This window comes from Lemur catta, chromosome 7 (genome assembly GCF_020740605.2).
Source record: "Lemur catta isolate mLemCat1 chromosome 7, mLemCat1.pri, whole genome shotgun sequence".
Taxonomy (NCBI): Eukaryota; Metazoa; Chordata; class Mammalia; order Primates; family Lemuridae; genus Lemur; species Lemur catta.
Window position 1 is genome coordinate 98,344,301 of NC_059134.1, and position 72,089 is coordinate 98,416,389.

The following is a 72,089-nucleotide window of genomic DNA, read 5'->3' on the forward strand; positions in this document are numbered from 1 at the left end:
CCTGGTTATTCCGGCTCCAACTGTGTATGCAAACAACCCCTTGCCACCAGAGTCTTCCTCCGCTCCTCCCGGATACAATGGCTACCCAGCTTATGTCCCTAGGTATTAAAAGAAAAAGGGGCACTCATGGGTAAAACCACTCTGCAGAAACTTAAGAAGATGGTTTTTGTTGTCCTTGATGAGATCCATTCTTAGGTTGGTCCCTAATGATAACTCTGTCTCCCTGTCACTGTGTCTCCCTACATACCACTACTACACACTGGCAAAAGTGAAGGATCAGAGGACTGAAAAAATGACTTTACGACTCCCTTAAAGTTAGAAATTTACCTGTTCAAATTACCTTTTCCTCAATAAAATGTCATTAGGAACATAAGTTGTTTCTAGTATTTTTTTTTAATTCATTTTGGTTTCATTTTGATTGTAGGGCAAAACTTTGTAGATATTCAAGAGACAAGATGTTTGATGACATTAAGGTACAGAGTATTTCCATATACATTAAACTCATTTGCAATGGTACAATAGCAGGACAAGGATAGTGCCTTGAGGGGTTTGATTTGAGTTTTGGCCTTTTATTTTTGAAATACCTACATGTTTAAAAGGCAATGAGAACAACCCAAGTAAGAGAGGAGGGATGAACAACAGTATAATTTGCAAGAGATCAAAAGTACAGATGGAAGACATGGCCTAAGTCATGAAGAAGGCCACTTTCTCTACATGACAGAAAGAAAGTAAGAGTAATTGTTGCAGATACCCATGGGTTTGCAATAATGGAAGTGAGTTCTTACAAAGGGTCCAATATGATAGCTCCTGTGATCCTGCCAAAGCAGCAGTGAGGTCATGCCCACGATGGGGGGAATGGGTAGAGCTGGACTATTGAACAGAATGGGAAATGTGGGAAAAGTCATGGAAAGGAAGAATAAACTTATCAGAGAAACAGAGAAAGACTGTCAGGCTGCACTGAGGGCACTTTGAGGGGGCGATAACAAATTTATAGTATGAACAGATTGTTCCAGCAGGAGTTGGCCGCTCACATATGGATCCAGAGAAAGTATCTATTAATATCTAATAGGTATCTAATTTGATTACATCCAGGGTTAGGGGTGTGGTGCCTTTAACCCTACGTTGTTCAAGGGTCAACTGGCTACTTTCAATTTTGCTTCCTGAAAGTTACTGTTACCTTTTAATCCCACCTAGGAGCCCCTAACTATCTAGAGTATCAATTACTTCCCACCCTAACTTCTCTTTCTACTGGATAGTCAAATGATGCTAAGAGAGTTGGGTTACAACCATCTAAAATTTTTATTTGAGGCTCTTTAGAGTATGAAAAATATTTTAGCCATTTAAACAATACTGCAAGCATAAAATTCTTACATAATGGATTCATTTGGACCAATGCAATCATGTTTTTATTCAACTAGGAATGCTATTCATTCATGCATTCAACAAATATTTATTGAGTGCCTGCTCTGCACAGGACAGTGTTATGTGTGCTTGAGAAAAACAGTCAAAAATTCTGTTCCTTGGAAGCTTATATGATCTCAGTGTTAGACTTCCTGTGAAAAATAAAATCAAATAAGTTTGATTTTAAAGTTTAAGTTTTCTCATTCTATAAAAAAGACATCTGCACTTGAATGTTTACAGCAACACAATTCACAATTGCAAAGATGTGGAAACAACCCAAGTGCCCATCAATACATGAGTGGATTAATAAAATGTGGTATATATGTATACCATGGAGTACTATTCAGCTATAAGAAACAATGGTGATATAGCACCTCTTGTATTTTCCTGGATAGAGCTGGAACCCATTTTACTAAGTGAAGTATCCCAAGAATGGAAAAATAAGCATCACATGTACTCACTATCCAATTGGTTTCACTGATCAACACATAAGTGCACATATAGGAATAACATTTATCGGGCATCGGGCAGATGGGAGGGGGGAGGAGGGGATGAGTATATACATATATAATGAATGTGATGCGCACCGTCTAGGGGATGGACACGCCTGAAGCTCTGACGGGGGGAGGGCGGGCGGCCAAGGGCAATATACGTAACCTAAACATTTGTACCCCCATAATAAGCTGAAATAAAAAAAAAGTTTAAGTCTTCTAAGCTTTCTAAAAATATACCTGTATTCTGAGACATAAAAAGGTGACTGGAGTAGAAATATTATATTCTAGCTTACGGGTCAAATGGCTACTACTAATGTGTTACTGTTTAAAGTCCTTATGGTATTTTCATTCTGTAAATCTAAAAAAGTGCTCATTTACTTATTTGCTTAAAAGAAAAGTATTACACTACTACTTTGTGGCCAAACACCATGCTAAGCTATTGCATAAAATTTTTCATTTGGGATAATATAAAACGGAATGGAGTGGGAATTATCTAAATACCAATGCACATATGTTTTCACGCACAAGTAATTAATGATGGATTTGAGTACAAAGACTTTGCCTAAGAAATATTGACTTAAGCTACACACACTCGCGCTTGTGCACACACACACACACACACACACACACAAAACCCAAGTGCATTCTATACTTAGTCTCTTCCCTCCTCAGAAGAACACAGGTGAGTATTAGATCTCTAGGATTCTACAGTGTCTCCTAATTCTAAATTCTAAGGCTTTAGAGGTGGTCAATAATTCACCATGGAATGTATGGGTTCAAGAGTTAGTTATCTCTCCAGGATCCATCAGTGTATCTTAGGTATGTACATATCATTGATTCATTCCTGGCCAACACAACATTTCTGAAAGCTCTCTTTCCCAGAGCAAGTTTGCAGTTGTCATACCCCTTTAATAATCAATCAATCAATCACAATTGTCCCATGGAATAGGTGCTGGCCAACTGATTCTGCATGACCAGGAATACGGTGCAGAGGGTCCCTAAGCATCTATTTACAGAAGTGATCACAGAAAAGATCCTGTGGAAATTTTGAGTTCAGGTATCTGAAGTTGAAGCTAACAGACCAGGAAATGGAGTCCAGTTGCCTGACTAGTCTCAGTGACCAAGCCTGATGCCTCTGGAGAGAGGGGTGTGCTCCTCATTTGTGCATTTGTGCTCCATAAGAAAGACTGAAGCAAGTGCAAGTGTTTGAATACCTTCAGAGCTCTGGAGCTTGGGAGTCCCTGGGAGAAGCACCTGGGGCAAGGCAGCCTTGTTCTGGAGAAACTGCAGCACAGTCTGAGAAGACTATGAAACAGATACAAAGTATCTGCCCCACTGACAGCAAAAGCTCAGCAGAGGCCTGCTGCGGAACACAAGAAAATTCTGGGGAACTCTCAGAAATGCTTGGTTTTGCGGGGATGGTTGCAGAGAACTCAGGTCATTCTTTAGCAAATATGAATGCAAACCAGGCAAATCTAGCCATACAGCCAATGTGTCCTCTAATTCCCACAGGTTGGAGAGGACTTGTATATATATGTATCAGTGTTTTTTGAAAACTGGCTGATTTTTGCCCTTCTGCCTTCATTTTGCATTTAAAACAAAGTCACCCTCTCTCCAGGCTATTCTCTCTAACGCAGTTTATAACGTTTAACTGTTTGCTCTTCTTTCCTAACTTCCCTCATCTCCACACCTCAGTTACCTGGCTTCACTCTTAAAACCAATAGCTGTTTACTCAATTCTACCAGCTCAGCAGTGCTTAAGGGGCATCATTCAATCTCTTTCTCCACACATGATCCGAGGGGGTCTCTACCCAGTTTAAGCCTTATTCACAATTTGACTTTATGTTTCACAACTCTTCCTACTCTCCCAAGCATTTAGTAACACTTGTGAATATAGTATGGACTTGTAGACCAATGTCACTTCAAACAATGCTACAATGTCTAGCTAAAGTCTCTAATTTTACAGATGAGAAATGAAGTCAAAGAGTAGTACGGTGGAGTACACACAGCCAGAACTGGAGCTGAGAACCATCCCTAGACCTTGGGATTTCTTTAACAGTATTTTTTATGCAATTCCAGGACAGTCACAAAGCAGAGCCCTTCCTGAAGGAGGCTTAGAGGAAAAAAAATGGGGGGACAGGGTACAGATTCTGGAACTACATTTACATTACTGGAGTTAGAATCTCAACTCTAACATTCATAAGCTATGTGACCATGAACAAGACCCTTAATTTCCTTAAGCCTCCGAATTCTCATCTGCTAAAATGAAAATAACAATCATAGCAGTGTTGTGAGGTTTAAATAAAATAAGCAATGTAAGACACTGAACATACCACCTTGGTAGAGTAAATGCAAAAAAAAAAGAAAGAATTTTAAATTATTAATTAGCATTTTATTAAAGGATAGTATTTAAGGGATATGGTAACTATGTGAGAACTGAAATCCACTGCATATGTATATATGCATACCTCTATGTGTATACATATATACATATAGATTATACTTTATATATATACATATATATATATTGCATTTCTACAATGAACTCCATTGCTTAGTTTCCACAGTCCACACAGATTTATTTCCATTTTTCTTGTTAGAACATCCTGGTGTTTACACAGAGGAAACAATTTTCTTCTCCTGTGTAAAAGCAAATTCCTTATAGCAATTTGGACAAGTTATTTTATCAGAGCTTACAGTCAACAAGGTCCTCTTAATGACGCCACCAATGGTTTTAACAATATTATATGAAGCACAGTGGTTCCAGCACATTTTCTCTTAACATCTTTTGTATTCTGGGAACCAATTCAAGGGAAATTAAGAACATGGAGAAATATTTAAGATGACAAAGATTAAAAAGTAAGTCATATTGGATGTCAAACCATGATTGGTTGCCTTTTCTTTGTTGGAAGCTACAGAATTTTTAACAACCAAAGAAAAAAAATGAAAATCAAGTGAATTCTGAATTTCCAAATCCAGGTTGTAGGCATTAGAGAAAAATTAACATTGGTTTACTGATCTGTGATATTATCAGAGTAATGAAGAAGTGCCAAGGATCTGTGACTGTCTCATAGTTTGGCTAACACTTCTATTCTTGCCTATGTTCATACCGTATACTGAATCTGGTTCCTGTTCAAGAAAATGTCAAATCCAAGATAATCTCCAGAGACTGTTAACTATATCTTAAATGAAAAGATACATCACTTCTTTCACAATCAACCAGTCTTGGCAGCAAGTTACAATAAGGGTCCATCTCATCACAACTGGCTCTTTCTACTATTCTTCTCCTAAATCTATAAACTTGAGGTTGAAAACACACTCAGTGAGTTCCTCTTTCTATAGCACACAGAATGCTTAATACTGTCAGAGCCCTCTCTGCTAGCAAGTAAATCAAAAAGAAGACTAATGTTAGAAACTGAAGTGCTGTATTACTTACGAATAAAACTAATACCCTTAATGATATACTGACCAATACAAAACGTAAAGACTTTAAAAGAGCCTGGGCATTTGTTTTCTTTTATTTGAAGGGACTTTGGTGTCCCAAAATAAGGAAGCTAGCTGTGAGGCTAAAAATAAAGTTGCTCAGTTTATAGTTGATTTTTCAGGCTCTAAAAAAATTATAAAAACTCTTGGTGGCTTTAAGACACACTCATAATTTAGCTTTTGCAAATAAAGGTGATGGATGCACTATAACATTTCCTTATTTTTTAAAGGAAAATCACTTTTGTTTTCTCGATGTTTTACTCACTAGCAATCATTCACTAAGTATTTACAGAATTTTAACCTTTCCACAATGGCAATTTAAATTTTACAGGAATAAATGAGTATTCATGACATTCATGATATTCATGACATATCTGCTCTCCAGATACTTTAACACTTCAGTGTGAACTAAAATAAAATTTTAAGGCTCACCCCCACACCGGCTGACTGAATGGACCCCCTTGTGGCCAAAGGAATATCCTAAAACTAAATTGCCTGCCAGGAGGAGGGAGGTCAGACATGCCTCATCATGCCCCCCTCCCTTCTTGGAGTCATCCTTTGTAACCCATTAACAAGCCTAAGGGTATGCAAGACAAACCTACAGGCCCTCAATTTACACAACAAATCTATGTCTGTGGCTTATCTCTGATAAACAGCAACTATGTTAAAACATTCCAAACCTTTAGACAAAGCTTCACGTCTTTAACCAATTACAAGCCAAAGAATTTCCTTCTTTTGTTACTTACGTTTAAAGGGGGAAAAAAGTGAGCCATTGACTCAGCTATCCGCCCTTTTCAAATATTCAGACCATCTAAAGTGCACGTGTGGCCCAAATTTTTCTTTGTGGTCAGAAAAGGTGAAATACTGACTTTTCATCAGTGATGCTAGTCACTCTGCACACTCTGGGCGCGTGTATAAGAAACGCACCTATAAGGGCACTCTCAGAGACTAGGTTTAGAAAAGCCGTTTCTAGAGACACCCAAAAGCAGTCCGACCAGGTGGCTGGCGGAGCCCTATTGAGTCTGCGCGTACGCTCTCCCGCAGCCCCGCCCTGAGCGGGCGCGCAGGCGCACCAGGAGGGCGCCGCTGCCGTTGGAGAGCGTCCCCGCCCCCAGAGCCTGAGGCCCGGCTGGGCGCTGGGGTCCGGGCTTCGTCTGTGATGGTCGCTCTGCAGGGTCGAGAGATCTGGCGTGAAGATCTAGGCTGGGTGCTTGTCCCCGTGGCAGGGTGACTTGCCCACGCGGGGGACCCCCTTAGCCTAGGCCTGGACCTGAAAGGGCAGAACTCGATCCTTGGGACCTTGAGCAAGTAAAATGCAGGGTAATGATGTCGCTTTACTTAAGTGATTTCTTCAAAAGTCATACAGGGGCGTGGAGACCGAATATGGGGCCCCGTCCCCCGCCCGCCCTGTTCTTTCACTCGTCCCTCCCGTGGCAGGGTCCGGGTCGCACCCGCCGGAACCCATCTTCCCATCCTTGATTTCATCAAATGCCGAGTCTGTACGCCCCAGCCCAGGATTGGCCCTGGACGTACGGAAATGAATTCCTTGACTTCTGGTAACTAACATTGGCTTGAGAGCCAGTCCTGAAAATCAAAAGTTAGAATACATTGTGATAGGAATTATGCGCAAGATGTTAGGGGAACAAGGAGTGGGGTATCCGCCAGTCTGATGAGTCACGGCAGGCGTCCCCAAACCGAAGAGTGTCCAGGATGAAGTTGAGAACGAGCGCAGCGAGCAGTTCAGAAAGGGCCTTAAATGCCCTACTAAAGAATTTGGACTGTACTCTGAAGACAGGGAGGGGGTTGCATCCCTGCTGAAGACGCTAAAGATAGAAAAGTGGTTTCTAGACACGAGTTTTCTGTGACAGAGAATTTCTGTGTAAAGTTTAGGGAATAACTGGGCTTGGGAATAAGGTCTAGGGGACTCGTCCTGCAGCTGCTTTTGGATTAGTGATGGGATCACCTCAGAAAATAAAAACAAACCAAAAAAAAAGGAAAGAAAAACAAATAAATGATTACTTCTATTTATTGATTGATTTTTACAAAAAGCAGGATGCTTAACTGGATATAAAGTAGCCAAATGTAGGATATTTTTAAAAAAGAATTCCAACCATCAGTTATTCCAGGAATATGTTGAAGTATTTCTTCGTTTCTTCCATCAATTAAGCTGAGGATTTTAAACACACCCTCCCTTTCTCTTTCTGATTAGCATTTTTTATGAATACTTCACCTGGGGTGGTTTTGGTGAGCCTGATAGAAATAATAGTTATGCTAAATATTCTACTTCCCAAGTCACTTCATGATAGCTACAAATGTGAAAAGAACTTTTCTACACAGTTGTCCCTTCATATCTGCTGGGGATTGGTTCCAGAACCCCATGGATACCAAGATCCAAGGATACTTAAGTCCCTGATATAAAATGGCATAAGATTTGCATGTAACCTACACACATCTTCCCATATACTCTAAATCATCTCTAGATTACTTATAATACCTAACACAATGTACATGCTATGTAAATAGTTGTTTTATTGTTTATTTTATTAGTATAATTTTTGCCATATTGTGTGTGTGTTTTCAGTCTGCAATTGGTTGAATTCCTGGAAACAGAGAGCAGACAGTATCCACAAAAGGGCTTATTTTCCTGTTTTATGAAAGGTGACAAATAATAGCAATCTATGTATGGCTTTTCCTCATTACTCTATATGAATTTTATAATTGTATGGCTTTTTATTTAATCATAACAGAGTGATTGATCTTGGTTGTCTATAGTTCTAAATGCCTCCTCTGTTATTTCTCAAAGATGATGTTAGAATTGGTAAAGCTTACTTCAGTTACTAACGTTGTTTTCTCTCTTTTGCTATCACTAACTCTTGTGTTGTTTTCTAGCTTTTTATGTCCCTATGCTTTATGGAATTAAGAGACATTGATAAAACAAATTTTAGAAACCAAAGACTCATTCAAATAATCAAATCATGAGATTTCAAGGGTGCAGGGAATGAGAGGTCATTTAGTCAAACTTCCTCCTTTCGGAAAAGATCAAGCCTCAGATTTTAAGATCATCAGTCAGGTGTCCTGACTCATGTTATTGACATAACTAGCAAATGTAGAATTTCAGGTCTACAAAGAGATACAATCCACAAGGGGATATAATTATTAGCCAAGTTTTTATCTTAAAATAAATATGAAGGTGATCTAAACACCAGGGAGAAATGCAGATAGTTTGGATCTGGAGAGGAGTAGATTTGGTTAAATCAAAAGGGTAAAAAAAAAAAAAAAAACAAGAGGTGCCCTTAGGATTTCACAAGAAACTTTGATAAGTTGTCTAAGAAAAGTGTTTTTTCATATAGAAAGAAGAAGTAGATAGCAGGTGTGTGTCAGAAAAAAAAACTCACAAACCCACATTTTTGGTGAATTTAAGTACAGGAAGTTGGTTTTGAAAATGGAAATATGGCATTATGAATTCCATTGAATTGATTATGAATTGCAAATAAATTGTTGAAAGCTTCACCGAAAATTCTCTAATACTATTCCCCAGGTGTTCTGTTTACTACTGTTTACTACTCAGAGATGGTATCTGTAACATACCAATTATTTTTTAGTCATAGAGAGAGGCTTTTCAAGTTAGGCTGTTATTCACAACAGGTGAATGTAAACTGATGCCTCTAAGAATTAAGGCATAGAAAGAAGAAAGCTATTGCTTCTGAAGGTGGGAAAGTGGTTGCCAAACATTACGGAAAGAATCAAATTTATGTATTTTCTTCTGAGAAAAATCATGTATATGTGTTTTATATTGTTTTGTAGAAGTTTGCTAATTAAGATAACACCAAAGGTTAAAGACAAAATCATCTAGAGGAAATGTCGGTAGCATGGCATGTGGGAATTCAAGAATCTCTACAGCAGATACTCTTGTTATAGGGGTAAGTAAGATTTCACTTTGACTGACTAAATTCAGTATCATGAACTATTCCAGTTTTAACAAGGGCATTTTGGATTTGCAGAGGGACAGAGTTAGTTAAATCAAAAGGGTAAAAGTTTATTTGTTTTTAATATTGTTGGCATCTACAAATTTTGACTGATCACATGTTCCATCGTAAACAAATATGTGCTTAGACATAAGTGTACTGACTAAACCAAAATACACAGGGTACTAGAGAAACCCAAATAAGGAATAAGGAAAAAAAGAGTGTGTGCGCGTGTGTGTGTGTGTGTGTGTGTGTGTGTGTGTGTGTGTGTGTGTGTTTTAACTTTGAGAGAGAGCTATTGCTGATTTAATTACTACACTGATGTCTGTGCAGTGGGATGATTATAAATTTGTGTCTTCCTATAAACATGTAAGGTTATAGACAGTTTATCTAGCTCTCTAAATAAATACCAATATGAGGACCATGCTTTTTCATGTCTAAAGAGGAGAAAACTTTTCCACTGATGTGAACTTTTCCTCTGAGTTTGGATGCTGTGTGGATCAAATGTTTAAGTCTCCTACCTGACTATTCAGCAGAGGTTCTTTTTTTTTTTTTTTTTTGAGATACAGTCTCACTTTGTTGCCCGGGCTAGAGTGAGTGCCATGGCGTCAGCCTAGCTCACAGCAACCTCAAACTCCTGGGCTTAAGTGATCCTACTGCCTCAACCTCCCGAATAGCTGGGACTACAGGCATTCACCACCATGCCCAGCTAATTTTTTTTCTACATATATTTTTAGTTGTCCAGATAATTTTCATCTCTATTCTTAGTAGAGATGGGGTCTAGCTCAGGCTGGTCTCGAGCTCCTGACCTCGAGCAATCCACCCGCCTCGGCCTCCCAGAGTGCTAGGATTACAGGCGTGAGCCACTGCGCCCGGCCTCAGCAGAGGTTCTTAAACCCTTTCAGGTCACAGACCACTTTGGCACAGAATGAAGACCCTGAATCTCCTCCCCAGAATTATGTATATTCAGAATCCTTTACACTCCATTTTCTAGCAGAGAGGAGGAGCCTGATTTCCTGGAACCCATTCGTTGGCTCTAGATTAGGAACAATTTTTAAATAAGAAACTCCATCTTGTCCTTCTCCATACACTGACAGTTCTTTACAAGTTTTGGCTACTTGAATATTTCATAGTTTTATATAGAACAATAGCCAGTGACATAAAAGGAGACACTATTTTTCAAGCCCATTCACTCCTTTTAACAATTTGGATAGTCATGTGGAATTACTATTCTTGATACCAATATGCTTATATAGGAATTATTTACTAGGTGCCTGCTCTGTGCTAAGCACCATATTAGAGGCTGATGATACAACAGTAAGATAACCAAAGTCTAGGCCCTTCAGGATTTTGCAGTCGAATGGGGATATTTCTCCCAATCAAATTCAAACAACCTCTGGAAATAATAACCACTCCTGCAAATTTGATGCAGGGAAAACCTCAAATTCTAAATCTATAAAAATGCATAAAATTATTACCTAAAAAGGGGTCTTTCTTAAAAATATTCTCTAAGATGTATTTTTAAAATTAGCCAATTGCATTTATATGTTTCATAGACCGCTTGCTTTACAAAAAGCTGAAACTCTTAAGGCATTAAATAGCTTCCTATTAAAGTTTATATGAAAATAAAAATAATGTATCCTCTGTCATTTTTAAAGTAACTAAAAATGTGATTCAATATAAGAAATATCAATTCACATATAAATTCAGAAATAAATTTACTGGGGCATATTTACTGGGATTATCTTCTTACAAATTAAGGTTGAGCAATAATTCCCCCCATTCTAACTAATCCCTTATCCAGTGAGAAGACCTAGTGCAGATAAGTCTACCTTGGATATCTTTTATTTTACTGTGTTAGATTATACCTCACACCAGATTACTTGTGAAAAAATCCATACCAGGTAGTCCTTGAAGGAAAAGATAAACCCATATAAGATTTAAAAAGTGATTCATCCTTAATAAATTACTAATGTACAAGAAAATGTTAGATATATGGTTTTCTGCATCCAAGTAGATTAGTAACTACATTTTTTTCTCTCAAGTACCCTCAGTATTCTCCTCTCATGCCATTACTTGATATATGGAGAGGATAGCCAGTGGTAGAATCAGACTGTGAACTAACTTTCTCCACAATTCTTTGTGGGAGCATTGGCCAGAGCTACTATTATTGAAAAATCTGTTGCTCCAAGTATGAGTGGTTCCCGTTTGGTAAACCTCAGTCTTTCCTGGTTTGGGCATTCTTTCTGGACTAACCAATTCAGGAAATACTTTATTAAATACATTGTTATTTTTCTTTCATCTTTTGTAAAGGTTTTAAATGTTTCTTAAAGTTAACACTTACTGGAATTGTGTTTCAAATTACATGATTTCAGTACTAATAGCATTCTTTTCTCACAGACTATCCAGATTATGATTGGCATCTTTGAAATTTTCATGTGGTATCTCCTACTGGTTTTGTATATGGGACAAATTAAAGGAGTCTTTGGAACATACGAACCTATAACTTACAAAACAGGATGTACTTTATGGGGAATTTTTGTGAGTAAAATACATATTGATTTAATAAGTAATATTCATATCAATAGTGGAAGGTAGGGAACAGTTTATAAACAAGGTTTTCAGAAGAATTATGTAACTAAATCCTATGTTGGTAATTTATGCAAAGTCAAATTCTTTTTTCCAACAAATAAGTATTACATACCTTTAATTTACAAGTGCTATTCCAAGATGTAATGGATACAGGAATAAGTACACAATGACATCCATAGGGTAGACTGTCCCTAGGTATGTGAAAGACAAAGAATCTTAACTATAATATCCCTTAGCATGATTAACTTTCATATTTATAGTCTTCACTTTAGCCTCCTTGCACAATGAGTCAATCCTTATTTTCTAAATTTATCATTACTGGGACTCTTCTGTGGTTTCTAGACAGCCATTAAATAGGCAGAAAACCTGGGGAGTGTGGCACCTTAGAAGCGAAGCGAAGAAATTGTTTTAAAAGATGGGGAAAGATCGACGGTATTATAGTTTGTTGTTTTGTCAAATAAGAGGAGGGCTAAGAATTGACCATTGGACTTAGCAGTATCAAGGCCAATAGTAAACTTAAGTATCTTCAGTGGAATGGTGAGGCAAAAGCCTGACTGGAGTTGGTTTAAGAAATACTAGGAAGAGAGGAGTTAGAGACAGCAAATACAGACATCTCCTTTAAGCACTTTGCTATAATGTGGTATAGAGAAATGAGGTGATAGCCAGGGAAGTTTGGGACAGAAGAGAGTTGGTTTGTTTGTTTCTGTGAGTTAGAATGAATAATATCATATCTTTGTTGAAAGGACTGAATCAGAAGAAAGAAAATTGATGATATGATATAAATGGGGGGAGGATATTGGAACCAAGTATTTGAGTAGGCAAGAAATGATGAATTTTAGTACACAAATAGCTAGGAAAATGGACAGGTCATCTCTGTCTGTGGTTCTCAACTAAAGGTGATTTTGCCCCTCAAAGGACATTTCATAATGTCTGGAGATGTTCTGGGATTTCACATCTGATTATATGTGTCTAATGGGCAGAGGCTAAGGATGCTGCTAAATAGCCTAAAATGCACAGGACAGCCTCTCACGAGAAAAGATTATCCAGCCTGATTATAAATTGTGTTAAGGTAGGGTACCAGGAGAGAAATGCAGAGTAAGAGAGAGAAAAGGCAGGTTTTGAAATGATGGGAGATTGTGGAAATTTTATTCCAATGGCTTCAAATATCTCAGTTAATTGGCCAGATCATAAGCTGAAAGTGAGGATGGGCAAGTAGATTGGTTGGTTGAGGAGAGAGGGGAGGATATGAAATAGTCATCTAGGAAAAGTGTGAAAGTGCATGGATTATGGAAAAGTAGTTTGATTTTTCATACAGCATTTAAAGACTCACTTGAGGTTTAGGAACATGATTGTATTAATATAATGAAAGGGGCTGTGTTTCTTTCTCAGACCATGTTCAGCTGCATGGGTGCAGGCATGCAGTAGGAAGAAAATGACATCTAGTCAGGATTTTGGTTTAACCATGTAACTGTAGTAAAATAAGAAAGGTGCAAAGGAGTTGAGAAGTAGATATAAGGGAGTATTCATAATGGTTAACCATGGAATTTAAGTTGATACCAGAGAGAAGAATTAACAGGGAGGTCAGGGTGTCAGATTATAGATCTAGGTTGGCTCAAAAGATTGTTAGAGTTTTAATACTCAAGGGCATGAGCTAGAAAGATAGCAGGTAATGGTCAGGGTGGGATACTTGAAATTGAAATTTAAAATGCATAACAAGGACAAGAGAATGAATATGGGAGTGAGTAACTAAGATAGGTCAAGCCCAGAGTATTAGAAGGATCATACATATATGTATATATTGAAATCACCAAGTATTAAGTGGTGTTGGAGAGGGAGTCAAAGAGATAAGAATTAAAATCATCCGGAAAGAAGAATGACCAGGGGGTCAATAGATGACTTCATATATGAAGGATAGTGGGTGATCGAACCTGATGGCATTTGATCCAAGGCTAGAGGAGAAAGAATAGTTGGAAGTAGCAATGAGGAGCAAGGAAACCACTTAACCCATGCTTAGAACACATGGAATGAGGGCTGTAGTAGACAAGATGGCTGCCACTTGAGGGGGGCAAGTGATCAGAAGAGGAAATAGTGATCTCTAGGCAATCAAATCCCCTGACTTTATACATACGCTGGCTCATAAGTGTCAAAGGATTGCCTTGGGAAAAAATAGGGGAAAAAAAGCAAATTTTCATATAAAATCCAAATAAATGGTGCATGGTTCATAAATGATGCATAGCTCATAAGTGATGCACCAGCCAGCTCATAAGTGATAAATGATAAATGATGCACTGGCTCATAAATGTCAAAGCATTGCCTTGGAAAATTAAGGGAAAGATAGTGAATTTTCAGATAAAATCCAGATAAATGATGCATGTCTATTTTAGTGTTTAACAACTCATGTTATAAAAATAGCACATTTAACTCTTAGTATAAATTATCTAAAATTTCAGTTAAATGTAATCCAATGCAAAACTTCTCATTTAGGCATAAACCTTGGAAGCCATTTTATGAAGCACATGGTAATCTAGTTAGAAATAATCTAGTTGAAGAGTACTCTAGTTCAAAATTCACAAGATATTTTCACTTTATTTATATTCTGAAATAGTTGGGTTTTTTTAGAAACAGGGTCTTACTCTGTCACCCAGGCTGGAGTGCAGTGGCCCAATCATAGTTCACTGCAACCTTGAACTCCTGGGCTCAGGCCATCCTCCTGCTTCAGCCTCCCAAGTAGCTGGGACTACAGGCCCACACCACCATACCTGTCAAATTTTTTTGTGTTTTGTAGAGATGGGGTCTCGCTATGTTACTCAGGCTCGTCTAGAACTCCTGGCCTCAAGTGATCCTCCTGCCTCGGCCTCCCAAAGTGCTGGGATTAGAGGCATGAGCCACTGCAACCCGGCCTGTATGCTGAGATAGTTCTTACGTTCACTGCCCAACTCCTTAGAAATCTAAGTTTTTGTTATGGAATGAAGTGTTAAATGTGTAAATTTAAAATTATCCCTGAGGAGTTTGTAGCTTCAGGTTTGGCCTTCCTACATATGGTATGTAGCATGAATGCTGTTTTTCTAAAAATTAGTATTTGACTTGGCTCTTTGCCAAAACCACTAAAACAGATAAAACAAGGAATATTTCAAGAGAATTGTGCAGCCCACCTTCAGATAATATGGATAAAGCTTTATACTTCTTAGAAATAAAGTTCCTTGGCCGGGCACGGTGGCTCACGCCTGTAATCCTAACACTCTGGGAGGCCAAGGCGGGAGGATCGTTCGAGGTCAGGAGTTCGAGACCAGCCTGAGCAAGAGCAAGACTCCATCTCTACTAAAAATAGAAAGAAATTATCTGGCCAACTAAAAATATGTATAGAAAAAATTAGCTGGACATGGTGGTGCATGCCTGTAGTCCCAGCTGTTTGGGAGGCTGAAGCAGTAGGATTGCTAAGCCCAGGAGTTTGAGGTTGCTGTGAGCTAGGCTGATGCCACGGCACTCTAGCCTGGGCAGAGCAAGACTCTGTCTCAAAAAAAAAAAAACAGAAAGTTCCTTGACATGAAATAATGGAACCTCTTTTTTAAAAAACAAAGGCAAAGGCATGAATAGCAACCATTACCTTAATAATGACTATAATATCAGCTAAGAGACTGTATATTTTGTATGATCTCAATGTAGAATAGACTCGGGACCACTTTTTCCACATCCAGATATGTACACAGTAATTATAATCAATAGCATCATTTCATTAGGAAGGCTAGCATAAGAATTAATAATTGAATGAGTTATATATGAAGTAGCTCACATACATATAAGCAAACTTGGTTTCTGGTTCAGGACCGCTAAGGCTATCTTTGGCATATACCACAACCTGAATTCTGCCCACTATATCCCCTATGTGTTTCTGTCACAGGCGACCTTAATGTTACCTTTCAATTGATTACTGCATGACAGAAACTTGTCCTGACCACTTCTACTTATATTTTTTTCCTTATATTTTGTTACTTTTAGTATTCTAAAAATAATTGACTTAGGATTGTTAAAAATGCATTTTAAGTTGGCAAGCATTATCAATGAGTATTTATAAATATATGTTTTTATATCCAGCCTATCTTTTCAGGAGCCTTGACATTAAAAGCAGCAAAGCATCCAACTCGATCCATGGTAAGTTTAAATGTTTGGGGCATCTCTATAAAGCACTAGTCACAAAATTAAACATTAGGTTGTAATGAAAAGATAGTGATTATCTAAACAATGAAGGAAGCTACCTACCTGTAAAATACATGAAAGAATTAAGTGAAAATCAGGCCGGGCGCGGTGGCTCACGCCTGTAATCCTAGCACTCTGGGAGGCCGAGGCGGGTGGATCGCTCGAGGTCAGGAGTTCGAGACCAGCCTGAGCAAGAGCAAGACCTTGTCTCTACTAAAAATAGAAAGAAATTATATGGCCAACTAAAAATATATAGAGAAAAAATTAGCCGGGCATGGTGGCGCATGCCTGTAGTCCCAGCTACTCGGGAGGCTGAGGCAGTAGGATCGCTTGAGTCCAGGAGTTTGAGGTTGCTGTGAGCTAGGCTGATGCCACGGCACTCACTCTAGCCAGGCAACAGAGTGAGACTCAAAAAAAAAAAAAAAAAATTAAGTGAAAATCTAAGAACACATAATTTGATGTAGAAAAATATGCTATATTAGTTAAAATCATGTAAAGGTTTCCTAGTTTAAATACAGTTTTTGTTTTGTTTGGTGTTCTACTTTTTAACATTGTATAACCTGTATGATTAGAAAAATTTTAATAGGACTTAATGCCTTTATATATAGACATTATATTGCTGTAAATCTTCATTCCCTGATCTATCCAGTTTGGGAACAGAATTGTACCTTTTAACAAAGTAGGGGATTTGTCTAGAATAAAGATACATCTATGGTATAGGTGGAAAGATATTGGGAATAAAAACCCTTTAGAATCTTAGAGCTAAAATATATTATAAATTAAATTGTCTGATCTCATAATTTTATACATGATAAAACTTATGTCCAAAGATTCTGAGACATTTCCTTAGATAAAGAAAACCCAGAATTAAACTTTATAAACTCCTATTTGGTTATATTTCTACAAGCAGTCATTTTCCTTCTTCTTTCCTTTTTTGTTTCCTTTTATTCAAATCATATCTTATAGGTTTTCTTATTTTTTTCCTGGCAGTGCAATACCTTTTGTTCAAATCATATCTTAGAGGTTTACTTCCAGCTGGCTCGTAAAATGGTAAAATATAATATTTTTGAGCCCAAGTGGAAGATTGATGCTTATTGCTGATGATTTTAATGTTTCTTCCAGATTAACTGGGCTTCATGTAAACCAAAATAATATTTTACATTAATGACAAGCACACAAACACTTCTAAAGCTTAAGAAACTAGATTAAAGTTTTCACTATATGACTTTTTTCAGCAATACAAACTATTTAACCAAAGTGTTTATTCTAAATATAATAAATTTACCCTATGTCTCCTTTTCAGATGATAAGTGCTTTGATCCTAAACATCTTCTGTATTATTATCACAATTATTTCAATAATTCTAACAATAATTGAGTTGTCTTCTTTTCCAACTGTGTCATATAGAAATTATGGACAAGCGGTAAGTGGCCAATTCTATAGAAACATTTTAATTTCAAAATTATTGTTTTCAATGGTTTTGAAGCCTAAGGAGGTAAGATGAGGCTTTTATTGGTCCTTGCAAAATTCTTTTACTAATGAGCTCTGAGTGATTGAAAGTTTTAATTCATAAATAATTCTAAGATGTGATTTTTTTAGTAAATATTAATAGAATGTTTGAATTCTTGACTTGCTAAATTAAATAAAGCAAGTGAAAAACTTGAAGCCTTCAGTGGTAAGTGTCAATGCATTAGGCACAAGGTCACTAATGATTCTTTTAATGCAAGAAAAGTATAATCCTGGACCTCAACAACCATTCTCAAAATCAATAAAAGAATTCTGCTATTGACACATCACACAGTTCAAATTCTAGACACCTAATAATTTCTATTTTAACATAGAGCTTTTCATACACAGCCTATCTTTGCATCTTATGTGAATTTGGATTTAAATCTGCAAATGCTAAATATATATAAACCTGTCTTACTTCCATTTAACTTAATATCCAATCACATTCTTAGTAACATAGAAATAATGATATTTCTTCCTAAGACAGTAACATTCTCCAGTAAATGTGAATATCTTTACTGATAACACAGTAGATTTATTTTAATTGTGTTGGCTTTAAATGCAGAATCACAGAATATTAGTGCTGCAAAAGACTTTAGCAAGGCTTGTAAAAATCTCACATTTAAAATAAGGACAGATTGGAGCTCCTCCTTGTTTGACCAACAGAAAACAAATAATAATTACAATATTGAATGGAAGAGTAGTTGTAGGTGAGGTACAAACTCCCTGGTCCTTCCCTGATCACTTCCTCTCCATACATACATCAGTAGAAAGAATCCAAGCATGGAGAACAAAAGCCTGGAGGACAGTGAGACAATGATAGAAAGTGCCGTATGGCAGGTCTACTTGTTATCTGTTTAAGGTATCTCCATATTGCTTTCCACAGAGGTTGTACTAGTTTGCAGTCCCACCAGCAGTGTATGAGTGTTCCTATCTCTCCGCATCCACGCCAACATTTATTGTTTAGGGACTTTTTGATAAAGGCCATTCTCACTGGAGATAAGTGATATCTCATTGTGGTTTTGATTTGCATTTCCCTGATGATTAGAGATGTTGAGCATTTTTTCATATGTTTGTTGGCCATTCTTCTGTCTTTTGAAAAGTTTTTGTTCATGCCCTTTGCCCACTTTTTGATAGGGTTGTTTGATTTTTTTCTTGCTGATTTTCCTGAGTTCTAAATAGATTCTAGTTATCAGCCCTTTATCAGATGTGTAGCATGTGAAATTTTTTTCCCATTCTGTAGGTTGTCTGTTTGCTCTCATGACAGTTTCTTTGGCTGTGCAGAAGCTTTTTAATTTGATCAGGTCCCATTTATTTAGTTTTGTTGTTGCTGTGATTGCCGTTGGGGTCTATGGAGATACCTTAAAGAGATACAAGTAGACCTGCCATTTGATCCAACAATCCTATTATTGGGCATCTACCCAAAAGAACAAAAGACATTCTATAAAAAAGACATCTGGACTGGAAAGTTTGTAGCAGCACAATTCACAATTGCAAAGACGTGGAAACAAGCCAAGTGCCCATCAATACAGGAGTGGATTAATAAAATGTGGTATATGTATACCATGGAGTACTACTCAGCTATAAGAAACAATGGTGATATAGCACCTCTTGTATTTTCCTGGGTGGAGCTGGAGCCCATTCTACTAAGTGAAGCATCCCAAGAATGCAAAAACAAGCACCACATGTACTCACCATCAAATTGGTTTCACCGATCATCACCTAGGAGCACATTTAGGAATGACATAAATTGGGTGTCGGGCAGATGTGGGGGGGAGGGGATGGGTGTATACATACATGATGAGTGCGGTGCGCACCATCTGGGGGATGGACACGCTTGAAGCTCTAACAGGGGGTGGGAGGGGGACAAGGGCAATATATGTAATCTAAACTTTTGTACCCCCATAATATGCTGAAATAAAAAAAAAGAAAGTGCCATAATACCTCAAAATAGATCATGTGTAACGAATGATAATTTAAATAAACATGGACCAGTTTTTCCCTATAAATTTTAAGAAAATTCTCCAGTTACCTTGGAGATTCAATCTAGAAATCTTCAATTATAATTCTAGGGGCAGAAAATAGGGATGGAGGACTTAAGTTATTAAGTACATAATTGTTTCAGGTTATTTGTCACCATTCTTATTCATAAGGTTTTAATCATCAGTTTTAGATAATATGACATAATTGCCTTTTTTTCAGTCGATACTACAAACCACTTGGACTGTATTTATCTGATCTGAACTTAGTATTAATGATCAGTTCTATAATCTCCCAAAATCACAAATTTCATCTTTATTTTCTGTAATTAGTTAAACAAAATGAACTTGTTTATTAGACCTACATCTCTAACCGACCGTATTTTCCTAGTGGCATTAAAGAATTATATACCTACATTTACTAAGGCATCCAGCATTTTACAAGATTTTTATATGCCAACTTTTCTAATGTAAGCAAGGCACTTGGCTAAATCCACAAACTCATGAAGTTATCAGTGTTCACAGGTAGGTTAAAAAGACTATCCCCAAAGTGCATGCGTCTGAAATATGCTTCTCATATATCAATATGATTAATAGTATACACTCCAAAACCAGATTGTATTTATTTAAATACTATCCTTACTACTCACTAACTGTGTATAACTCCCTCTTCCTCAGTTTCCTTACGTGTAAAACGGAGAAAATGCTAATAATACATGCCTGTTATTATAGTTAACTGCTTTGTTCTCTCTTCCAAATTCCTGGCCTGTTGTTCTAATGGCTGGCTTGACTTTTCTTTTTTTTTTTTTTTTTTGAGACAGAGTCTCACTCTGTTGCCTGGGCTACAGTGCCATGGCATCTGCCTAGCTCACAGCAACCTCAAATTCCTGGACTCAAGCAATTCTTCTGCCACAGCCTCCCGAGTAGCTAGGACTACAGGCATGCGCCACCATGCCTGGCTAATTTTTTCTATATATATTTTTAGTTGGCCATATAATTTCTTTCTATTTTTAGTAGAGATGGGGGTCTTGCTCTTGCTCAGGCTGGTCTCGAACTCCTGACCTTGGGCGATCCACCCGCCTCGGCCTCCCAGAGTGCTAGGATTACGGGCGTGAGCCACTGCGCCTGGCCTGGCTTGACTTTTCTACTTCGATATGCTTCTGTCATTATCATCTCAAACTCAAGAGGTATAGAATGGAAATTACCCCCTTGAACTATACTGCAAGACTCTCTTTTTTCAATTTTCTAGGCTCAAAACCTTTACATAATCCTTTACCGCACTCTTTCTCCTGTGTTTCTAATTACAAAATATTGTTTATTCTTTATTTAAATTGTTACTAACTAGGGTTCTCTTGGTTTTAAGTTCCAGGAAATATAACCCAAATTGACTTAAGCTGAGTCCAGAAGCATACATTAAGTATCCTGAACACAGTCACTTTCTCTCTGTCTGTCTCTGTTGTTTTCCTACTTGAACTTCTCTGGCAGACATTTTGCTGTTAACACTTTCAGGGGCAGAGTTTTAGAATAAGGCTAACTTGTATAAATTAAGGAAAGTGGGCAAAATTACTTTTTACATTCTTGCCAGCTAAGAGGTCACAATACTTTCTAGCTAAAATGTCATGATTACGTGTTTTTGCCAACAATATTAAATCAGAAATCTTTACCTTGGTATTTCAAACCCTCTATAGTCTTTTACTTATCTTCTTGTTTCTATAATACATACATTAATAGTATAATTCAGTTTAAACTTGTTTTATCATTTTCTTAAAATGTTATATTTTTTGCATTCAGTTTTTTGCTCATATTACAAAACTATAGGTTGTTGTGATATGTATTTTAGCTTTATTATTGGTTCTATTTTATATCTTCATTTCTTAATTATTTCATCACACTTTTAATGTATGCTATTAAATTCTTTCTGGAATAAGATAGGTTACAAAGAAACAAGTAAATAAAAATTTAAAGTTTCCTAGAATGCTGCTTCCTACCTTCATTTTTCTCAGTCCTACCATTATGTCCAAGGTCCTACCTCTTTATGAAGCCTTCCCAGAGATTAATGGCTTATAGTGACCCTCCTGTCCTCTATCATTATTGAGCAAGTTTTTATCCATTTTAACATATTTAAAGTTGTCATACATTACCTTATATTATTACTTTTCTGTCTTCTCTACTTGATGATTAACCCTGAGAAACAGAGAAGTTTTTATGTGTCATTGCATTCCTATCATCTTATCTCTACCACCTAATAGTTTCTTGCATATAAGAGATATTAAATAAATGCAACAAGGAAGAAGGAGAAGGAGGAAGTGGAAGAGGAGGAGAATTAAGAGGAAGAGAAGAAATTGAAGGAGAGAGAATATGATGTCATTCTTTCTATTAATAGATCTAAATATCATTCTTGTTTTTCCACAGCTAGCACATAACTCACATTTTCAGGATTAGCATCAATTCATTCACATAACTCACCAATCAGATATGTAGTTGAAAATATCTTTCCGATAGCAACAGAAGGGAATCTGCTTTATTTATCCCAGCAATCACAATCACCTTGCTTCCAAGTGAAGCGATCTTTTGACTGTTTTTGAATTTACTCATCATTTTATGATATTACATCAATATCTATGTAAGATTTTTATCACCACATATATAAATTTAAGTAAGTTTATAATTAATAGTAGCTGTTTTAATAGAAGAAGATTGCCTGACAAATTTCTTGGTGGCTATCTTATCGTCAGAGACAGGAGAGTCAAATCTTACTGACTAAAGAGTTTAGATAGTGAGCTGTGCCAAGGACCCTGCAGTGAGGACATTAATGGGAATAAAAAGTTTAAGAAGTAAGAAAAGAATGTTGAGTGATGAAGATCAAGGATGGACACCACAGACAATGAATTGGGGGAATGAAAGCTGGGAAAAGTAAAGCAGAGGGCAAAGGAGTAGAAATGCCGCGGGAAATCAAATGATGAAAGAAAGAGTTAACTATTCTTATTTTCCTTCTTTTCCTTGACTGTCATACTAGGAGCTGCTTCTTTGCCTTACTAAAGATAATAATGGAAGATTTCTCCCTATTTTTTGGTTACAGAAACTTGGGAGGGAAGTTTCACGTATTTTACTGATGTTCTACCCCTTGGAATTTGCTATTGCACTTACATATTCGATATGCAGCTGTGTGAATTTGGTAAGTGGTTATCTACTCTCTGGCAAAACAAGAGATGTTGATTTCTAGTAAGCATACTCTATGGGGAGATGAAGTACACCGATACAATATGTTTAGAACTAATAAAAATGGAATGTGGGAGAATAATTCCATTACTTTTTTTTACTTCTTTAGTTTATAAATAGAAAACAAAATTACAAAAGTAATACATGAAACTGTAAATTAAAAGTAGAAAAATTATTATAGAATAAAAAAGTGATTGCTCCTTTAATATAGTCCTCATCATACCCACACATCCTAATCTCTATAAAAAAAGAGCAACACACATGTGGTTTTCTTTTTAACTAATTGTGTGATCATATTCACATTGGTTTGTCACATGCATTTTTTGCAACTATCATAAACATCTTTCCATTATAAAACGTATCTAAATAATGCCTTTTAATAGCTTCATTGTTTTTTTAATATTTAACATTCTCTTATTACTGCATATTTAGCTTTTGTTTCCAGTTTTTTTCTAAATTATAAACATTGATGCAGTGAACATTCCAGTACAAATATTTTTGCATGCAAGATAACTATTTCTGTAGGTGGTTGATTCCTGGAAGTGTAATTAAAGGGTCAAGTTTAATAACATCCCAAAATTCTGTAACAATTCACAATACAGCAAACGTTTATGAGAGTGATTATTTTCCTACAAGCCATAAAAATTATATATCTAAAATTCATTCTTTCTCAAATATTTATAGAGGGCCTACTATTTGCAAGGCATTGTAATAGGCAAAAAGGATGCAATGACTAACAGGACAATCTCCCTATCATCAGGGAGTTTGTATTCCAGTAGGGAGAAAGACAGTAAACAAATAAATATATAAAATAATGTCAAGAAGTGAAAAATGTTATAAAGTAAAATAAAGCAGAATAAGAAGATAAGGCAAAGATTATTTTACATAGGATGGTCAAGGAAGACTACTCTGAGCAGCAACTAACTGAAATACAAAAGCAACTATGAGACTAAAGTAAGACTTCCAGAATGGCTGAATGAGGACATGGCAACTCTCCATAAAAAGAAATTATAAAACTGGACAAAATTGTCAATAAACAGCCTTTTAACAATTCAGAAAGTTTACCAAAGCATACAACAAAGTGAGAATTGTTTATTTAAGAAAATCTGGATCTCAGTAAGAACAGTGGATATCTGTGGCATATTAACTTGGGGTTGCTCCCATTCCTACCACCCCCCAGGTTCCCTTATGCATAAGTTTACTATAGTGGGCCAGATTGTGAGGACCATATTGCTTGAGAGGGCTAATTTTATTTGGAACAGAGCACAGTAAGTTCCATGACCAGAAGTATTATTAAAACAGTAGTGATCTAGGTGGCAAACAAACAGATAAAGCCAATGTCACACCTAGCCTAACTAAGATCACAGTACTTGTTGGGGCAAGAAATTGACCGGCAACCAACCAGAAACTCAACAGAGAGATTCAGATAGCAAGACAGCCACAGTGGGCCTTGATATATCCTAATTTACCCTTTTTGGTCTGGAAGAATATAAATATATGCAAAGCTACACACATGCTAAGGAAACTGGAAAAGGCCCTAGTGAGCTACTCACCCCTGGCTGTACAAGAGGCCTTGAAAAACTGAAGTTGGGGCAGACTTATAAATGGCCTAAACTTTCAATACATTGCTCAAGCTACACTGATTTATTCAGAAAGGGTAGAAATCTTACTGACTGAAAACGTGTAATACTTTGCTAGGGTTGCCATAAGAAAGTACCACAAACCATGTAGCTTAAACAACAGATTTATTTTCTCACAATTCTGGAGGCTAGAAGTCCAGTATCAAGATGTCTAAAGGGTTAGTTTCTTCTGAGACCTCTCTCCTTGGCTTTCAGATGACTGTCTTCTCCCTGTGTCTTCACATGGTCTTTCTTCCTTATGTGTCTATGTCCTAAGTTCTTATAAGGATACCAGTCATATTAGATTAGGGCCCATCCTAATGACCTCATTATAACTTTATTACCACTTTCAAAACCCTATCTTCAAATATAATCACATTCTGAGATACTAGGGATTAGGACTTTAACAAAGGAGTTTTGTGGGACATAGTTCAGATGATAAGGTGTTTAAGCACAACCTCTAACTAATCATTGGCTGACCACTTATGCTGACCCAGTGGAAAACCCTCAGAAATCAGTCTTAAAAATAAATGCAAGAATTTAAAAAATGAAAAAAATGAGTAGATGCATCAGAAACCACAAACTGCAAGGGAAACAGACTCCACATAACTAGTACAGGCAAGTCACTAAAAAGACAGCAATAACCACCACTCCTGAGAGATGAGACAATCAGAATCTAAAGTTGCTACTGCATATCACCTAAAATGTTCACAGTATTCAGCAACAAACACATCCAAAGAACAGAAAATAGTGACCCATACAATTGAAAAAGAGCACTCAATACATAGAGTATTTTCTGGGGAGGGGAGAACAAGTGTTGGACTTAACAAAGAAAGACTTCAGAAAACTAAAGGAAATATGTTTGAAGAATTCAAGTATGACAATAATGACTTATCAAATAAGAATGTCAATAAAAGAGATGGAAATTCTAGAGTTGAGAAATACAGTAACCAAGATGAAAAACTGACTAGAGGGGCTCAAGAACAGATTTGAGCTAACAAAAGAAAAAAGATCAGCAAAGATGAAGATAACAAAAAAGAGATCATCTAGTGCAAAGAACAAGGGGAAAAAAAATAAAAATGAACAGAACCTCAGAAACCTTTGAGACAATGAGATGTTTAATGTGAATCCCATAAAAATAAAAGGGACAGGATAATGGCCAAAACTTTTCTAATTTAATGGAAAATATTATTTAAAATGTCCAAGAACCTCAATCTTCACATGGGTTAAACAGAAGGGACCCACTTCTAGATGCCTCAGCATCAAACTGATAAAAAAGAAAAAAAAATCTCTAAAGCAGCAAGAAAAAAAATCACTCTTCATGTACAAAGGAGCCAAAATAAATCTACAGCTGGCTCTCATCCAAAACAATGGAGGCCAGAAGGTAATGGCATAGCATATTAAAGTGCTGGGGAGAAAACAGTCAATCAGAAATTCTATATCCTTTAAAAAACTATCCTTCAAAAATGATGGTGAAATAAAGACATACACAGGTGAGCAAAGACAGAGGATGTGTTGCTAGCAGAAATGCCTTAGAAGAAATGCAAAAGCAAGTTCTTTAGACTGAAAGGAAGTGATATCAGATGAAACTCAAATGCACATAAATAAACAGCACCATAAAAGTAATTATGTAGGTGATCACAAAAATCAGTATAAGTACATCTTTTGTATTTTCTTAAATGATTTAAAAAACAATTACATAAATTGCATTTGGCTCACCCGGGGTAATCTCCTTAATTTAAGGTCATTTCATTAGTAACATTAATTCCATCTGTCAAAACTACTCAACTTCACCTTTTAGCATGAAAACATCCATAGACAATACATAAACTAATGGATATGGCTGTGTTCTCAAAACTTTTTACAAAGTTTACAAAAACAGGTAGTGAACCAGATTTGGTTCATGTGTCATAGTTTGCTAACCTCTGCTCTGTAGGTAAATATTTTCTCCTAAATTTTAAAAGAAAATTACAAAAACAATAATTGTAACACCATATCATTATATAATGTATATAAATGTATATGTGACAATAATATACAAAGTAATAGGAAGAGAATAGAGCTATATGGGAATAATGTTGCTGTATTTTCCTGGAATTAAATTAGTACTCATGTGAAGTAGATTGTGATAACTTAAGATACATTTTTCATGACTAAGAAAACTCAAAAAATGATAGCTAAAAAATCAACAATGGAATTAAAGTAACATATGTACAGTATATTTTTAAAAAGCAGATAAAGAAAGAACACAAAACACATAAGACATAGAAAACACATAAAATGTCAGACATAAATTCATTAATTTCCATATAATAACATTAAAATAAAACTACAATGAGATATTTTTAAATGCATATTAGAATGACTAAATTTCAAAATATTGACAATTCCAAGTGACAGTAAAGACTGTGAATAATAAAATCTCTCCTGGTTGCAATATAAATTACTGTAACTTTAAAACCTTTGGGCATTATCTACTAAATATTAAGATGTGCATACCCTATGATCAGCAATTTAAGTCCTTGGTATAAACTCAACATAAATGTTTGCACATATATACCAAAATAAACTTCCAAAAATACATATAGCAGTATTATTCATAAGAGCTCCAAAGTGTAAACAACACTGATGAGTGAGTAGTAAATAATTTGAGGTATATTACTCTTAATAAAATTCTACATAGCAATTAAAATTAACTATACCTACCCTTAATAAGATGGATGAACCTTACACATATCATGTAGACTATACAAAGGCAGACACAAAAGAATGAGTACTTTTTTATACCATTCATAGGAAGTTGGAAATCAGGCAAAACTAAAGCTAAATTATAGTGTCTAGGGATGTAAGCTTAGTTGATAAAACTAGAAAGAAAAGATAAGATTGATTACCTAAAAGTGAAAATGACAGTTGCCTTGGAGGGAAGGAACAGCTAATAGTTGGGGAATGTCCTAAGAGGGTAGGGTGACTCTTAGGGTGCTGGCATTTTTTTTTATTTTCAGGAAGACCTTAAATATTTGTACTACAAAAGTATGGAAGTATACCAAAAATTACAAGTGATCCAGTAGGAATTAAGAAAGTAGATTGAAGAGGGAATGGGAGAGAAATAGGGCAAATGGCACTTTAAGATTTTACTCTATAAACATCAGTATTGCTTATATTTTAAAAGAATTATCCATTACTTGTATAATTTTAAGAAACATATGATTTGTAAGAGGTTAATTTTTTTCCAGGGTCAAAGACGTGAAGAATCTAGTTCAACTGTTGCTGATGAAGCTATGAGCAATTTTTAAAACCTTAGAAATGTGAGAATTTTGCTGATGCTGATGCCTAATGTGGGGCCTAATAATATCTCTGTATAACAAAGTTGCTCCAAAGCCCACAAAATAAAATACAAAACAAGTTGGATTTTTCTCCTCAGTATTCAAGAAATTTCTCTGCACACATTTTTCTAGGCTCCAAGGTGAAAGCTTTTTGTTATTTAAATATAAGATTATTACAAGGAAAAATTTGTTATCTAGGTACTCTGAATGACTGCCCATAACAGAACTTTTTAATGAGACCATAAAAAAGATTCATCATTATTGCTAGAGTGCAGGCTATCAAGACTTGGAGTGTGATGTTGTGTAATTCACAGGAAAGCTTTAAATAATTTATGTCCCTACCAGTAAAAAGCATAGTTCCCAGTCTGACTTCTTCTATGTGAACTAGCTTCTACCTCAACAAAGTATGAATTAAAAGACCTCCAATTCATATTCCCTTTGTTGTTGTTCTTTGACTTCTCCTCTTCCTTTTCTGCCCTGAACATCTCTGCTATCTTTCTTCCCCCATTTCCCCTTGCTGTTTTCTTCTTATCATTGTTCAGGTCATCTATTCAATTGCTTTTCAAAATAAACAGACTTCCTTTCCACAATAAGGTGAATTTCCAGGGTATCTGATCTGAATTCAGTTCACCCTCTCTTCTAATAATATGGAACATTACTTCAGAAATCCTTGCTAAGCAATATTAATCATGCCAGTAAGTACATGTAGCTCTCTCTTAAATGTACTGTTGTTTTTGTTTGTTTTATGCCTTGTTTCTTAAGATGTTTCATCAATTGTTATAAAATACTGTAAGGTTTCTTGATTCTAAGAATGTCAGTGTAAGTTCATTTCTTTCAGAGTGTCTACTCGTATGCCAATGCATACATTGAACTCTGGAGTATCAAAGATTAATAAGGCACCTGTTGACAAAGAGGTTTTATCTCATGGGAAGAAACAAACAAGTAACAAATCAAGACTGTGCAATACGTGAATTAACATAAGCATGAAAAAACAGAGCAAAGGAAATAATGATCCTTCCAATGTGAAATAAGAGGGAATAAAGCTTTATGAAAGACTTCTGAGTAGGCGATTAGTAGTTTACCAAGCAGAAAGGTGGGAGGACATTTTAAATAGAAGAATTAGTTCATCAAAAATAAGGGAAATATCATAGATAAAATAAATTATACATCATTAAAACATAATGACAATGAGGAGGAGGTCAAGAGTGAAAGTTGGAGAGGTGGGAAGAGGCCAGATGATAAAGAAGTCAAATCATCAAAGACTTTGGTGACTAAAGTATTATTTTTTTATTTCAGCATATTATGGAAGTACATAATCATCAGGGAAATGCAAATCAAAACCATAATGAGATATCAGTTATCTCCAGTGAGAATGGCCTTTATCAAAAAGTCCCAAAACAATAAATGTTGGTGTGGATACGGAAAGATAGGAACACTTATACACTGCTGGTGGGACTGCAAACTAGTGCAACCTCTGTGGAAAGCAATATGGAGATACCTTAAACAGATACAAGTAGACCTACATTTGATCCAGCAATCCCATTATTGGGCATCTACCCAAAAGAACAAAAGACATTCTATAAAAAAGACATCTGGACTCGAATGTTTATAGCATCACAATTCACAATTGCAAAGATGTGGAAACAACCCAAGCGCCCATCAATCCATGAGTGACTAAAGTATTGAACTACATCTTGTAGACAGTGGGGAGCCAATGAAGAATTTTTAAATAGGGAAATAATAGGCTTGAATTTACATTTCAAAAACAGAGTATGAAATATGGGAATGCAACTGGAGTGTGGGAGACAATAATCACTATTGCAATGATTCAGAAAAGCAAAAAAAAAAGAGTAAGTTAGCTTTGTTGGATGATTAAACATGAGGTGTGAAGGAGTCTAAAAAAACCCACCAGTTTCTGGATTAGGTAACACCTGCAGTGATATAAAACATAGAAGACATAGCAGGATTGGATAAAATAATAAATTCAATTTTAGATAAGTTGAGTTTGAGATAACTATGGAATATCAATTAGGCAGTTGAAAATACAAATCTGGAGATTGGGGGAATATTAGCTATAGAGATATTTATTGTGATGGTAATTAAAAATATGGAGGGGTGACATCACTAGAATGGCATAATAGAAGGTAATCCTCTCATATCCCCCTAACAAAACAAAAAAATTCTTCACCCATTTACAGTCAAGTTTCTCTGCAGGAGCCTCAGGATTCAGGTAGGGGTTTGTTTAATCCCAGTGGAGCCCAAGACCTAGAAGGGTCATCTGATCTGCCAAGCTTGCTTCTGGGTTCAAGCCAGGAAATGGCCTAGTCCCCTGAGGGGCTTAGCTGCAGCCCTATTTGGCCTTGAGTTTGCAAGCAAAACCATCTCCCAAGGCACGCAGAAGGAATCACACACACTAGTGCATTGTCAAAAAGGCTTGTCGACTGCTGGCATCTTCTTGGCAGTGAACTTGAAAGTTGCCCTATGGCTCTACATTGTTCAAACAAGAACTGAGAGGGACACTCACCCATATCTCAGCCCAGGAGCTTAAGCCTACCTGATGGACTCACCAACCTCTGTCTCACAGCAGATCCTGAGGGTGCTCAGTCTCAGCTCCAGCCCTTTCTAGTCAAGGAATTATCCCATCTGTGCTGAGACCTGTTGGGCCAATGAAATGAGCTTTCTAGCCTCCATCACATAGGAGATCCCAAAGGGGCCCAGTCTCAGCTGTAGTCCCTCCTGATACAATCAGGGAATTATCCCATATGTCCAGGGTCCTCCTGGGAGATATATTCCCTTTGAGCCAAAGAAATTCAGCCCTCTAACCTCTAGCCCAACACAGATGCACAGAGGCTGAGGGGAACAAGTCTCAGATCTGGCCACTCCTGCTGCAGTTGAGGAACTATCTTATCTGTGCAGGAACTTGCTGGGTAACATGCGCCCCTCTGAGCTGAGATCCAGGATCTTCAACCTCTGCCTCACAGAAGATCCCACAGGGGCCCAATCTCTGCTCCAACACCTCCTGCTATAGTTGGGGAAACTATCCCATCTGTGCAGGGACCTGCTGTGAGGTGAGACATGCACCCTTCTGAGCCAAAGTGACAGGCATGCCACCCTACATACTACAATAGATCCTAAGGGGATCTACTCTCAACTCTGGCTCCTCTTGCTGTAGTTGGAGGCCCATCCCACTTGTGTTGAGACCTGCTGGGAGGCACACCCATTAAGGCCACAAAAGTATTCATCTGGACTCAGTTCCCTGGGCAGCATTCTCACACAGCCCCAGTACCCTTTATTAGGTCTTCCCTATGTCCATCTGGGCCAGAAGGCCACATCAACCTTGAATCCCTTGTGGGGCTCATGGCAAGCCTAGGCTTAGAGCATCCTTTATGCTGAGACAACTGCAGTGGTCACAGGTTCTGAAAAACAGTCGGTTTGCTTAGAACTCCTTCATCACTGCCTGAACTCCACCTCCCCCTCTCAACCCATCTGTGGAAAAATTGTCTTCCATGAAACCAGTCCCTGGTGGCAAAAAATTTAGGGACTGCTGATTTAGGGAATTTCAAAACACAGCAGAGAGCTTTAATAACAGATTAAACCTAGGAGAAGAAAGAATCTCAGAACTTGAAGACAAGACTCTCAAGCTAACCCAGTCATTTAAAGAGGCAGAGAAGAAAATAAAAAAGACCGAGCAATCACTGAGAGAGATATGGGACTATATGAAATAAAAATATATACGAATTATAGGTATCCCTGTGGGAGAAGAAGAAAGAGCTAAAATCATGGAAAATCTATTTGAGGGATTTACTAAGGAAAAGTTCCCTAGTATTGCTAGAGATTCAGACATCTAGAAACAACATGGCCATTGAACACCAGGAAGATTCATAGCAAATAGGAGATCTCAAAAATACATAACAATCAACTTGGCCAAAGTCAAAATAGAGGAAAAAATTCTGAAAGTGCAAGATGAAAGCAACAACTAACCTACAAAGGGAAACCTATCAGGCTAACTGCAGACTTCATAGCAGAGACCTTATAAGCCAGTAGGAATTAGGGTCCCACCTTCAATATTCTTAAAAAGAACAACTGCCAGCTTAGAATTTTATATCCTGAAAAACTAAGTTTCACAACTGAGGTAGAAATTAAGTCTCCTCCAGACAAGCAAACACTGAGGGAATTTGTCATGACCAGACCTGCCCTGCAGGAAATACTCCAAAGTGCATGATACATGGATCAGCACAATGGATACCCACCAGCATAAAATCATCCAAAAGCTAAAGCTCACAGCTCATATAAGACAAAAGCTCAAGAGTGAAAACAAAGCAATAAAGTATTACCTAATATGAACAAATCAGTACCCCACATATCAATATTATCTGTCAATAGTATGAATGCTCCACTCGAAAGACACGGGCTGGCTGAATAGATGAAAAACACAACCCATGTATCTGCTATCTCCAGGAAACACATCTGACCCACAAGGACTCAGACTCAAGGCGAAGGGATGTAAAAATACATACCGTGCAAACAAATCAGAAAAGAGCAGGTATAGCCATTCCCATATCAGATAAAATTGTCTTTAAATTAACAATGGTAAAGAAAGACAAAGATGGTAATTATATAGGGGTAAAGGGAGCAATTCAGAAAGAAGATATAACAATCCTAAATACATATCAACCTAACATACGAGCTCCCAGGTTCATAAATTTAGAAAATTCTACTAGATCTAAGCAAAGAGATAAATAGTAGTATCATAATTGCCAGGAACTTCAACACCCAACTGTCAGAGCTGCACAGATCATCAAAGCAGAAAATAAATAAAGAAACAGTGGGCTTAAATGGGGCCCTAAAACAAATGGACCTAACAGACATTTATAAAACATTCTGCCCAAAGACTACTGAATATACATTCTTCTCATCAGCACATGGGACATTCTCCAAGACTGATCATACCTTAAGCCAGAAAACATGTCTCAATAAATTCAAAAAAATCAAAATCATACCATAGGTCACAAAACATGTGTCAACAAATGCAAAAGAATCAAAGTCATGTATCTTCCCAGAGCACAGTGGAATAAAATGAGAAATCAATTCCAAGAGAAACACTCAGATCTACACAACATCATGGAAATTGAACAACCTGCTGCTGAACTATTATTGGGTCAATGATGAAATTAAGATGGAAATCAAAAGACTTCTTGAACTCAGTGACAAAGGGAACAAAGCTATCAAAATCTATGGGATTCAGCAAAGGCAGTCCTAAGGGGAAAATTCATAGCCTTAAATGAATACATCAAAAAGACAGAAAGATTACAAATCAACAACCTAACATCACATCTCAAGGAACCAGCAAAAGAAGAGCAAACCAAACCCAAAGCCAACAGAGGAAAAGAAATAACAAAGCTCAGAGCAGAACAAAATGAAATGGAATCCAAAAAGACAATACAAAGGATCAACAAAACAGAAGGTGGGTTCTTTGGAAAGATAAACAAAATCAATAGACCTCTTGCTAGATTAACCAGGAATAGAAGAGGAAGGACCCAAATAAGCTCAATCAGAAATGAAAAAAGAGATATTACAACTGATACCCCAGAAATACAAAACATCTCTACACACATAAACTACAAAGTGTAGAGAAAATGAACAAATTCCTAGAAACACACAACCTCCCAATACTGAATCAGGAAGAATAGAACTCCTGAACAGACCATAATGAGCAGTGAGATCAAAACAGTAATAAAGAATCTCCCAACAAAAAAGAAAAGCCCTAGACCAGATGGATTCACAGCTGAATTCTACCAGACCTAAAAAGAAGAGCTGGTACTTATCCTACAGAAATTATTCCAGAACGTTAAGAAACAGGAAATCCTCCCCAACCTATTCTATGAAGCCAGTATCACCTTGATACCAAAGCCAGAAAAGGACACAATAAAAAGAGAACTATAGACCCATACCCCTTATGAACAGAGATGCAAAAATCCTCTACAAAATAATAGCAAACTGAATTGAACAGCACACCAAAAAAAAAAAAAAAAACCACCAGGACCATGTGGGCTTCATCCCAGAGATGCAAGGATGGTTAAACACATGTAAATCAGTAAATATGATTCATTACGAAACAGGAGCAAAACCAAAGATCATATGATTACTTCAATAGATGGAGAAGAAGCATTTGACAAAACCCAGCACCCTTTCCTGACAAAAAGCTTCAACGAACTAGGCATAGAAGGAACATATCTCAAGATTATAAAAGCCATATATGACAAACCCACAGTCAATATCATATTGAATGGAGAAAAGTTGAAAAAATTCCACCTAAGAACTAAAACAAGACAAGTGTGCCCACTGTCACTACTTCTATTTAACACAATACTGGAAGTCCAAGCCAAAGCAATCAGACAAGAGAAATAAATTAAGGTATCCAAATCAGGAAAGAGGAAGTCAACCTATCACTTTTCACTGATGATAAGATCTTATATCTATAAAATCCCATAGATTCCACCAAAAGATTCTAGAATTGATAAAGAAATTCAACAAAGTCTCATGTTACAAAATCAATGTACACAAATCAGTAGCATTTCTATATAGTAATAACAGTCAAGCCAAGTGTCAAATCAAAGAATCAATGCCATCCACAATAGCTACAAAGAAAATAATATACCTAGGAATATACTTAACCAAGCAGGTCAAAGATCTCTTCAAGAAAAACTACAGAAATCCTCTTATATTTTCCTAGACAGAACTTGAGCCCATCCTCCAAAGTGAGGTATCACAAGAATGGAAGAATAAACACCACATGTACTCACCATCAAATTGGCACTAACTGATCAACACTAAGGTGCTCACACGGTAGTAATATTCATTGGGGGTGGGGGGGATGGGGATGTGTAAATTCACAACTAATGGACATGGTGAGCATTGTATGGGGGAAAGGGCACATCTCCAATTGGGCTTGGGTGAGGCAAAGTCATAACATGTAACCAAAATGTTTGTTGTCCTGAAATAAAAAGAAAAAGAATTTGCTTAACATCACTAGCATTAAAGGAAATGAAAAAAAGAAATCACAGAAGACACAAAAAATGGAATAACAGATCATGCTCATGGATTGGTAGAATCAACATTGTTAATATTTCCATAATGCCCAAAGTGATTTACAGATTCAATACAATCCCCATCAATATACCAACATCATATTTCACAGATCTAGAAAAAAATATGCTTCATTTGAAACCAAAAAAGAACCAGAATAGCCAAGGCAATCTTAAGCAAAAAGAACAAAGCTGGAGGCATGACATTACCAGGCTTCAAAGAATACTGCAAGGCTATAGTAACCAAAACAGTATGGTAAAAAAAATAGAGGCATAGACCAATGGAACAGAACAGAGAATCCAGATATAAAACCATCTACCTACAACCAACTGATCTTCAATAAAACAGACAACATACACTGAGGAAAGTAAGTCCTATTCAATAAATGGTACTAGGAAAACTGGATAGCCACATGCAGAAGAATGAAACAGGACCCCTATGTCTCACCACTCACAAAAATTAATCCAAGATGGATAAAAGACTTAAATGCAAAAAACCATAAAAATTCTAGAAGAATATGTAGGAAAAACTATTCTAGACATTAGCCTAGGCAAAGAATTTATGAATAAGACCCCAAAGGCAATTAAAGCAACAACAAAAATAAATGGGACTTGATTAAATTAAAAAACCTTCTGCACAGCTAAGGAAATTATCAACAGAGCAAACTGACAACCTACAGAATGGGAGAAAATATTTGCAAGCTATATATCTAATAAAAGGTTAATAACCAGAATCTACAAAGAACTCAAGCAAATCAGCAAGAAAAAAAACAAACATCCCCATTAAAAAGTGAACAAAAGACATCAATAGAAGTTTTACAAAAGAAGATAGATAAATGGCCAAGAAACATATGAAAAAATGATCAACATCACTAATTATCAGGGAAATGTAAATTAACTACATTGAGATATCACCTTACCCCTGTCAGAATGGCCATTATTAAAAAGTAAAAAAACAATAGATGCTAGCATAGATGCAAAGAAATAGGAATGCTTATATACTGATGGTGGGACTGCAAATTAGTGCAACCTCTATGGAAACCAGTATGGAGAATGCTCAAAGAAATAAATATAGACTTACCATTCAATCAAGCTATGCCACTACTGGGTATCTATCCAAAGGAGACGAAGTCATTTTATCAAAAAAATACCTACACTCAAATGTTTATTACAGCACAATTCACAATTGCAAAGATGTGGAATTAACCCAAGTGTCTATCAATTCATCAGTGGATTAACAAAATGTGAGATATAGATATAATAGATATAAATTATATATATAGATACACACACATATATATATGCACCATGAAGTACTACTCAGTCATAAAATGAAATGAATTAATGTCTTTTGAAGCAATTTGGATGGATCTGGAGACCATTATCCTAAGAGAAGTATACCAGGAATGGAAAAACAAAGACCACATATAATCTCTAATAATTTGGAACTAATCAATGGGCACACATGTGCACAGAGAGAACTAAAAGTCATTGGGAATCAAGAAGAGCGAAGAGTGGAGTATGGGAGGGGTAAAAATCTACGTAACAGCTACAATGATCACTATTAATGTGAGGGGTACACTAACAGCCCTGACTTAAGCATTATAAAAGTTATCCATGTGACAAAAACATTTGTACACCCATAATATTTTTTTCCTGTTTCTTTTTTATTTTATTTTTTATTGATACATAATCATCGTACATATTCATGGAGTACATGTTATATTTTGATACAAGCATATAACATATAATGATCAAATCAGGGTAATTGGGACATGAATCACCTGAAACAAAAGCTTCTAGCTATTCTGAAATATAATAAATTATTGTTAACTATAGTTGCCCTATTACACTATTGAACAGTAGAACTTTTTCCTTCTATTTAACAGAATTACCCCTTCACCAACACCTCTTCATTACCCCTTCCCACCACCCTTACCAATCTCTAGTAGCCACCATTCTATTCACTACCTCAAGATTACATATATCTATATACATAGAGAGAGAGAGAGAGAGAGAGATAATTGGGTATGAAAAAAACTTGAATGGGCATATCTCAAACAAGGATAGCAAAGTAACCAATAAGCACATAAGAATTTGTTCTCTCTGATCTCAATTACAAAACACAATGGTGATCTAGCACCTCTTATATTTTCCTGGATAGAACTTAAGCCCATCCTCCGCAGTGAGGTATCACAAGAATGGAAGAATAAGCACCACATGTACTCACCATCAAATTGGCACTAACTGATCAACACTAAGGTGCTCACACGGTAGTAATATTCACTGGGAGTTGGGGGATGGGGTGGGTAAATTCACAACTAATGGACGCGGTGACCATTGTATGGGGGAAAGGGCACACCTTAAACTGGGCTTGGGTGAGGCAAAGTCATAACATGTAACCAAAATGTTTATACCTCCATAATATCCTGAAATAAAAAGGAAAAGAATTTGCTCAACATCACTAGCATTAAAGAAAATGAAAATAAAAAACAAATAAAATTCTACTGCAAACATACTAGATTTTAAAATGTTACAAAAGCTGAAAACATCAAGTATTCATGAGATGTGCAACTCTCATACCTGCTGCTGGAGTGTATGTAGAAGAATAAATTGATATTTTTGGAAACCATTAGCCAAATTAACTTTTGCCAATGAAAGATATGCCCTATGACTTAATAATTACATCCTTTCATAGATACTCAACAGATATTAGTCCATATTTGGACCAAAGGACAAGTTCTAGAATGTTTCTAGTAACTTAATTGAAAAATAGCAAACTGGAAAAAATCTAAATATCCATCACCTCTAGAAAGGATAAATAAATTATATTATAGACCAAAATAAAATTAAGTATGAAACCACATTATTGCTATAGCAGACACATATAATCTCATAGGCATGATCTTTAGCAACAGTTACCAGACACAAAAGAGTACATAACATGATTCAATTTATATTAAATACAAAAATAGGCAAAATTAAATTATGGTGAGAGAAGTCAAATTTGAGTGAGGGCTAACAAGGATGCCTGGGCATACTAATAATGTTCTATATTTTGATTTGGGTGTGATTATGCAGATGTATACATCAATAAAAATAGAGCTGAGCATACTTAATATTTGTGCATTTTATGTATTTCTTACTCCAATAAAAAACTTTTGAAAACCAATCAATGTAATTCACCACACTGACAAACTAGAGAAAAGTTATATCATCTCAATACTTGTGGAAAGGCATTTGAAAAAAATTCACCATAAATTTCATGATAAAAATCAAAACTCTTTATAAAGAGAAAATCTTTCATATGTTCTACAGAAAACTTACAGCATATGAAATTGTTGAAGATTTTTCTCTGGAGATCAGAATTAGTAAAAAGAGCTCACATTGATTTAATATTTTATCCAGGTCCTATTTAGTTCAATAGGAGAAGAAAAGCAAATGTATTAAAATACAAAAGGAAGATATAAAATTGTCATGCTTTGCAAACAACATGCTATTTTATGTAGAAAATTCAAAAGTATCCACAGATAATTTAATTAGAATTAATACCAATCTTATGTCAAACAAAAGATATACTACATTTGAATACACCAGCAGCAAAAAATTACAAAAGAATTTGTAACAATATCATTTATAATAGCCCCCGAAAATCAAATACCTAGGATTAGATCTAACAAAAGATATGCAAAATCTCTATATAAATATACAAATATAAAAGCATACCTCATTTTACTGTGCTTCAGAGATATTGAGTTTCTTACGGATTGAAGGTTTGTGGCAACCATATGTCAAGCAAGTCTATTGGCTTCATTCCAACAGCATGTGCTCACTTCATGTCTCTGTGTCACATTTTGGTAATTATTTAAATATTTCAAACTTTTTCATTATTATTGTATCTGTTATGGTGATCTATGATCAATAATATTTGATGTTACTATTGTAATTATTTTGGAGCATCATGAACTACACCAATATGTGGGCAAATTTAATGTAGGTGCTCTGTCTGCTCCACCAACTGGCCATTTCCCCATCTCTCTTCCTCTTTTCAGGCCTCCCTAGTCCCTGAGTCACAACAATATTAAAATTAGGCCAATTAATAACCCTACAACAGCCTGTAAGTGTTCAAGTGAAAGGAAGAGTTGCACATCCCTTCACTTTAAATCAAAAGGTAGAAATGATTAAGCTTAGTGAGAAAAGCATGTCAAAAGCTGAGATAAGGACAGGGAGTGGTGGCTCACGCCTGTAATCCTGGCAGGGAGGCCGAGGTGGGAGGATTTCTTGAGCTCAGGAGTTCGAGACCAGCCTGAGCAAGAGTGAGACCCCCCGCCTCTACCGAAAAAAAAAAAAAATAGAAAAAAAGAAATTAGCTGGACAACTAAAAATATATAGAAAAGATTAGCTGGGCATGGTGGCACATGCCTGTAGTCCCAGCTACTTGGGAGGCTGAGGTAGGATTGCTTGAGCCCAGGAGTTTGAGGTTGCTGTGAGCTAGGCTGATGCCATGGCACTCTAGCCCAGGCAACAGAGTGAGACTCTGAAAAAAAAAAAAGCTGAGATAGGCCAAAAGCTAGGCCTCTTGTGCCAAACAGCCCATTTGTGAATGCAAAAGAAAAACTCTTAAAGAAAATTAAAAGTGCTACTTCAGTGAACACATAAATGATAGGAAAGCAAGCCAGCCCTATTGCTTATATGGAGTGGCTAGAAGAGCAAACCAGCCACAATATATTTACTCAAGCCAAAACCTAGTCCAGAACAAGGCCCTAACTTTCTTGAGTCCTTTGAAGTCTGAGAGAGATGAGGAAGCTTCAGAAGAAAAGTTTGAACCTAGCAATGGTTGGTTCATGAGGTTTAAGGAAAGAAGCCATCTCCATAAAAGTGCAAGGTGAAGCAGCAAGTGCTGATGTAGAAGCTACTGCAAGTTATCCAGAAGATCTGGCTAAGATGATTGATGAATGGCTACACTGATAAACAACAGATTATCAATGCAGATGAAATATTTGGAAAAGATGCCTAGGACTTTCATAGCTGGAGAGGGGAAATCAGTGCCTGGCTTCAAAGCTTCAAATGATAGACTGTCACTCTTGTGAGGGGCTCATGCAGCTGGTGACTTTAAGTTGAAGCCAATGCTCATTTACCATTCCAAAATTCCTGGGGCCCTTAAGAATTATGCTAAATCTATGCTGCCTGTGCTCTATAAATGGAACAACAAAGCCTGGATGACAGCACATCTGTTTATAGCATGGTTTACTCAATATTCTAAGCCCAATGTTGAGAACTACTGCTCAGAAAAAAACATCCATTCAAAACATTACTGCTCATTAGCAATACACTTAGTCACCCAAGAGCTCTGATGGAGATATACTGGCTAGAACCCATTGATGAAAAAGGAAGGTAATCAAGGATGAAGCCAGAAAGATAGGCAGAGCCAACTCATTGCCTTTTTAGCATTATTAAAGTTGTTAGGATTTTATGTAAATGTAGAGAAAAGACATTTAGAAGAGAAGATCTGAAAGAGGGAAAAACTTTCTAAGATAGTAAAAGGTCTAAAACAGCACTATTCAATAGAAATATAATGTGAGCCACATGTATAATTTAAAATTTTTCTAGTAGCCACACTAAGAAAGTAAATAGAAATAAACAAAATTAATTTTAATAATATATTTTATTAACCTTAATGTCAAATAAATTTTAAACCTAAACATTTAATCAAAATGAAAATTATTGATGAAATATTTTATATTCTTTTTATCATATCAACTCTTCAAAATTTAGTATGCATTTTACACTTAAAACACATGTCAATTCAGACTAACTACATTTCAAAAGCTCAGTAGCACATGTGGTTCCTGATTGCTGTACTGGACATTGTGGATCTCAAAGCTTCAGCAGAATTCACAAAAAATATATCCCCCTTTCTCCCCACCCAAGAACTCTTGGTTCCAGAGAGAGTGAACAAGTTAAAGTTTTGGGGTTTTTTTAGAAAAGCATTGCCCTCAGAGGAAAACTGAGTTACAGGCCAAGAAGGTAAAGTTTCCTGTGAAGAAGCTGAGAATACACAGGAGTCTGTGCACGACAGAAGGCAGATTCCAGAGGACACAGTCAAAAATCTCCCTACCCCTATCCTGATCTCAGATGATAACTGCAGTTTTTCATGCTCTTCTGGACTATTCCCACCAGCATATGAACATGTTATTATTTCCCCTGTTTAAAATAAAACAAACAAACTCAACTCTACTTCTCCCTCTACATATGACTCCATTTCTTTCCTTAAGACCAAAACTCAAAAGATCTATATTTATTAGCCACAAATTACCTCCTCCTGTTTTCTCTTGAATTCACTCCAGTTAGGGTTTGATCCGCCTCTCCTCTGAAACTACTGTTGTCAATGACAACAGTGACCTCTATATTGCAAAATTCAATTACCAATGCTCAGTCCTCACCTTAATTGACTACCCAGGAGACTTTTACCATCATTTTACATTTTCTTTCCTTATATTCCAGGACTTTGCAGATGTCTACTTACCTTTCTGGCCACTCCTCACCTCCTGTGCTGAATTGTATTCATTTCCCTGATCTCCTAACATTAACATTTATCATTTTCCCTCATCTCACCCTTCCCACAAGGTAAGCTCCAGAGGGGGAAGGCATATTTATGTGTTTTCTTCACTGCTTTGTCTCCAATACATGGAACAATACCTGGCACATGTTGCTGCTTAACAGATATTTGTTGAATGAATTACACAATATGTGAAATACTTGATAACATAAAGCCTCAATAAATGTTAATTCCATTCCCTATCATAACCATGCCTTTAGTTAGCCTTCAAAGCAAATCATTTTTACCCTTAAGTTATGACTTGGTATGAGCTGAGGAAGTTTGAATAGATGACCTTTAATTCATTCATTCATTCATTTCTACTATGTGTCGGCAACAGCACCCTTATCCTGAGTGTTTGGTGATTAAAAAAAAAGTTCTACATGGTACCTGGCATCATGGAGATGGCCTTCAAATTAGGATTCTAATACATCAGTGATGGAGACCTGATTATAGTAATAGATTTTAAACTTGTATAACCTGATTTCAGTATTCAGAATAAGTTAGTGTGAACCTGGGAGGTACACAGAACACATATTAACTCAATTGTGCAGAAAAACAATCTAAGGAACAGAAAAGATCAGTATTTTGCCCAAGCACACAATTATCTAATAAAAGAGAGAGTTAAGGACCAGAGCCCAGGTTTGCTGACCAGTACTCTTCCCTCTAGATCTTGTGGGGATTAAAGGTAAAAAGACTTTTGCTGGTACTAACTAGTAGAAAAGTGGAGATGAGGGCATTTGCTTGACGGAGAAGCCTCTGAACAGGCGGCCAGGGAACCGGCCCAGGTCCACGAATAGGGTATGATGATAACGCGGTCAGGAAAGGGTTCATCCGTGCCAGCTCCCTCCCCAACACCTCATTCCTTGCCCTACTCCTGGGAACCAGCAGAGTCGCCAGGTGTCCGCGAGGTGTCCGCGCGCGCGCAGCGCTCTTGACCATAACCGCAGCGTTGGAACCACGAGAGGTAATAAAGGGCACGACTGAGAGAAACGTCGCCCACCCGGACCCGGCAGGTGTTGCCTCCGGGACTCCCGAAGCTGGAAGGTCCCGGTCTAAGAATGCCACCTGCAGGATCATGCCCCTCTAGCCCTGTGATCAAGTCAGCGTAGAGATCCATTGGGCCGGTGTGGACCACACTGAGGGCAGACTTTGCCAACACGGTCCTCTTATTTGGGTTTCAGTTTTGTACCAGTTTCTCTTGTTTGCTCTCCAGTACGGTTCTTTTGCTGCTGAGGAAAGAGTCTTTGATAGAGTAAATATGGACAAGGTCACATAAGGTAAGATTTGAACTTACATCTGGCAAGATTTGACTCTTTCCACTATACCTTTCTATACCCTCTTCAATTTCGAGCATCAATGGGCCATCTTTCAAGGGCAATTTAAACCTTAATAGTTCATGGTTTATATAAACTGGAGAAAAAAATTATAAATGAAGAATTTGAAGACAGGATCTTAGACTTCAGATGTGGTTACAGAAGAGGTTAAAGAGACAGGAAAGAACCATCAGGCGTTGGAGAGAGGGGAGAATAGATTGTCAAAGCTATGTGAGAAAAGTTAGAAGATAAAGCAACTAGAAAATAAAAACTTTTTGGTTGCAAGAAACAAAAACTATCTCTTACGAGTTTTAGCAAAATTAAGATATATATATATTATAATATACAAACAAGCATATTTACATAATGTCAGCCACATTTCCTAAAGAAATTGGAACTAGAAAATGGAAAGCCATCAGAAACTTGGGGAGTCCTGCTCCTCCTCCATCTCTGTATTCTGCTGGGTGTCCTCTATATTCTTCTCATTCTCAAAACTTACTTTCTCGACCACTCTGTCCATTAGGGTAGATACTGCTCCTAAGTCTTTACATCGTCTCATCAAGAGACCAGCCCAAACCATCTGGGAAAGAGGATATCATGAGCCTAGCTTGAGTTAGATGTTCACCTTTGACCCAATCAGCTAGGATCAAGGAATAATTATCATGGATATTAAATATGGCAGCTAGGGAGAACTGATATGAGTTGTACAGAATAACAGAATAATAAAACTTATACACAACTTTAACAATAGCTATCTGTTAGTTGTAATTTTCTTATCTATTGAATACCCTTCCTTCATTTTTATGGGTCCCTAACTTATGAAGCCTACATTTCCAAAGTATAATATATAGCACTTTATTTTCCCACCTCCCCTGCAGCTGGTGTAGGCATGTGACATAGGTTCTTCCAATCAGGGGCCCCTGAACCAGACTTTAGTTTGAAAGGAAACACCAAGGAGGAAGAGAATAAACCATGGCAACCAAAATTCTAATTTTTCTGACCCTGTGAATATGGGGATCTGGGTAATTTCTAGACAGATTGGTGTGATTGGGGCAGCCACCATACACTATTTACTAGTCTAATTTAAGGTTGGTAAATAAAACTGAGAGGTAGCTAATGGATTTTGTCAAGACAATTATATTAGTGGTTGATACAAAAACATCTCTCAGGGGACTATAAAGTAGTGAAAATGAGCAGCTGTAAGATTAGATTTCCCTCTCAAGTTTAAGCATCTTAACCAAAAAAATAATTAATATTAATTTGTCCCAATATTTTCCTACAGAAAATAAAGCACATTTACACTCTCATTTCTCTATTGTGAAAAATGCCACAAAGTCGACGGTGGATAAGAAAGGAAATAAGAATCATGGGGGTAAGAATTAAATGCTACTTGAGTGAATAAATGACTATAGTGTTGCAATTTCTAAATATAAAAGGGAAAAGATGATAACTATATGCTATTATGAACACCCCAAATGGAGAAGAGTTAATAAAAGTATCCTGAAATGTTGCTGTAGCATCTACATTTTCCATATGCAGACTGAACACATAAACTGTTTATCAGATTAAAGAAAGCAGAAATTATGAATCTATCAACTACTTTTAAATGACCCAACAATATCACAACCTACTCATACTTTCAGCAAATATAGCCAGGGTCTGGAAATGGGTAAAAATCTCTTTTGGGTGTGTATAAATTATTTCAATCTAAGCTATAACATGGTTCTAAATTAGGTCAGATTGTAGAAACTACATTTAGAAGAAGCTGCACACTATAGAGCTTTGTGAACAGTGATCATAATAGCACTATGATTTCAACAACACCCCAGAGATATGCCCCTGTTTCCCCAGTCAACCCTATCAAATATAGCAAGTATCCACCCATATTGCTGGATTATTTTACATCCACCCATATTGTTGGATGATGGAGTCAGATTAGGAGTGAAATAAGCAGGATTACAGCTTGGTTCAGGAAAAAATTCCCAACATCCCAAGTCTATTATTTCCTCCACTTATTTAAAATCTACCTGATCCCCTGCCAGAATTATACTAAGAGCCTTACATAAAACAAGGAATGGACTCATATTTCCTCTCCTCATTCCCAGTGTTCTGATGTTAAAGATGTGGATTCCTAACCCTCTTATCCACTTACCTGGTCTTGGTATTGGGAAGGAATAGTTGAAGTATGTCTGAGAATAAATAGGTCTATTGGCCACATTACTGTCCTTCTAATGAGATGTACCATTATTCAAGAAGACACAGAGTTCTGGTTTTATTTCATCCAATAAAATATTCCAACTTCCAGTTCTATACAAGATGGATACACTTCTCTCTATTCCTATCACAAACTATAGCTAAAACTTGGGACAAATATAAGACGACTCTGAAAAATACAGATAAAAAGGAGGAAGAGCCAGGGACCTTGGACCCGAAGGAATGATATGGCTGTGGGTTTCCTGGGTTTTCTTTTTATTTCATATATCTCAAACTGGGTGTTGAAGAATCCTGCAACCCCCAAACACTAATAATTGTAAAGAAAAAAAAAAGTCCCAAGAAAAGCTTATTTTCTTCAGTTATACATCCAGGAACAAGGTAGAAAACTTTTAGACAGTAACTGCTCTACTCTAGCTAAACACAGTAGGAAAAACTGTGGCCCTACCCCTACCTCTCTCAGCAAAGTTTATGCAGGCACCTAGACTTTCACCATCACTTGCCTGTAACAAAACACCTCTCCCCTTCCTCAGGGTGGTATCAGAGATGGCTGAGTGGAAAGCTGAGATTTGCATCACCTCTTAACAGGAATGAGCTCCCTATCGCAGACCCCAGTATCAGAAGAGATCACATAGGGAAGCAGTAATGCACTGCACCAGCCATGGTAGTGTCAGCAGAGGCCTAGTGGGGAGATTGAACTTCTATCCCCACCCACCAGTACTAATGTGCTCCTCGCTGCCAGGTATCAACTGAGGCTAAGTGGGAAATCTAACCTTCCACTCCCACCTAGGAGTAACAAGACTGTGCCCCCATGCTCTTGCCAGCACAGTATCAGAGAAGATCTTATAAAACATAAGACTTAAGTAATATTTTTAATTGTGGTAAAATACACAGGACATAAAAATTTATAACCAAAACAATTTTAAGCATACAGTTTAGTGGCATTAAGTACATCCATGTGGTTGGGCTACCATCACTATCATCCATCCACAGAACTCTTTTCATCTTGCAAAACCAACACCCTGTACCTATTATACAATAACTCCCCATACTCCCTTCCCCACAGCCCCTATCAACCATCATTCTATTTTCTGTCTCTACAGATTTGACTACTCTAGATACCTCAAATAAGTGGGATCATGAAACACTTGTCCTTTTGTGACTATCTTATATGAAGAAAACCTAAACACTCCACCCAACAGCTCTTAGATCTGATAAATAAATTCAATAAAGTTGCAGGGTATAAAATCAACAAAAATCCTTAGTTTTTCTATACACCAATAATAAACTACCCAAGAAATAAATCAAGGCCATAATACCATTAACAATAGCTTTAAAAATATATAAATTACCTAGGAATGAATTTAACCAAGGAAGTTAAAAATTTCTACAAAAAAAAAACCCTACAAAACAGTAATGAAAGATATTGAAGGACACAAACAAATGGAAAAACATCCCATGCCCATGGATTAGAAGAATTAATATTCTTAAAATGACTCTACTGCCCAGAGCAATCTACAGTTTCAATACAATCCCTACCAAAATACCAATGTCATTTTTTCACAAAAAAAAAAATTTAAAAAATCCTAAAATTTGTACGGAACAAAAAATAGCCTGAACATCAAAGCAATCCTCAGAAACAAACAACAAAGCTGGAGGTATCACACTACCTGACTTCAAATTATACCACAAGGCTGTAGTAACCCAGACAGCATGGTATTGGTATAAAAACAGACACATAGACCAATGGAACAGAATACAGAACTCAGAAATAAATCCACAGATTTACAGCCAACTGATTTTTGACAAGGGTACCATGAAGATATATTGGGGAACGGACACCCTCTTCAAAATATGGTGCTGGGAAAATTCGATACCCATATGCAGAAGAATGAAACTGGATTCTCATCTCCCACCATTTACAAAAATCAATTTATGATGGATTAAAGACTCAAATATAAGACCCCAAGCTATGAAACTATTAGAAGAAAACAAAAAGAAAACAGTTCAGGATATTGGACTAGACAAAGAATTATGGCTAGGACCACAAAAGGATAGGCAACAAAAGCAAAAATAGACAATGGATGGGATTATATCAAACTAAAAAGCTTTTACACAGCAAAGGAAACAATCAACTGAGTGAAGAGACAATCTATTGAATGGGAGAAAATATTTACAAACTATTTATCTGACATGGGCCTAATATCCAGAATATATAGTTAATTCAAACAATTCAACACTATGAAAAGAAATAATCCCATTTAAGAGTGGACAAAGGACATGAATACACATTTCTCCAAAGAAGACATACAAATGGCCAACAGATATATGAAAAAATGCTTCAGCATCACTAATATCAGGGAAATACAAATAAAACCACAAATAAATATCTTCTTACCCCAGTTAGAATGCCTATTACTTAAAAAAAAAAAAAAAGATGTTGTTGAAGATGTGGAGAAAAGGGAACTCTTATACACTCTTGTTATGAATATAAATTAGGCAGCTACTATGGAAAACAATATGGAGATTAGTCCAAAAAACTAAAAATAGAACTATCATATGATCCAGCAATCCCACTACTGCATATTTATCCAAGGAAAAGTAAATCAGTATATCAAAGAGATACCTGCATCCGGGCATGGTGGCTTACGCCTATAATCCTAGCACTCTGGGAGGCCGAGGGGGGTGGATCGCTTGAGGTCAAGAGTTCAAGACCAGCCTGAGCAAGAGCGAGACCCCCGTCTCTACTAAAAATAGAAAGAAATTATCTGGCCAACTAAAAGTATATATGGAAAAAATTAGCCAGGCATGGTGGCGCATGCCTGTAGTCCCAGCTACTCGGGAGGCTGAGGCAGTAGGATCGCTTAAGCCCAGGAGTTTGAGGTTGCTGTGAGCTAGGCTGACGCCAAGGCACTCACTCTAGCCCGGGCAACAAAGCGAGACTCTGTCTCAAAAAAAAAAACAAAGAGATACCTGCAACCTCAATGTTTATTGCAGCACTATTCACAATATTTAAGGTAAAAAATCAAATTAAGTGTCCACTAATAGATGAACAAATAAAGAAAAGAAAATGTGGTATTTGGTATATATACACAATGGAATATTATTTGGCCATAAAAAAGACTGAAATCATGTTGTTTTCAGCAATATCAATGGAACTGGAGATCATTATGTTAAATGAAATAAGCCATACACAGAAAGACAAAAATCAAATGTTTTCATATGTATATTGGAGCTAAAAAAATTGATCTCATGGAGATAAAGAATAGAATGATATCTAGCAGAGGCTGGGAAGAATGTGTATGTGTGTGTGTGTGTGTGTGTGTGTGTGTGTGTGTGTGTGTGTGTGTGTGTGTGCACATGTAGGGAATGAAGAAAGGTTGGTTAATGGATACACACATACAGTTAGATAGAAGGAATAAGTTATAATTTTCAGTAACACAGTAGGTTGACTATAGTTATCAACAGTGTATTATATATTTCAAAATAGCCTGAAGAGAAGACTTGAAATGTTTCTAACACATAAAAATGATAAATACTCAATATGATGGATACCTTAAATATTTTGACTTAATTATTACACATTCTATGCATGTAAGAAAATATGCATGATCTCATAAGTATGTATAATATTATGTACCAATAGAAAAATTGAAATGGAATACTACTCAGAAATAAAAAGGAATGAACTATGTTAATACATGCAACAACTTTAAAGGTATTTACACTGAACAAAGAAAGGCAATCTCAAATGGTACATACTGAATTATTCTATTCATATAACACTCTCAAAATGAATAAAAATGTAGATATGGAAACAAATTACTGACTACCAGAAGTTAAGGATGTTGAGGGGGAGGGAAGAGTGACTATAAAGATATAGCATGAGGGCTATCTTTGTGGTGATGGAATAATTCTGTATCTTGATTATAGTGGTAGTTATGCAAATATAAACATGATAAAATGGCATAGAACTATACCCATATATTATATCCAAGTCAATTTCCTCATTCTGTTATTGTACTATAGTAAGATGTAACCATTGGTAAAATCTGGATTCAAGGTTCAAGAACCTCTCTGTACTATTATTGAAAATTCCTGTGAATCTATAATTATTTAAAACTAAGAAGTTTTTTAAAATCCTGCATCCTTCACTAAACTCAGACTTCGGAGAAAGCCACTGTGTTCCAAGCCAAGCAAGGAGATGAAACTGCCGAATATGGCAGTAGTGGGAAAAGTCCTATCCACCCCACATTCTCCTTGCTTTCTCCCTCTGCCACAGCCTGTTATAAGTATCACTAAATGCATAGATTTGTGTTGCCTAGAAGTCAGAGTAATCTCTAAGTGAGAGGAGTACTTCCACCAACTAGCCACTTCGTGGCATTCCCCATAATCACATACCAGAACAGAAGCCCATCACAAATTTCAAGTCAAAGTTGTCCTGTGTGTTAAGATCTGTGAGAAAAAGGATGTCAGAGTCCCCAGGCATTGTAGAAATATTATTGCAGTAAGGTAAGAGATGCTAGGCTCTGAACTCCAATACAGGTCCCTCAATTTTTCAGATTTAACCCATGTGTGTGGGATGAAGGAGGGAGGAGCCAGGAGACTGCGTAATTCAGCTGTGGCAGAAAGAGGCACACCTGAGAAGCATCTATCTGACAACCAACTGAACGGCCCTGCAGTGATATATTAGAGGGCTGTACATAGCAACTTAGAATTGTCCTCCTATGATCCAGAATCTATCATAGCTAGCCTATGACTTCAGTGGGCAGAAATTATCTGATACCCTCACACCATGTAATGGCCCCTTGGAAGAGTTACAGAAAACCAAGGATCCCAAAGGTTCACTATCTTTCTTTTACTTTTATTTATAAAGGGCCCACGACTTGGATACAAATCACAGTTACAGATAGTATAGAGGTGGGCAGAACAAAAGAAATCAAAGTCCAAATTCTAGGTTGGGTAGGATAAGAGAAAGGTAGGTAAGGTCAGAAATACCAAGTCTAGTTTCCTATAGAACATAAGAGCTATATATGCAGGATATGATTGATGACCTAGGTCAAGAATTTTTGACCATACAGGTCAAGGTTTGTTGACCACACAAGTGCTAATGAGTCTTGAGGGAGATCAATTCTTTCAGGGCTCCAGGGCTCATGCTGAATGACCTCAGATAAACAGGTTCCTAGTATAACTTTATGGGATATATGCATACTCATTATAGCTGCAAATGGCTCTAAAATAATAACAAACTCTCCTCATCTGATTTAAATGTTGAGAAACCTGAAATTCTGTTAGGTCATCACCTTCCTCTTCCACCTTGCCTTTGTCTTGATACATATCCCTTTCAAAGGATGGTAAAACAGTAAGTAATTAATGATGATGTTCTTTTCTCCTAGGCCATACAAATAATGACTGGCCTGATGATTCACAGCCTGGGAGTTTTGTGGTCATACTTGCTTCTCACCCAATTTATAGCACTTCACAAAGAATATTTTCCTCTTGTAGCAATAACAGGATACTCATTTTGGTCATCCTGGTCTGTAAGTAAATAATCTAATCCCTGATTGTTATTAATTAATGTATTCATTACATTTAATGACTGTTTCTGAGCCAAGCAGTGTGCTAGAGTTAGAACACTAAAAATTCACAATCCCTATTCTCAAGAGGAGACATTCAAACCACAGCAGGTTCGAAGGATTTTTCTGAAATTACTAGATAACTAAATAATTGAAGGACAAGTGCATCAATTGTATTAATATATAAAAAAATCTAATTAAGGTTGCCATTGTAAAAATTGTCACATATATTTATATTTATAATATGAAAGTATTAGTTGAAATTATTCAGGGATTTTTTTGTTTGTTTAACTGAAACAATTTTTCTGAGACTGCTGCTTCCTCTATTTAATATATATTTTGGTTTAATTCAAGAATTATTTATTTACCATTTAATTTGTGTGTGGCATTTTACTAGATATAAGAATTAGAAGAAAAATAAATAAGTTATTTACTCCCAACAAATTTATACTTCAGACTGAGAAACATTCTTTTTTCCTTTTTTTAAAAAAAGTTTTCCAAGTCTATTAAATGCCAGTTACATTGTGGGGGAGAAAGGGACCTTTGAAGGAAATCCTTGTTGAAGTAATAACATTATTCATAATCAAAAATGTTTTGATTGTTGTGAGAATTTCTCATCCTTTCAAAATGCCTTCTCGATTTTCAAAATATTTTTCAGAGATCTTATTAGAAATGTTGGTTCTGGATCTTATATGATGTTGCCAGTGTTTTCCATGAACTTATTTTCAACATGGACAGGAAGACCTTATAATCACTAATATTTGCATGAGGTCATTAATACATTGGATCAGAAGGGTTTTTCTATGTATTTTATTTATTAATTTTTCATTGACAAGTAAAAATAATGTATATATTTATGATGTACAACATGATATTTTGATACACGTACACATTGTGGAATGTCTAAATCAAGATATTTAACATAGGCACTTAAGCATTATTTCATATACTTATTATTTCTTTGTAGTGAGAACACTTAAAATCTACTCTCTTAACAATTTATAAGTATACAATATTTTGTTATTAACTGTAGTCACTATCATGTACAATAAATCTCTTAAAATTACTTATTCCTTCTGTTTAACTGGAATTTTATGTCCTTTTACCAGCATCTCCCTAATCTCCCCACCCTCAAGGCCCTGGTTACCACATTTTACTCCCTGTTTCTGAGTTCTAGTTTTTTTAATTACACATAAAAATGAGATCATGTAGAATATACCTGGCTTATTTCACTTAAGATAGTGTCTTCCATGTTCATCCATGTTGTTGCAAATAATAGGATTTTCTTCTCTTTTAAGGCTGAATATTGTGTATATATACCACTTTTCTTTGTCCATTCATCCATCAATAGACATTTAGGTTGATTCCATATTTTGGCTGCTGTGAATAATACCACAATGAACATGGGAGTGCACATATCTCTTCACCATACTGATTTTGCTTCATTTGGATATATACCCAGTAATGAGATTGCTGGATCGTATGGTAGTTCTATTTTTAATTTGTGGAGGAACCTCCATGCTATATTCCATAATGGTTATACTCATCCATGTTGATTTTACCTCAGGTAGAGAACTATATCCTAAAGGAAAGCTTAAATTGGTGAAAGATAATCCTGGTTGGCCTCCAGTTTAATTTTTTAATTAATAATATATTTTATTGGTACATAACAATCTATACGTTACATTTTATGTGCAAAAAATGTGTAATGATCAAGTCAGAGTATATGACATATACATAACTTTGAGTTTTAATATTTTCTATGTTTTAGGAACAATTCAAGTCTTCTCTTCTAGCTACTTTAAAATATACAATACATTGTTGTTGATTATAGTCACTCTACTGTCACAAAAAAGAACTTATACCTTTTATCTAACTGTATGTTTGTATCCATTAACCAACCTCTCTTCATGCTCCCTTCCACCCACACACCTTTCTCAGCCCCTAGTATTTATTATTTTATTTTCTACCTTTATTAAGTCAACATTAGCTCCCACATATGAATGAGAACATGCAATATTTGTCTTTCTGTGTCTGGCTTATTTCACTTACTATAATGACCTCCAGTTCCATCCATGTTGCTGGAAATGACAGGATTTTATTCTTTCTTATGGCAGAATAGTATTCCACTGTGTATAAATATCACATTTTTATCCATTCGTCCATATCTGGACACTTAGGATGATTCCATATCTTTGCTATTGTGAATAGTGCTGCAATAAACATGGCAGTGCAGGTATCTCTTTGATACTTATTTGTTTTCCTTTGGATAAATACCCACTAATGGGATTGCTAGATCATATGGTAGTTCTATTTTTCGTTTTTTGAGTAATCCCCATACTGTTTTCCTTGGTAGCTGCACTAATTTACATTCCCACCAACAGTGTATAATAGTTTTCTCCATCCACATCTTCACCAACATCTGTTATTCTTTTGCTTTTTACTAATAGCCATTATAACTGGGGTAAGATGATATCTCATTGTGGTTTTAATTTCTATGTTACTAATGATTAGTGATGTTGAGTATTTTTTCATTTATCTGTTGGCCATTTGTATGGCTTCTTTGGAGAAATGTGTATTCATGTCCTTTGTGCACTTTTTAATGGGCTTACTTGGTTTTTTTAGTGTTGAGTACCTTGTAGATTCTAAATTTTAGTCCCTTATCAGATGAATAGTTTGTAAATATTTTCTCCCATTCAACAGACTGTCTCTTCACCCTATTGATTATTTCTTTTGCTGTGCAGAAGCTTTTCAGTTTAATATAATCCCATTTGTCTATTTCTTATTTGTCTATTGTTTTTGTTGCCTGTGCTTTTGAAGTCTTGGATGTAAATTCTTTGCCTAGACCAATGTCCTGGAGTGTTTTCTCTATGTTATCTGCTAAGAGTTTTACAGTTTTGAGTCTTATGTTTGAGACTTTATTCCATCTTGAGTTGATTTTTATATATGGTGAGAGATGAGGGTCCAGTTTCATTCTTCTGCATATGGATATCCAATTTCCCCAGCATCATATATGGAAGAGAGTGTTCCTTCCCCAGTGTGTCTTCTTGGAGTCTTTGTCAAAAATCAGTTGGCTGTAAATATATGGATTTATTTCTTAGTTCTGTATTCTGTTCCATTGGTTTATGTGTCTGTTTTTATATCAATACCATGCTGTTTTGGTTACTATAGCCTTGTGGTATAATTTGAAGTCAGATAGTGTGATGTACAAATTTTAGGATTATTTCTGTGAAAAATGACATTGATATTTTGATAGGCATCTCACTGACTCTATAGAATGCCCTAGGCAGTATAGTCATTTTAAGTATATTAATTCTTTCAATCCATGAGCATGGGATATCTTTCCACTTTTTTGTGTCTTCAATTTCTTTCATTACTGTTTCGTAGTGGTTTTTATATAACTCTCTCACCTCCTTGGTCAAATTTATAAATGGAATTGCCTTTTTATTTTATTCTCTGCTATTTCATTGTTGGTATATAGAAATGGCAGATTTTTGTATCTTGATTTTTTTATCCTGCAACTTTACTAAATTAATCAGATCTAAAAGGTTTTTTGTAGAGTCTTTAGGTTTTTCTAGATATAAGATCATACCATTTGCAAAGGGACAATTTGACTTCCTCCTTGTCCATTTGGATGCCTTTTATTTCTTTCTCTTGACTGATTGCTCTGGCTAGGACTTCCAGAACTACCTTGAATAGGAGTGGTGGAAGGGGTATCTGTCTTGTTCTAGTTCTCAGAGAAAAAGCTTTCAGCTTTCCCACATTTAGTATGATTGCTGTGAGTTTGTCATATATGACCTTTATTATGTTGAGATATGTTTCTGCTATGCCTAGTTTTTGAGAGTTCTTATCATGAAGTAGTGTTGTATTTTATCAAATGCTTTTACTGAGCATTGAGATGATCATGAGTTTTCTATTTCATTCTACTGAGGTGATATGTTGTGTTTATTGATTTGCATATGTTGAACCATCCTTGTATCACTAGGATAAATCCCACTTGAACAGGGTGTATCATGTTTTTGATATGCTATTGGGTTCTGTTTGCTAGTATTTCATTAAAGATTTTTGCATCTGTGTTCATCAGGGATATTGGCCTGTAGTTTTCTTTTATCTTTTATCTTTTTCCTTTCTTTTCTTTTCTTTTTTTTTTTTTTTGTTGTTGTTTTTGTTGTTGTTGTTGTTGTTTCCTCTTCCAGTTTTGATATCAGGGTAATGCTGGCCTCATAGAATGAGTGAATGAGTTATGGAGAATTCCTTCTTCTTTAAAGGTTTGGTAGATTCAGCAGTAAAGACATCTAGTCCTGTGTTTTTCTTTGTTAGGTGACTTTTTATTACTAACTCAATCTCATTTCTTGTTATTTGTCTTTTCAGGTTTTCTATTTTTTTCCTGATTCAATCTTGATAAGTTGTATGTGTCCTATATAACCGAAAAACTTAAAGGAATTTATCTATTTCCTACAGGTTTTCCAGTTTGTTATTGTATAGTTGTTCATAATAGTCTCTGATGATCTTTTGTATTTCTGTGGTATCAGTTGTAATGTCTCCTTTTTTTCTGACTTTATTTGAATCTTCTCTCTCTTTTTTTTTCCCTTGGTTAGTCTAGTAAGAAGCTTATTGATTTTTGTTTAAATATAAAAAACCAACTTTTCATTTCATTGATCCTTAGTATTTTATTTTCATCTCTATTTTGTTTAATTCTACTCTAATCTTCATTAGTTCTTTCCTTCCACTAATTTTGGGTTTGTTTTCTCTTGCTTTTCTAGTTCCTTGAGGTGCATCAGTAGATTGTTCATTTGAAATCTTTCTACTTTTTGATATAGGTATTTATTGCTATAAATTTCCCACTTAGCACTGCTTTTTTCGACAATTGTTATTTAGTTTTTATTTCATAATCATAAACTTAACTCTGCAATACAGCTAGACGTGAATGGGAATAAGGAAAATACAGAACCCAAAGAACTGCAGCGAGAGCACAATTATGGTATATTGTAAGCAAATGGGGTAGAGGGATGCTCTCCTGAGCTACAGAAGGAATGGTCTAGTGGTTAAGATAAAACATTTAAGTCAGATTTATTAGAGTTGTCCACAGTCAGCAATGGTGATCTTCTTGCTGGTCTTGCCATTCCTGTACCCAAAGCACTCCATGGCTTCCACAACCTTCATGTCCTCTTTCATCTTGTCAAAGACCAAATGCTTGCCATCCAACCACTCAGTCTTGGCAGTGCAGATGAAAAACTGGGAACTATTTGTTAGCACTGCTTTTGATGTATCCCATGGGGTTTTGTATGTTGTGTTTCCATTTTGATTTGTTTCAAGACTTTTTAAATTTCCTCCTTAATTTCTTCCTTGACCCAATGGTCATTCAGGAACATGTTTAATTTCCACGTATTTGTACAATTTCCAAAGTTCCTCTTATTATTGATTTCTAGTCTTATTCCATTGTGATCTGAGAAGATGCTTGATATGATTTTGATTTTTTTAAATTTGTTGAGACTTTTTTTGTGTCCTAATATATGGTCTATCCTGATGAATATTCCCTGTGCTATTGAGAAGAATGTGTATTCTCTAGTTGTTGAATAACATCTTCTATAAATGTCAGTTAGGTCTGTTTGGTCTAGAATGTGTTTTAAATCCAATGTTTCTTTTTCGATTTTCTGTCTGGATGATATGCCCATTGCTGAAAGTGAGGTGTTAATGTCCCCAACTATTATTTTATTGGAGTCTATCTCTCCCTTTGGAAATAATAATATTTGCTTTACATATCTGAGTGCTCCAGTATTGGATGCATATATATTTATAATTATTATATCCTCTTGCTTAATTGATCACTCTATCATTAAATAATGCCCTTCTTTATTTTTTGTTACTGTTGTGATTTAAATTCTTTTTTTTATCTCATATAAGTATAACTACTCCTGCTTGCTTTTGGTTTCCATTTGCACGGAATATTTTTTTTTCATATCTTTACTTTCAGTTTACATGTATCTCTACAAGTGAGATGAGTTTCCTGTAGGCAGCATATTGTTGGGTCTTTTTTTTTTTTTATCCATTCAGCTGGTCTAAATGTTTTGAGTTGAAAGTTTAATTCATTTACATTCAAGGTTAATATTGATATGTAAGGGCTTATTCCTGTCATTTTTTAAATTAATTTCTGGGAGTTTTACATATCCTTTGTTCCTTTCTTTTCTCTTATTGTTTACCATTTGGATTTGGTGGTTTTCTGTAGTGGTATCATTTGAATTTTTTCCTCTTCCTTGTTTATATGTTTGCTCTACCACTGGGTTTTATATTTTCATGTGTATTCATGATGATAGATATTGTTATTTCACTTCCAGGTTTAGAGCTCCCTTAAGTATCTCTTGTAGGATTGGTCTAGTAATGATGAATTCATTCCCTTAGGTTTTTATTCCCTGGGAAAGTCTTCATTTCTCCTTCATTTATGAAGGATAATTTTGCTGAATACGGTAGCTTTGGCTGGCAATTTTTTCTTTTACTACTTTGACTGTATTATCCCATTCTCTCCTAGCCTATAAGGTTTCTGCTGAGAAATCTGCTGTTAGTCTAATGGAGGTTCCTTTATAGGTGACTAGATGCTGTTCTATTGCTGTTCTTAGAATTCTTTCTTTGTCTTTGACTATATGTGCCATAGAAAAGACCTTTTGAATTCTGAACTTCCTGAATCTTGATGTCTAAATCTCTTGCAAGGCTTAGGAAGTTTCATCTATTATTTCATTAGTTTTTCTAGCCCTTTAGTTTTCTTTTTGCCTTGTGAGACTTCAAAACTTCAAATATTTGATCACTTTATGGTGTCTTATATATCATGTAGGCTTTGCTCATTTTTTTTTTTTTGTTCTTTTTTCTTTATCTTTGTCTGGCTATGTTATTTTAAAAGACCTGTCTTCAAGTTCTAAGGTTCTTTCTTCTGCTTGATGTAGTCTATTGTTGAAGCTTTGGGATGTACTTTGTATTTTATTCAATGAATTTTTCAGTTCTAGAATTTGTGTTTAATTCTTTTTTATGATATCTATCTCTTTGGTGAATTTCTCATGCATATCCTGAATTGGTTTTCTGATTTCTTTAATATCGTTTTTCTGTATTACCTTGTATCTCACTGAACTTCATCAATATCAATATTTTGACCTCTTTTTCTGGGATTTTATAAACATTTTTATTGGAATCTGTTGCTAGACAGTTATTGTGATCATTTGAAGGTGTCATATTTTCTTGCTTTTTCATGTTTCTAGTGGCCTTACATTGATATCTGTGCCTCTGGTGTAAAACTCACTCCTTCAAATTTTTGGATTGACTTTCATAGAGAATGACTTTTCCTGAAGATGTGTCTATGGTAATGATTGGCAAGGGTACTTTCGCTTTCATTCTGAGCCTCAGATGGAAGTGGTAAAAACAAGTTGAACACAAATAATTCAGCACATTGCCTTATATGTAACTATTACAACACTCTCACAACACCACAATGAGGTAGAGTATCAATCCCAGTTTTACCAATGAAAAAGTAAAACTAAATGTTAGGTTAAGTAATTTTTCCTGAGCCACAGAGAAAGCGAAGTGCAGATGACTCAAACTCAAATCCTTCTGACCCCAAAGTACTATTTAATATCAACATGTTAGTGTCTCCATTTTTCTGGGGAAAGAACATTCCTCTCCCCTACTACTAATGAATAGTTCATTTTTTTTAATATTGTGGGAAATTTTTATGCATCCATAAAAGTTGCACCAATGAGAAAATAAATTTCTGATACACTGTAACCACCATCTTTCTAACAAGTGTTAGGATATGATGGAAAGTCTCAGAACAAGCTACCTATGGAAGACATTACGTGATTCTTATATTTAAATATGTAAACTGAAGCTTGAGTGTTTTCTGAAGATATTTTCTATTAATAAAAACATTTTAATATTGTATTTAAAGTATTTGTATATGAACTCACCAAGATATAACACTGTCTAGTAGTAAATTCATTAATTGGATACATTTTCTTGTATTCACCTTATGGGCTTAATAAATTATGATTGACAAAAACAAAGTAAAATTTGATACTCCTTTTCCCATAAAGTTACTTCAGGGAGCCCTTAATTTCTACTTCCAATACATGTTTTACATTAGTGGCCAGAGATTTCATGGCTTTAGCCCATCTCTGCAATAGAAAAACCTTAAATATTTCCTGGATGATTTTCCCAATGGTCCCACTAAAGAACTAAGATGATATTATTCACATTACAGCATTCCAGAATTCTCTTACTTTTTAAGTTTCTATATAAATGTAATGACGGGATATTAATAAATGTGATCTTTGTTTCCAGTTTACATTCTCAGGAATCTTTACAACAGTGGTAGAGAAGAGCTCTTCAATCTCCTTGGTAAGTCAGAATACTTGTAGCAACTCTAAAGAGTTTTATTTGCCAAAAGAATGAAAGTCAGTGAGGAAGCAGCCTTGTCTGTGAGTCACTAGAGACCTATCCATAATTTTTGGAGGATTTTTAAAATATAAGAGATGTAAGTCTCTATTGCATTTTCATCCAAAAAAGCATACACTCCAGTTTCCAAAATTTTTGTTATATTTCATTTGTTTTAAAAATAATTCAGGACTATGAAGTTAACCAAGAAGTTAAATTTTTATATGATAATCCATGTAATGCAAATTAAAATGTCAATTATGGTATGTAAATGCAGATATCTTGAAATGACACAGTGTCTGTTATTACCTTCTTTTTCATTGCTTCTTCACGTCTAGGAACATTTTTTTTTTCGGAACATTTTAATTATATGGTGGACATCGTATGTGAGGTGTTGTAAAAGAGTCTGGATTATGTTGATTTCCTTTAGACAATGTTGAGTTTTGTAGTGACAGTTAGTAAAATGTAAGAATAAGAAATTAGAATAATTATGTATGTTAATGTTAGGAGATTGACTTTTGGAATGGCAGAGTGAACAACTCCATGAACTCATTCTTCAAAAAAAAAAAGAAAAAGAAAAAGAAAGGAAAACACTGGCAAAACAACTAATATTAATGATTCAGATCACTGAGAATTAATCAAAGCTATGGCAAAAACCAAAAATTATCTATCCAAGAGATACAACTAAACCTTAGAAAGGCAGAGAGATCTATAATATTTTAACTTGAGGCCATTTCCATCTCCTCTCCTTTCTTAGTTCATTGGCAAGGTATCCATGAAAAGCCAACAGTATTGCAGCCAACTGATAAGACTGACATCATTTGATGTTCTATTAAAAGCACTATCTCCTGAGCATAGTCAATATTTTGTCTGAACTGACTGAAAAAAACTCTATTCCCAGGATGTTGTGGCTATTTGGACACAGATCTCAGCTCAGTAAAAACAAAGCCCTATGGTGATCAACCCTGGAGAGAGTTGAGCCCATCCTCCAAAGTGAGGTATCACGAGAATGGAAGAATAGGCTCCACATGTACTCGCCATCAAATTGGCACTAACTGATCAACACTAAGGTGCTCACATGGTAGTAATGTTCATTGGGTGTCGGTCAGGTTGGGGGGTGGGGGTGGGTAAACTCACACTATTGGATGTGGTTTGCACCGTATGGGGAAAGGTCAGGTCTCTAGCCCTAGCTTGGGTGAGGCAAAGTCATTACTTGTAACCAAAATGTTTGTATCCCCATAATATCCTGAAATAAAAAAATATTTTTTTAAATGCTGGTTTAAAATGCAAATGACTAGGATTTGAAAATGTTGCTTATAAGTCATTATTTTAGTACAAACTTGAGTTTTTGTTTTTCCAACTGATTTTTAAAATTCAAATAGAATATATATTCTCAATAAAATTCCTAAAGCAAAAAAAACTAGAAAAGAAAAATAATATTTAATACAAATCAAAGAGAAAGTAAAAAAAAGTAAAGAGGAGATGTCAATAAAATAGAAATTAAACTAACAAAGAAAATTAACAAAACCAAAAATTAGTTTTTGAAAAAATTAATAAAATTGATAAACCTCTAGTATGACTGATCAAGAAAGCAAAAAGAGAAAGCCCAAATTACCTATAATGGAAATGAAAGAAGAAATATCACTATAGATACTAGAGAAAGCAAAAGGATAATAAGAAAATATTATGTGATATATTTATTTTAAATTATACATCATAATGAAGTAGAATTTATCTTAGGAAGGCATGCTTTGTTTAACATTCAAAAATCAATGTAATTCAATATATTAGGATAATTTAAGAGATGAAAAAAAGGATTTGCAATCATTTTTTAAAAACCCTCTCATCTAATGAATAATATTAATAGAAGGAAACTTCCTCGACATGATAAATGGCACATACATAAAACCTATAGCTAATATCATACTTAGTGGTATATGACTGAATGCTTTCTCCCTAAAATCAGAAACAATGCAAAATGTACCATCTTACCAAATCTATTTATATTGCACAGGAGTTCTTATCCAGCAACATAAATCAAGAAAAAGATATAAAAAGCATAAAGATTAAAAGAAATAATGCTCTGTTCATAGACATCCTAAACAAAACATCTTTAGACATCCTAAGTAGTCCACAAAAATATCTAGAACTGATAAGAGAATTTACCAATGTTGCAGAATATAAGTTCACTTTTTTTAAAAAATCACTTGTATTTCTATGTATTGGAAATAAAATCTTTGAAAACACCAATTACAATAGCACACAAAAATAAAATATTTAGGGAATACTTACCCTATGTGTTACAGAAATTACAAAACATTGCAGAAAGAGATTGAAAAATATCTAAATAAATAGCAAGATATGTTCATGGATGGAAAGATATAAAAATTTTAAGATGTCAATTTTCCCCAAATCATTTTATAGACTCAACACAGTTACAATCAAAATCCTGAAAGGTTTCTTTCTATGTATTGATAAATTGATTTCAAACTCTATATGTAAATAGCCAAAAAGAAAAAAGTATAAGACTAACACTACCTGATTTCAAGACTTAACCATATAACTAATCAAGACAATAAAAAGAAAAATAGGCAAATGGGATTGCCTCAAGCTACAAAGCTTCTCCACAGCAAAAGAAACAATCAACAAAGTGAAGAGACAACCTACAGAATGGGAGAATATATGTGCACACCATACATCTGATAAGTGATTAATATCCAAAATATACAAGGAACTCAGCAATAAAACAAATAATCCAATTTAAAAATGGGCAAAGGACCTGAATAATTTCTCAAAAAAGACAGACAAATGGCCAGCAGGCTTATGAAGACCTGTTCAACATCACTAAGCATCAGGGAAATGCAAATGAAAACCACAATAAAATATCACCTCACCTGTTAGAATGGCTATTATCAAAAATACAAGCGATAACAATTATCAGTGAAGATACAGAGAAAAGGGAACCCTTGTACACTGTTGGTGGGAATGTAAATTAGTGCAACCATTGTGGAAAACAGTATGGGGATGCAGTGAATGCTTATAATTTTATGTTGTCTTGGCATCCTTTTTGAATGCAGGTTTAGCTTTCTTGTGCCAGAGGCAGGGCTCAGACAACCTCGACACAGTTTCCAGTTCTATATCACATCCAAATAGCTCCAGCCAACGGCCACAGATAAGAACGTAGAGACATCTCTCCCCTAGCAGACTGGGTGAACAGCTTTCCTACTACTTTTTTAAAATGGACCATTCAAGCATTTTCCTGGGAACTTAAAGTGATCCACACCCTATTCCCCAAAATATACCACTAGTTGGTGTTCTTTCTTCTCTCTCCCTTCATGCACTCCCTGACTCTGTGTATTGGCTCCAAGTGTGCAGTGTATCCCCCACTGTCTGTAAGTTCTAAAAACTCTTAAATTTTTACATTGTGGTTGTATCATTGAAGCCTGCCTCCAGTCTGATCCCTGAAGGCAAGGCCACCCTGAAGGGACCCATGCAGGTGGATACCCTTTTGTCCTGGGCCTCTGGTGGCTGCTGCAGACAATAGCTACCAGCTAAGTTGATAGGGGAATACTCAAAGAGTTTTATTTAGACCAAGAAGTTTCCTCAAAAAATTAAAAATAGAGCTACCAGGTAGTCCAGCAATTCCTCTTCATAGTATATATCCAAATGAAATGAAATCAGTGTTTAAAAGAGGTATCTACACTTCCATATTCATTGCAGCATCATTCACAATAGCCAAGACGTGGAATCAACCTAAGTATCCATCAGTGAAAGAATGGATTTTAAAAAACATGGTATATATACACAAGTGTTCCATTCAGCCTTAAAAAGGAAGGAAATCTTGTCATTTTCAACAACATAGATGAACCTGGAGAACATTATGTTAAGTGAAATAAGCCAGGCACAGAAAGACAGATATTGCATGATCTCATTCATATGTGGAATCTAAAAAAGTCAAACTCACAGAGGCAGATAATAGAATAATTGCTACCCCAGGGGTGGGGTAGAGGGAGTCTAGGAAGATATTGATCACGGGTGCAAAATTTCAGCTAGACAGAAGGATAAATTCAGGAATCTATGGACAACATGGTGACCATAGTTAATAACGAGGTATTATATTATGCATAAGAAAATTACTAAGAGAACAGATATTAAGTGTTCTCATAACAAAAAAATGATAAGTATGTGAGATAATGGACATGTTAATTAGCTTTGTTTAGCCTTTACACAATGTATACACATCAAAACATCATGGTGTACACCATAAAAATGTACAATTTTTGTCAATTAAATAAGAAGATAACCTCAAGGTCATGGAAGCTAAACAACCTTCTTCTGAATAACAATTTTGTAAAGGAAGAAATTAAGTCAGAAATCAAAACATTCTTTGAATTAAACGACAAAGGTGACACAACTTATCAAAATCTATGGGATGCAGCTAAAGCAGTCCTGAAAGGAAAATTCATTTCCATAAATGCCTATTTCAAAAAGACAGACAACTTACAAATAGACAACTTAATGAATAGACTCAAAGAGCTGGAGAAAGAAGAACAGACTGACCCCAAACCCAGCAGAAGGCGAGAAATTGTTAAGATCAAATCAGAATTAAATGAAAAAGACAACAAAAATACTATAAGGGAAATTAATAAAACAAAAAGTTGGTTCTTTGAAAAGATAAATAAAATAGACACACCACTGGCTAGACTAACCAAGAGCAGAAAAGAAAAATCTTTAATAACTTCCATCAGGAACATGAAAGGAGAAATCACAACCGAAGCCACAGAGATACATGACATTATCTATGAATATTACAAAAATCTTTATGCACACAAATTGGAAAATGAGGAGGAAACGGACAAATTTTTAGAAACACACAGCCTTCCCAAGCTCAATCAGGAAGAAATAGAATTCCTGAATAGACCAATATCAAGAACTGAAATTGAAACAGCAATAAAAAACCTTCCCAAAAAGAAAAGCCCTGGTCCAGATGGGTTCACACCTGAATTTTACCATACATACAAAGATGAACTGGTGCCCATCCTACATAAACTATTCTTCAATATTGAGAAGGATGGAATTCTCCCCAACACATTCTACCAAGCCAATATAACATTGATACCAAAACCAGGAAAGGATGCAACAAAAAAAGAAAACTACAGACCAATTTCTCTCATGAACGTAGATGCAAAAATTCTCAATAAAATCCTAGCAAATCGTATCCAAGTGCTGATTAAAAAAATAATTCATCACGACCAAGTAGGCTTCATCCCAGAGATGCAGGGGTGGTTCAACATACAAAAATCTATAAATGTAATTAACCACATAAATAGAAGCAAAAATAAAGACCATATGATCCTCTCAATAGATGCAGAAAAAGCATTTGACAAAATTCAACACCCTTTTATGATAAAAACACTTAACAACATAGGCATAAATGGGACCTACCTAAAAATAATACAAGCCATATATGACAAACCCACAGCCAACATCATACTGAATGGGGAAAAATTGAAAGCATTCCCACTCAGAACTGGAACCAGACAAGGCTGCCCACTGTCCCCATTACTTTTCAACATTGTATTGGAAGTCCTTGCGAGAGCTATCAGACAAGAGAGCAGAATCAAAGGTGTCCAAATAGGGACAGAAGAGATCAAACTCTCACTCTTCGCTGATGATATGATGTTGTATCTGGAAAACCCCAAGGACTCAACCAAGAGACTCCTGGAATTAATTAACGAATTCAGTAATGTCTCAGGTTACAAAGTCAATACACACAAATCAGAGGCATTCATATATGCCAATACCATTCAATTGGAGAACCAAATTAAGGACTCAATACCTTTCAAAATAGCAACAAAGAAAATAAAATATCTAGGAATATATTTAACTAAAGAGGTAAAGGACCTCTATAAAGAGAACTATGAAACGCTAAGGAAGGAAATTGCAGAACACGTAAATAAGTGGAAATCCATACCATGCTCATGGATTGGAAGAATTAACATCGTTAAAATGTCTATACTACCCAAAGTAATCTATAGATTCAATGCAATTCCTATTAAATTACCAACATCATTTTTCACAGATTTAGAAAAAATAATTATACACTTTGTATGGAAACAGAGAAGACCCCGTATAGCAAAAGCAATCTTAAGCAATAAAAACAAAATGGGAGGTATTGATTTGCCAGACTTCAAACTATACTACAAAGCTGTGGTGCTTAAAACTGCTTGGTATTGGCACAAGGGCAGGGACACAGACCAGTGGAACAGAACAGAAAACCCAAATATAAAACCATCCTCATATAATCATCTAATCTTTGACAAAATAGACAAAAACATACTCTGGGGACAAGAGTCCCTATTCAATAAATGGTGCTGGGAAAACTGGATAGCCACATGTAGAAGACTGAAACAGGACCCACAGATTTCACCTCTCACAAAAATCAAATCACGGTGGATAACAGATTTAAACCTTAAATGGGAAACGATTAGAATTCTAGAAGAAAATGTAGGAAAGACTCTCACAGACGTTGGTCTAGGCAAAGAATTTATGAAGAAAACCCCTAAGGCAATTGCAGCAACAACAAAAATAAACAAATGGGACCTGATTAAATTAAAAAGCTTCTGCACAGCCAAAGAAACAGTCACGAAAATAAACAGACAGCCTACAGAATGGGAAAAAATTTTCGCATACTACACATCAGATAAAAGACTGATAACAAGAATCTATTTAGAACTCAGGAAATTCAGCAAGAAAAAATCAAACAATCCTATCAAAAAATGGGCAAAGGACATGAATAGAAATTTTTCAAAAGAAGACATAAGAATGGCCAAAAAACGTATCAAAAAATGCTCAACATCCCTAATCATCAGGGAAATGCAAATCAAAACCACAATGAGATACCACTTAACTCCGGTGAGAATGGCCTTTATCAAAAAATCCCAAAACAACACGTGTTGGCGTGGATGCGGAGAGACAGGAACACTCATACACTGCTGGTGGGAATGCAAACTAGTGCAACCCCTATGGAAAGCAATATGGAGATACCTTAAACAGATTCAAGTAGACCTACCATTTGATCCAGCAATTCCATTATTGGGCATATACCCAGAAGAACAAAAGTCATTCTTTAACAAAGACACCTGTACCCGAATGTTTATAGCAGCACAATTCACAATCGCAAAGATGTGGAAACAACCCAAGTGCCCATCAATCCACGAATGGATTAGTAAACTGTGGTATATGTATACCATGGAGTACTACTCAGCTATAAGAAATAACGATGATACGACATCTCTTTGGTTCTCCTGGAGAGAGCTGGAACCCATTATACTAAGTGAAGTATCCAAAGAATGGAAAAACAAGCATCACATGTACTCACCAGAAAACTGGTTTCCCTGATCATCACCTAAATGTACATCAGGGAAGGATACCAATTGGATATCAGACTGGGATGGGGGGGGGAGGGGATGGGTGTATGCCTACATGACGAGTGCATTGCGCACCCTCTGGGGAATGGTCATGCTTGAGGGTGCAGACCCGGGGAGGTGGGGGGGGAGGGGATCGAGGTATGAATACATGGCGAGTGCCAGGCGCACTGTCTGGAGAGTGGGAGCGGACGCGCTTGGGACTCTGACTCGGGGGGATGGGCGGAACAGGGACAATGTATATGACCTGAACTTATGTACCCCCATGATGAGCTGAAATAAAAAAATATATATAAAAATAAAAATAAATAAATAAATAAATAAGAAGATAACATTGGTGTGTGTGTATAGACATACACACTATATATTTATATTTCTATCTATAATATTCCTATACATAGATATAGAAATAGTCCTAGTCCTGCCATATATATTTGGTCAATTGATTTTTGACAAAGGCACCAATGTGATCTGATAAGGAATGGCACTGGAACAACTGAATATACATATGGAAAAAGATGACCTCTGATTTCTACCTCATACCATACACAAAAATGAATTTTAGATGAATCATAAATCTAAACATTAAAACTAAAATTATAAAATTTCTAGAAGCAGCAATAGGAAAAATTCTCTTTGACCTTGGATTAGGAAGAGACTTCTTAGAAACAAACTACCTAAAAAGCGGAAATCATTAAAGTAAAAATTAATAAATTAGACATCAAAATTAAAACTTTCTGCTATTAAACATATAAAAAATGCTCAATATCTCTAATCATTAGAGAAATGCAGATCAAAACCACGATGAGATATCACCTAACCCAAGTGAGATTGGCCTCTATGAAAAAATCCCAAAACAACAAATGCTGGCAAGGATGTGGAGAGACAGGAACACTCTTACACTGCTGGTGGGACTGCAAATTGGTGCAACCTATGTGGGGAAGAATATGGAGATACCTCAAAGAGCTAAAAATAGAAATACCATTCGATCCAGCAATAGCACTATTAGGCATCTACCCAAAAGAGCAAAAGACATTCTATAATAAAGACATCTGCACCCGAATGTTTATGGCAGCACAATTCACTATTGCAAGGATGTGGAAACAACCCAAGTGCCCGTCAATTCATGAGTGGATTATTAAAATTTGGTATATGTATACCATGGAATATTACTCAATTATAAGAAACGACAGTGATCTAGCACCCTTATACTTTCCTGGATTGAGCTTGAGCCCATTATCCACAGTGAGGTATCACAAGATCGGAGGAATAGCCTCCACATGTACTTGCCATCAAATTGGTACTAACTGATCAACACTATGGTGTTCACAAAGTAGTAATATTCTCCAAGGATTAGGGGTTTGGGGAGGGGGAACTCACAACTAATGGACACGGACATGGTGAGCATTGTAGTGGGGAAGGGCATGCCTCTAAACCTCGCCTGGGTGAGGCAAAGACATAAAATGTACCCAGAAGATATTTGCACTTCAGTGCTTATTGCGGCATTATTCACAATGGCTAAAATGTGGAATCAGCTTAAGTGTTTATCAAGGGACAAATGGATAAAGAAGATGTGGTATATGTACACAATGGAATATTACTTAGCCATGAAAAAGAAGGAAATTTTGTCATTTGCAGAAACATGGATGAACTGGAGGACATTATTTTAAGTGAAATAAACCAGACACAGAAAGACAAATATTGCATTTTCACACTCATATATGGGACCTAAAAAAAATTGATCTCATGGAGGTAGTGAATAGAATGGTGGCTACTAGAGGTTGGTAAGCGTGGTGGGAAAGGGTAATGAAGAGGTGTTGGTTAATGAGTAATACTGTTAAATAGAAGGAAAAAGTTCTAGTGTTCAATAGTGCAATAGGGTAACTATAGTTAGCAATAATCTATTAAATTTCAGAATAACTAGCAGTTTTCAAATGTTCCCAACATAAAGCAATGATAAATGTTTCAGGTGAATCACGTCCAAATTACCCTCATTTGATCATTATATGTTATATGCTTGTATCAAAATACAACATGTACACCATGAATATGTACAATTGTTATGTATCCATAAAAAAATTTTTTTTAAACTTTCTGCTATTTAAAAGATGCTGTCAAGAAAATTAAAAGGCAAGGCCACAGTAGGAGAAAATATATAAAACTTATGTACCCAACAGACATATCCAGAATATATAAAAGGAATCCTTACAACTCAGTAATAAGGCAGTCAATAACTGTGCAAATAATGAGTGCAATGTGCCTGTATTAACAATTTTTTTTACATTCTGTTCACATTTAACATGCACTTGTTTGTCTTCCTCAATAGTCTGAAAATTCCTTGAGTGTAGAGACCATTTCTTTTCTGCCTTTTATCTACTAACACAGAGCACAGATTGCAGGGTACAGAATAGGTATTCAATAAAATTTCATGTCAATGAAAAAATAAACACATACATGCTATATCAGAGGTTTTATTATCTTCAAAATTTTTCAGTCCTATTGGGATCCTGAAAATCTGCAGTTCTGACGGTCTTTTTAATGATCTTACTATTCTAAAATGATCAGGATTTATGTGAATCTTCTACTTTAATATTTTTGCCAGTCATACATATGAATAACTTCTAATGACCAAATGATTCTTTTTATCTATTACAGATGTCCTATACTATATATTTAAACATCTCAAGTGCCTGTATTGCAATAACTGGTCTTCTTTTACTATCACTTGAGTTTGCAATATTTAGTTTAAATGCAAACACTATTATTTGGCCACATGTAAGTACCAGGTTTATGTAAGAATTTCATCACAATTTGGGAATTTTGAATTAAATTGTTTGGTAACTGATCAGAGTATTTAAGTATCAGGCAAGTCATGGAGATGACCCTCATCATCAGTTTACTCTTTGGTATATCAAACTACATGTTATATTCTTAAACCTAGGACCACCGAAAACCTCAATCAACAAAGTGGAAGGTATTTTAAATACTAATAGATGTATTTTGAGTGATTAAGCATTACACTGTATATTTTTATGATGGGCAATTCAGTTCTTTCCAGGTACCTATATCTCTGAGGCCAGTTCTCCCAGGCCTTAAAAGATCGAGTTTGTTATAGCAAGGCTTGATCTTCAAAGAAGGAAATGGCATCCTTATGTACCTGTGATACCCAGGGATTTGTGTTCAATATCAGGGCTGTAGTCTATACATGTATGTAATTTAAAATGCATATGACTCAGTTCTATGTGAATATGACTATGTGGACATTTTTGCACTACCTGCTTTGAGTCTGTCCATCTGTCAGCAGGTCTGTATGAGCAGAAGTGCGTCCACGTTTGTATTTCAGTATCTGTGTATATCTGCATTTCTATGCATGTGGGACTTGGACATATGTGCACTTATCTATATAAGTTTGTTGGTGTGGAGAAAAGGGGCTAGGAGGAAAAGATTGAAGTTAGTGTTAAGTTGTGTAGGAAGTGAAGCCATAGGTACTAAAGTCTTCTCCAAGATTCCTATCCTTCTGCTGTATCCCATCTGCAGGGGCTTGACAGAGGGCCTTTAACTGAGACCTAGAAAACAACTTTTTTGAATTGAGCCCCTTGGATGTTGCCTATTTTTAAGTTCCTAGCCTAATTAAGTAAGCTCTCCCTATTTCAACATCCAAAACTCTTGGTTAATTAGCTAGCTCCAATGCATATACTTGTTTATATTATGGTGGATCTTTCTTATTTCAATGTAGCTTTGAAAGTGATTTTACAGTGAGTATGATTGCAAACTTCCTTAAGTAACGATTTATGTCTCTGATTCAATAAAGAAAAAACCTTAGAAATGTTAAGCTACTTTCTCAGGGTCACAGGGCTAGTCACTTGCAGAGTATTTATTCTAATCAAGAAGAGTCTAAATTCTAAGTTATTTCACCATACAAAACTGAGTCTTTACAAAAATCAATTCAGTGGCATATCAAGGGACCACTGATGTAGGGAATCTTAGTATTTTATGATGTATAATCTGATGGATACCTTAAAACGATACGTTAAACAAATATAAACATCAAGATATTGCTCAAAATTATATTTGTATAACAAGAATGACTCATTTTATTGAACTGAACTATAATTATGGTCCTAACTATTTCATTTTTCCAATTCATCCCTTGAACAACCAATGCTAGTATTAGTAGGAAATCTAGGATCTTTCTTTTGAAGCCTCTTCTCCGTTGATCCTGTCAAGCATTCAAACACACTGGGAGCCAAAAATTCAATATTGACTCCAAACCCTTAGTTGATAGAATCCTGGAACATCTCAGCAGTCCATGAGAATGCCCATAATTATCACTGTGGTGGTTCAGTTACTATTAAATGGTGTCATCATTGAACACTGATCTGAATAGCCCATGGTAGCCTTGTCACAAAAGTGCTTTGGGTTCTGAAGAGGCTTGGGCTTCCAATATTACTGATTCTGTATTATTATTCCTAGCCCAAGGATATGGGTCTATTGGACTTTATAGTCACAGGCACAATCCCAGAAGGAAACAGCCTACACCCAGGACACTTAAACCCTCATGTTAAGCCTAGGTTACAAATTCAAACCTTCTCTTCTTTCACTATGAGTTTGTCTTTAAGGTCCCTTCCTAACAATAGGGCAGATTTTATAAATCTCTCCATTAATAAGTTCTATAACACTGAACCTCAAGAATATCTCAATTCCATCCTCTCCAGAAGTATCTTGGCCTCAGTAAAAATTTGCTGATCTTATTCACAACAACAGACAGGAAAATATAATGATTCTCATTATTTATTTGGCAGAAATACATCAGTTTATCATCATCCTCAATAATCATTAGTTATTATCATTATGATCAAAAAATATTAAAAATTTTGTTGAGGGTAATAGACATAATGAGTAGTTTTCTGTTTTTCTTCTTCTGCAATTTTATGACACATTTATTATTTTAAAAGAATTAACATATAAATATCTATAAAGAATGTACGTTTTCTTTTTGAATACAGAGGGCTGGTAAACTCCTTTCACAATACTTGACCATATTCACCATCTTGGAGTTGTCTGTAGCAATTACAGTGACCCACTGGGTAAAGAAAGCAAAGAAAGCAAAACGTGCAGCACAATGAAGATGCAGTGAGTATCCCATTTCTCCCTTGGCGAATCAGAAGACACTGGCTTCTGTTTGAAGAACTAAGGTTTTGATAAGAAGTGTAAGAAGTGTCATCTCTAAGCTGTGAGATCAGTGAGATCGTAAGAATAACTCAGAAGGAGCAGAAGCAGTACAAAGTTAACATGAAGGAGACAGTGGTTTGTCCATATGTCCTAGACTGGATATGCAGGGAGGTTTAGGAAACTTCAGTTCCCTCTCCATTTTACCACTTCTAGTCTCATGAATTTGACCCTTTGAACTGCCTTCGTGCCTATGCCATAATCTCTTAGGCTGCTATTCTGTCCCTTGACTTTTCCAACTGCACTCTGTAGTTTCTCTATGGGAAACACCATATATACCTATAGCTTGGTTAACCACCTATAAATTTACAACAATCCTAATGCTGAATCTCTACTCTAGACCTTTCTACTGAGCTGTGGGCTCGTATTTCCAACTGCTTTCTAGAGTAATTCCAAAGCACCCCAAATAAAATATATTTAAAACTGAACTAATCATCTCACTCACAAGGTCATTT

At 35.9% G+C, this 72,089-nt stretch overlaps 1 protein-coding gene across 3 annotated transcripts; it reads left to right on the forward strand.

The window, feature by feature from the left end:
• The first annotated feature begins 6,462 nt into the window (after window positions 1-6,462).
• Window positions 6,463-43,637, forward strand: MS4A13 (membrane spanning 4-domains A13). Of its 3 annotated transcripts, XR_006736512.1 has the most exons (7): window positions 6,463-6,697; window positions 9,182-9,297; window positions 11,743-11,883; window positions 16,027-16,083; window positions 22,696-22,791; window positions 41,367-41,489; window positions 42,677-43,637. XR_006736512.1 is itself a non-coding variant. In XM_045558172.1 (6 exons), the coding sequence occupies exons 2-6, from the start codon at window positions 9,247-9,249 to the stop codon at window positions 41,436-41,438; spliced, it is 417 nt and encodes a 138-aa protein (XP_045414128.1). In that variant the 5' UTR covers window positions 6,463-6,697; window positions 9,182-9,246; the 3' UTR covers window positions 41,439-41,658. The 3 variants fall into 3 exon arrangements, 2 of the variants coding, with proteins under 2 accessions (XP_045414128.1, XP_045414129.1); XM_045558172.1 differs by lacking the exon at window positions 42,677-43,637 and having other exon boundaries at window positions 41,367-41,658; XM_045558173.1 differs by lacking the exons at window positions 41,367-41,489; window positions 42,677-43,637 and adding an exon at window positions 27,688-28,207.
• The last annotated feature ends 28,452 nt before the right edge of the window (window positions 43,638-72,089 follow it).

Bases quoted from the DNA above. Each gene is read 5' to 3' on its own strand.
- MS4A13 (XM_045558172.1), top strand. From the start codon at position 9,247: ATGGCATGTGGGAATTCAAGAATCTCTACAGCAGATACTCTTGTTATA. The intron at 11,884-16,026 runs GTGAGTAAAATA...TTTTATATCCAG, and splicing joins GTACTTTATGGGGAATTTTT to CCTATCTTTTCAGGAGCCTT. The intron at 16,084-22,695 runs GTAAGTTTAAAT...TTTTGGTTACAG, and splicing joins AGCATCCAACTCGATCCATG to AAACTTGGGAGGGAAGTTTC.